The sequence below is a fragment of the Sphaeramia orbicularis genome, chromosome 21 (genome assembly GCF_902148855.1).
Source record: "Sphaeramia orbicularis chromosome 21, fSphaOr1.1, whole genome shotgun sequence".
NCBI classification, from domain to species: domain Eukaryota; kingdom Metazoa; phylum Chordata; class Actinopteri; order Kurtiformes; family Apogonidae; genus Sphaeramia; species Sphaeramia orbicularis.
In genome coordinates this window covers 5,597,715-5,663,092 of record NC_043977.1, presented here as the reverse complement: position 1 = coordinate 5,663,092, position 65,378 = coordinate 5,597,715, and the positions used below count along the sequence as shown (strand labels likewise).

General features: G+C 35.1%; 2 protein-coding genes and 2 long non-coding RNA genes across 5 annotated transcripts; 3 read left to right on the top strand and 1 right to left on the bottom strand.

Annotated features, from left to right (window-relative positions):
- The first annotated feature begins 11,524 nt into the window (after positions 1–11,524).
- On the top strand, positions 11,525–27,447 carry LOC115411844 (uncharacterized). The gene is made up of 4 exons (XR_003934272.1): positions 11,525–11,535; positions 13,434–13,438; positions 26,618–26,625; positions 27,353–27,447. It is a non-coding gene; the product is annotated as an uncharacterized LOC115411844 (long non-coding RNA).
- Positions 27,448–29,204: 1,757 nt separating this feature from the next.
- LOC115411843 (beta-crystallin A2-like) lies at positions 29,205–32,048 on the top strand. Of its 2 annotated transcripts, XM_030124056.1 has the most exons (5): positions 29,205–29,227; positions 29,968–30,155; positions 30,829–30,970; positions 31,370–31,512; positions 31,648–32,048. In XM_030124056.1, the coding sequence occupies exons 2-5, from the start codon at positions 29,998–30,000 to the stop codon at positions 31,793–31,795; spliced, it is 591 nt and encodes a 196-aa protein (XP_029979916.1). In that variant the 5' UTR covers positions 29,205–29,227; positions 29,968–29,997; the 3' UTR covers positions 31,796–32,048. The 2 variants fall into 2 exon arrangements, with proteins under 2 accessions (XP_029979916.1, XP_029979915.1); XM_030124055.1 differs by lacking the exon at positions 29,205–29,227 and having other exon boundaries at positions 29,604–30,155.
- Positions 32,049–41,915: 9,867 nt separating this feature from the next.
- Positions 41,916–51,314, top strand: LOC115411891 (protein FEV). The gene is made up of 3 exons (XM_030124160.1): positions 41,916–41,992; positions 46,050–46,121; positions 50,684–51,314. The coding sequence occupies exons 1-3, from the start codon at positions 41,974–41,976 to the stop codon at positions 51,223–51,225; spliced, it is 633 nt and encodes a 210-aa protein (XP_029980020.1). The 5' UTR covers positions 41,916–41,973; the 3' UTR covers positions 51,226–51,314.
- Positions 50,705–61,160, bottom strand: LOC115411892 (uncharacterized). Its single transcript, XR_003934278.1, has 3 exons — positions 61,135–61,160; positions 58,213–58,294; positions 50,705–50,813 (listed from the first exon to the last, which is right to left on the bottom strand). It is a non-coding gene; the product is annotated as an uncharacterized LOC115411892 (long non-coding RNA).
- Between the last annotated feature and the right edge of the window lie 4,218 nt (positions 61,161–65,378).

The window sequence follows — 65,378 nt, the reverse complement described above, 5'->3', positions numbered from 1 at the left end:
GAGAAAAAAAAGTCAGAATTCTGACTTTTTTCTCAGAATTCTGACTTTATCCCAGAACACCAATAAAAAAAAATATTTAAAACAGTCAAAATTCTAAGAAAAAAGTCAGAATTCAGACTTTTTTTCTCAGAATTATGACTTTAAATCTCAGAACAATAATAAGAAAAAAATATTTAAAAGTCCGAATTCTGAGAAAAAAAGTCAATTCTGAGGAAAAAGTCAGAATTCTGACTTTTTTCTCAGAATTCTGACTTTTTTCTTCGAATAATAATAATAATAATAAAAAATATATATATTGGACTTTAATTTTGTTTTTCCCAGTAGCCCTAATCCTCTTCCGTACATTTAAGAACTTTAAAAGTGCAAAACGTCAAAAATATCAGCCAAGACTGATTCCACATGAGTTCTCAGACATGTTTTTCCGTCTTTACAGTGACATAATCATGAACATCTTGGCCGTTTAACCCGTCTTCATTTGATAATGTCTCGTCTGCCGTCCATGTTGATTATTTAACCGATGTTCAGGAAGTGTTCTTCAAAGACACACAATCGCAGGTAGAACTGATGTGTGAGCTCACAGAACCAGTTTCAGAGGCGTTCTCTCCTGTTGTTGATCTGCTGTGTTTATATAAGAGGAGTCCCATCAGTGAAGGTGGATGTTCTGTCGTGTCCTGGAGGCGGTTCAACTGTGGCAGTACAACCAATGGAACGGCTTCGTGTTTGATGAGGACGGAACAGAAAAAGGTGGCTGGTTTTCTTCTTGTCTTTTCTCCTCAGTTTTATTTTCTGAATTAAAAAGGTGATTTTTCTTTTTTTTAATGTGATATTAAGCCTGAATAAATGTTGAATTTTGAAGTTTTATGCATTTGTTGTTGTTCTTTTATGGCTTAAATTAGAATGGAACGAAGGTCTTCACAGCTCTGAGTCGAAAACATGGTCCCTGGATCATTAAAAAGGTTTAAATTGTTGCCTGTTTTAAATGTATTATCACCTCTTTTAATCAGTTTTTCTTTATTGTATGGTGTGTGCTGTTGACCTCTTGGCCAGGTCGCCTTGTAAAAGACATGTAAAGAAAGGTTAAATAAAAGGATTTCAAAATAAAAATAAAAAATCCTAAATTAAGGCCTTAATTCTCCTTAAAATTGATGATTAATCCTTACATTAATCTTCATACCAAGATTTTTTTCCAATTTAAACACCAGGAATTAGACCAATCCCATTTGATGTGGACCAGAACCTGAATTATTAAAAAAATTGGTCACGAAAATCTCCTGCGCTTTTAAAAAAAATTTGGTTAGAATTAAATATCAGATAGACAATCAAGTTAAGTCCTGAAAATATGACATGTTTGTTACCAAAGAGTCTATAAAACAGTTTTTCAGCCTTGGGGTCACCTGGAATTCAAATGGGGTCACCTGAAATTTCTAGTGATTGATAAAAAAAATTACTAATATTTTTTTAATGATTCAGTATATATTTATTTCATTCTTAATAAAAAAATAAAGTTAAAATAAAATGCAGGATACAGGGCATATCTTGACTGACCTGATCATGTGACTGCATGGGGTCAAAATGGGGTCATGAACCAAAAAAGGTTGGAACCACTGATCATCTACAGATCATTTCCCTTAATGTTCACTGGAAATAAAAACAGTTTAATTCTGTGAATGAGTGCTAACTCTGTTTGCATGAGTTTATGTTTTACAATTGAACTCATAAAACCTGGAGCAGAACATCAGTAATTCCTGATTTCTAAGTGACATGGCTACTGCTTTTATTTATTTATTTATTTAACCCTCTGGTATCCCGTCCAGCAGGGCCCTTACTGAGCACCAAGTGTGCCTTTTTGGCACACTTATGGAATAATGTAAAAAAAAAAAATTCATACAGTTTGCTTTTAATTCTTTTACACTTTTTTCTATTTCATCGACTTGAGCCGTAAATAAAAATACCAAATACTCAATAATTGTCACATTTTTTTAACCCTTTAAATGCCATGTTTGCATTGTAAACAAACCATTTTTTTTGGATGCAAAAAACACACAAAAATTTTTTTTTTCAATATACTACATAAAAAGTGGATCACATATTTGATTTTTTCATCCTGGCATATGTCAGTGATTAACTCCAACATTGGTTAATTTGCATTATTATTTTTGGCGCTAGGTCAAATGTTCAAAAATACTAGCATCTGTCACCAAGTGTGCCAAAAATGCACACCTATAAATCAAACTATTAAATATTATATATTGATTTATTTTTCTGCTGTAATTTGGTTTTATTTTTGTAAATCCAGGTCAGCTCTAATCATACTGATCAAATGGAAGAAATAGTGCGTTTTAGGCACACTGGCAGACAGATGCTAGTCTGGTCATTTTTTTGTGTTTACAATGTGCACATTTTAGTTGGTGGCCAGAATTTTAAAGATCGTGCACTAATGAACAACTTTTGAATTCTAACCTTATTTAAATTGTGAAAAATAATATGAAGTTTTTTAAAACGAAGTGCAAAGTGTGCCTAAAAGGCGCACCTGAATACTGGAGGGTTAACCTCAGACCCAGCCATGGGTTTTCTGTCCACATTTGTGGACAAGAGTTTCACAACTTTATACAAAAAAAGAAAAGAAAAGTGTCCACCATAAAGGACATTCCATAAAAATGTGAAAAAACTGCATCTGAAAAAACGGTTGCATCATGATGTTTCCAATACAGGCCCTTATTTAATAAAAAAAAAAAAAAACTAAAAAAAAACTAGTACTTTGCTGACATTTACTGGGTCGTAGGAGGTTAACTTTCTTTATTGGAGGCAGTTTCACAGGCAACAACATGACAGTGCAATGTGTCATTTTTGTTTTTTTTATCCCTCCCATAATCCCACCCTACGTTAGAGAAGACAGTTCTACATGTAAATCCAATACTGACACGTGAACAGTAAAGAATACATACGACAAATCCCTAAATAAGACAAATGCCTGCTGCTTTCTGCTCGTGTCTGAAGTTGCAGAACAAAGTTTGTGAACCGACGATGGAAAGTTATTTGCAAGGCAGATAAAATATGGAAATGAAACCCGAAAATAGGCACAGGTCTGGAGTTTAGACTGTGAGGAACAATGAGTCTGTTCCACCTGAACACCAGCACAAAGGTCAGACATGTACCTGGTACTGAAGAGGAGGAGGGGGGGGGGGGGGAGGGAGGGAGGAGGAAGGGGAAGAGGAGAGGGAAGAGGAGGAAGAAGAAGAGGAGGAAGAGAGGAGGAGGAGGAGGAAGAAGAGGAGGAGGAGGAGGAGGAAGAAGAAGAGGAGGAGGAAGAAGAGGAGGAGGAGGAAGAAGAGGAGGAGGAAGAGAGGGAGGAGGAGGAAGAGGAGAAGGAAGAAGAGGAGGAGGAAGAGGAAATAAATTCAGCTTCATCATCCCTGCAGATAACCTGTTTGTGGATTTAGTGCATTTTAGTGTATTTTTTTGTGTATTTAAAGGTGTTTATGTGTGTTTTTTGTGCTTTTTAGTGTATTTTAGCATGTGTTAGTACATTTTAGTGTATTTTTTTTAACATTTGAACATTTTTTTGTATTTTTTGTGTTCTTTAGTGTATTTTAAGCTGTTTTTTGTATTATTATACATTTTTGGTGCATTTGTGTTTTTTAGAATGTGTTGGTACATTTTACTGTATTTTATATATATATATATATATATATATATATATATATATATATATATATATATATATATATTCGCTTTTTTTCCTTTAGTGTATTTTTTGTACATGTTGGTGTATAATAACTCCAACAAACATGGTTCAGACTGGTTCAACACAATAACTATGAGGCCTGACACGTTGCCTGGAGCTGAAGAGGAGGAGGAGGAGGACGTAAGAATAATTCATCCTAAATATGTGTGTGTGTGTGTGTGTGTGTGTGTGTGTGTGTGTGTGTGTGTGTGTGTGTGTAGAACCGTCGTCTAAAACACACACACACACACACACACACCTCCCCCTCTGTGTCAATATTGGATCAGAGTAACGCACCGTGCGACAGGTGTCCGCGCGCACCCTAAGGATCCACTCACTCACTTTCATCCACGAGGGGTGGAGTGACACCAGGAGAGAGAGAGAGAGAGAGAGAGAGAGAGAGAGAGAGAGAGAGAGAGAGAGAGAGAGTCCACAGGTATAAAGGCGTGTACCTGGCACCGGACGCGCATATTCAGTGCATCTTGCGCGTCAAAGGTGACTTGACGCGTAAACTTGGCACCAGTTGCGCACATTTCCCTCCTTTTCTTCCTTCTGTCAGGTAGGCTCCACATCTGTTCATCTGCTCATCTGTTCACTCCAGACACTAACTGTTTTCTGCCAGTCTCCTTCAGGTGGGCTGGAGACCCCTCAGAACCTTCTGGGTCTTCAGGTGGGCTGGAGACCCTTCAGAACCTTCTGGGTCTTCAGGTGGGCTGGAGACCCTTCAGAACCTTCTGGGTCTTCAGGTGGGCTGGAGACCCCTCAGAACCTTCTGGGTCTGGATCGTCGACGCATGCGCCCTCATGTTTTTTGTGACTTGTGTCCGTATTTGCTTCACGTTGAGCCTCACGTACAATACCTGAAGATGAAGTTTTGTTCGTTCGGCTCGCGTTACGCAGGTACGGGTTGGCATCTGGAAGAGACCCCAAAAGTTTGATTAGATTAGATTTTTTTTTCCTTCTTGGACTCAAATCAGAGAAATTATGGGATGTTTGTTAAGAAAAGTTTGGTTAAATTGTTGTGCGCCAAAAGGAGGTCCAACTTTTTGTCAAGATGTTTCACTCACATCTTCATAAATGGACTTAAATGTACATTATGTACTCTGTAAGAAATACAGACACGGACAGCAGATTCATTCAAGACTCCCAGTGTTGTTTTTGTTTGTTTGGTTTTTTTCCACCCAATATTAATAAAAAGGCTGGTGTGAGTGCAGCTCCAGGTGTACAGGATGTGACTGAATAGGTGGAGGCCTTATTTGCATACAGCTGGCAGCAGACACAGCCCTAAAAACGGCCTGGGATATGTCAGAGAACTACTGTTACTGCTAGATTAGTACACTTTTATTTTTGTGATGGAGGAAAAGCAAAAAAAAAAAAAAAAAAAAAAAAAAAAAAAAGATTTTAGAAGTAAAGTGCCGTTTTTATGGGGAAAAATCAAAAAACAAAGTTAGGGAAGATTAAAAAAAAAAAAGTTTATAATTTTATGCAACTACAAAGAATATATAAAAGAGTTCAATATTTAATTCCAGAATCCCCATGATAATAATAATAATAATAATAATAATAATAATAATAATAATGATAATAGTTCTCTGTGGGCTTGGGCTGAAAACGCTGACATTTCCAGTGACAGATGCTCCTCTTCCTCATCATCACTGTCCCATTGGCACATTCATGATAACACCATCCTTTTTTTTTTTTTTTTTTTCCACCAGTGGGTCTATTCATTACCGTTCCATCTCCTACGTCACTGACCGAGGCCATGGGGGTGGAGAGGGGCTTTAATGGGAGGTTGTGTTAAACATTAACTAAACATTAAGCACACACAGACACACAACAGACATCTGATAGCAGCCATCTGTTATTTAGATGCACAAGTCAGCCAACGCACCACTGGCACTTATTATTGCTTCGTTCAAATATTGCTTTTACATCTAATAAGTTGACGTTTAACTCTTAAAAAGCTGCAACTCCTTTAGTGGCAACTTCCAAATGAGTTTTTTCTTTACATTTACCCTTTTCGAAGTTAATATGTCACCATTTATTATCATATCATATATTATCAGTGAAAATCAGATGTTTTCCTTTATTTAATTTACAGATCGTGCAGATATTTACTATTGATTATTAACTATCAGTTATTATTGCTTTGTTCAAATATCTTACAGATGTAGTTTGACTCTTAAAAACCTGCAACTGCTTTTGTGGCAACTTCCAAATGAGTTTTTTCCCTACATCTAACCCTTTTCTAAGCTATTTATCACAATCTATTACAATATTATCCTCTGCGTTTTGCATTTTTCTGTGAAAATCAGTTTCCTGTATTTAATTTACACACTATGCAGATATTTACTATTGATTATTATCTGTCAGTTATTATTGCTTTGTTCAAATATCTTATAGATGTAGTTTGACCCTTAAAAACCTGCAACTGCTTTTGTGGCAACTTCCAAATAAGTTTTGTTTTTTTTTGTTTTTTTTTCTACATTTAACCCTTCTCTAAATGATTTATTCATTTATTTTTATTTGTTATTGTTTTTGTTGATTTATTTCGAATATGGAAATTATACAAGCTTCCTGATTGCTACTAACTGACTTCTTTGCACAACATAATATAGAAATGAAAATTCAAGGAAGCATAAAATAATGTTACACACAAAAAGAAAAAGAAAAAAATCACTAATGACAATTTATTATAATATTATCCCCTGCATTTTGCATTTTTCAGTGAAAATCAGTTTCCTGTATTTAATTTACACACTATGCAGATATTTACTATTGATTATTATCTGTCAGTTATTATTGCTTTGTTCAAATATCTTACAGATGTAGTTTGACCCTTAAAAACCTGCAACTACTTTTGTGGCAACTTCCAAATGAGTTTTTTCTCTCCATTTAACCCTTTTCTAAATGATTTATTTATTTATTTAATTAATTAATTAATTAATTGAATTATTTTGAATGTGGAAATTGTACAAGCTTCCTGATTGCTACTAACTGACTTCTTTGCACAACATGATATAGAAATTAAAATTCAAGAAAGCATAAAATAATGTTACACACAAAAATTAAAAGAAAAAAAAAAAATCACTAATAACAATTTATTATAATATTCTCCTCTGTATTTTGCATTTTCAGTGAAAATCAGTTTCCTGTATTTAATTTACCGATCATACAGATATTTACTATTAATTATTACCTATCTATTATTATTGCTTTGTTCAAATATTGCTTGTACATGTTAAAGGTTGTCGTTTAACTCTTAAAAACTTGCAACTCCTTTAGTGGCAACTTCCAAATGAGTTTTTTTCTCTACATTTAACCCTTTTCTGAGCTATTTATCACAATTTATTATAATATTATCCTCTGCATTTTGCATTTTTCAGTGAAAATCAGATGTTTCCTGTGTTTAATTTACAGATCATGCAGATATTTACTATTGATTATTAACTATCAGTTATTATTGCTTTGTTCAAATATCTTACAGATGTAGTTTGATTCTTAAAAACCTACAACTACTTTTGTGGCAACTTCCAAATAAGTTTTTTCTCTACATTTAACCCTTTTCTAAATGATTTATTTAGTTAGTTATTCATTTATTTATTTATTTATTTATTTATTTATTTAATTGATTTATTTTGAATGTGGAAATTATACAAGCTTCCTGATTGCTACTAACTGACTTCTTTGCACAACATGATATAGAAATTAAAATTCAAGAAAGCATAAAATAATGTTACACACAAAAATTAAAAGAAAAAAAAAATCACTAATAACAATTTATTATAATATTCTCCTCTGTATTTTGCATTTTCAGTGAAAATCAGGTGTTTTCCTGTATTTAATTTACCGATCATACAGATATTTACTATCAATTATTACCTATCAGTTATTATTGCTTCGTTCAAATATTGCTTGTACATGTTAAAGGTTGTAGTTTAACTCTTCAAAACCTGCAACTACTTTAGTGGCAACGTCCAAATCAGTTTTTTCTCTACTTTTAACCCTTTTCTAAGTGATTTATCACAATTAATTATAATAATATCCTCCGTATTTTGCACTTTTCAGTGAAAATCAGGTGCTTTCCTGTATTTAATTTATCAATCATGCAGATAATTAATATTGACTATTATCTATCAGTTATTATTGTTTTGTTAAAATACTGCTTGTACGTCTTATAAGTTGCAGTTTAACTCTTACAAACCTGCAACTACTTCAGTGGAAACTTCCAAATGAGTTTTTTTTCCTCTACTTTTAATCCTTTTCTAAGTAATTTATTGCAATTTATTATAATATTATCCTCTGAATTTGGCACTTTTCAGTAAAAATCAGGTATTTTCCTGTATTTAGTTTGCAAATCATGCAGATATTTGCAAAAGATCAGTGGAAATTAACCCATAAGGACCCAGTGTGACATTTGTCAGTGCCCAAATGAATTTTTCTCTCTATTTAATCTTTTATCATATTTGTCACCATTTATTATAATATTATCCTCTGAATTTTGATTTTTTTTCCAGTGAAAATCATCTGTTTTCCTCTGCTTAATTCACTGATTATGTGGATGTTCATAAAAACTCAGAGCCAAGCCAAAGGTTAATATATCAAAATAAAAAAAATGATTTAAAAAAAAAAGGGATTTTTTCAGTCAAGTCTGTCATTATCTGAACATAAACCCAGTGTGTCCATCCACTGTCATTGATCCAACTCCATGGGTTTTACTGGTGAATCAATGTTGTAGAAGATGACATTGTTTCCATGGTAACTACAGAACTCTGAACCCTCCGAACGTCCAAATGGGTCATATCTAATGACCATGAAAAGATGAATAATTGTATTTTACACCAATTATGGACATGGATTTTTAGGCTTAGTGGATCAACAGTTTAGGTCAGTAGATGCTTTTGGTTGACGGTCAATGTTTGAGTCTTTATAAGAACAGAGAAAGCTGGGAAAAAAGTGACCTTTTCAACAAAAAATATCATTAACTGAATGTAAAAACAAGCTTCTACAACCACTGTCATTGATCAAATATGGGTTTTACAGGTCAATTAGTGTTTCCACGGTAACTACGGAGCCTCTGAACGTCCAAATAGACACTGAAAAGCTGATAAACTGCATTTTGCCTTAATTATTTCAATGTATTGATATGATTAGTTGTTCTAAAAGTTATTAATCATTTTAGATCAGTAGACACTTTCAGTCTGGAGTTATTGAGGTCTTTATGGGTTAATGGTCAAATATGCTTAGAAAAGTGGGTTTATATTAGTGTAAGTGTAGTGTATTACATGTAAAAATCTACTCAGGTGTTAAATCTTTACATTTCATCTTAAATAAATTGCCTGTAACTATAGACGTGAGTGTTAAATAAAAGCAGACGCACGCCCTATCAGATGTTTGACGTTATATTTGATAAGTTCTAACCGCTCTGATATGAACATTATTATTTTAAGACATAATCCTTCAACCAAACGTCATATCGTCATTAGAAACCCCGTCCCATGTGTCATTGTGCACCTGAGAACCTATTTGCCTCCGTTTGAGGCTCCAGTCAATATTTGCTTAAAGCCATGAGGAAAAGAGGAAAGTGCACACTCCTCTGTGTCCTGGTTACGTTGCTCTAATTCCACCTCAACTGGTCCTACCACTGCTGCCTCCCCCCTCCCCCCCTCCCCCCCCCTCCCCTCCAGCTCCAGGTAATTTGTTTAGGACACAATGGAGGAGAAACAGCCAGATGCTCTTTTTGCTCAAACCTAAAGCATCTGTGTGAGTCTCATAGAGGATTTTTAAAGACAAGGCAGGTTTATTTAATACAGCACAGTTCATGTACAAGATGATTCAAAGGGCTTTACATAAAACAGACAAGCATCACAGCAGGGAAGCAAGAAAAAGTATAGGCATTAAAAAAACTAGAAAAGCACTGGGAAAGTGCAGACCTCTGCCAAGGCGGATCAACCCCCCCCGATCACCACCAAAATTTATTAATTTGTTCCTTGTACCAGTATCAACATTTCCTGAAAATTTCGTCCAAATCTGTCCGTAACTTTTTGAGTTATCTTGCACACAGACAGACAGACAGACAGACACTGATGAAAACATAACCTCTGCTGTTCCTTGGCGGAGGTAAAAAAAAAAAAACCAACAACAAACAAACAAGAAAACAAACAAATCGATAAAACCGATAAAATAGATAAACTGATAAAACCCATAAAACTGATAATACCGATAAACCCATAAAATTGATAAAACCGATAAAACAGATAAACCGATAAAACCGATAAAACAGACAAACCAATGAAACCCATAAAATTGATAAAACTGATAAAACAGATAAACCGATAAAACTGATAAAACCCATAAAATTGATAAAACCGATAAAACGATAAAACAGATAAACCAATAAAACCCATAAAATTGATAAAACCGATAAAACAGATAAACTGATAAAACTGATAAAACCCATAAAATTGATAAAACCGATAAAACAGATAAACCGATAAAACAGATAAACCGATAAAACCCATAAAATTGACAAAACCGATAAAACAGATAAAACAGATCAACCAATAAAACAGATAAACCGGTAAAACCCATAAAACCCATAAAATTGCTAAAACCGATAAAACAGATAAACCGACAAACCGATAAAGCAGATAAACAGATAAAAACTTTAATAGAATCAGTGCAGATCTGACCTTCTGAATCCAAACTCTACTCAAATGCAGTTCAGAACAGGTAGGTCTTTAACCTGGATTGAAATAAACTGACTGTTTCAGCTGATCTGCGGTTTTCTGGGAGTTTGTTCCAGACCTGTGGATCATAGAAGCTGATCCACATGTCACAGAAGCACTGATAAGGCAGCAGTAAAGCATAAATAAAGCAATAAAGCAGCCGACACCAACTGTACTCCCAGTCATCATTGCCCATTTTTCTGACACCTTTGCTTATTTATCCTCTTTTATTTGGACATTTTACCAGGGAATATCTCACACTACTTGTTTTTTTTTTTTTTTTTCCTACTTGCTTGTCCAGCGTCCGAACAGTAGAATGGTAGTCTGGTTCCTTTTGGTGCTGAACAAATTTGCTTTGCCAAGGGTAACTTCATAAAGTATATGAAGTCAGTTTTAATTTTAATGTTTTACCTTTTTTTACTTACCCTATATGCTGCTCAGATGTTTTTACACTCTATGATTTTCTCTCACATTGAAAACTGTAGAACTTCCTGGTCACTTGCTGCTGGTACAATGCCCAAACCTATAAAATCACTTTTTATTCAGATTAATCAGGATGATGGATTGGCAGGAAGCAAAGATAGCAGTTTAACCCAAACTAACCAATACAATTCATCCCATAATATAAAACTATTTTCTGACATTAGTCCAGTGGTTCTCAGTCTTTTTCTGTCGGGCCCCCCTTTGGAGCACGAAAAATCTCCAAGCCCCCCTCAACCCCAACAACTGTACCACAATTGCACAATTGCATATTAATGATCAGTTATAATTACATATAATTGCACCACAGGTTGTGGTGCAATTATAACTTTTATTGAAAGAAACATCAATATCGTTCAAATACTTTTTGCTTTTCCTTGAATTATTCGTTGTGCAAATTAAAAATAACTTTGATTTTTGATTCAACAATATACACTACCAGGCAAAAGTCTGGACTCACCTTCTTATTTAAAAGACATGAGATGGACCACAGATGGCCAACAAGAGCTCAGCATCATTTGGAACTCCTTCCAGACTTTTGGAAAACATTTCAGGTGACTACCTCATGAAGCTCATCAAGAGAATGCCAAGAATGCACAAAGCAGTAATAAAAGTAAAATGTGGCTATTTTGAAGAATGTAAAATATAAAACATGCTTTGAGTTTTGTCACACCTTTTAAAACTACATAATTCCATATGTGTTCATTCATAGTTTTGATGCCTTCAGTGAGAATCTACAATGAAAACAGTCATAAAAATAAAGAAAAACCAGGTGAGTCCAAACTTTTGCCTGGTAGTGTAAATGATCTCAACAAAACTGCTCCCTGAGACATTATTTTTCCAATTAAAAATAGGAAATGTGTAATTATCTTACAACTATGACAATAAGGTACTTTTTTTTTGTAGAACAACAAACAAATTTTGGAAACAAGGATGAACATTTTAACAATATCAGTGGCTGCAATGAGCCTGTTTCCGTTGCACATCTCAGAACATTAAAGTGCAAACTGTACAAACTGTGCAAAACCAGAAACATTGCACATTTTTCTTTTCCAGTCCAGTCCTTGTCCATTCTCCAAACCTAAACTCTGTCTAGTTCAGTGACAGATCACCATGGCAGTAGATTTGTTTGTTGTACGTCCCTAAAATGAGTCCAGGGTGCTCCAACGCTAAAACATTAGTTCCACCTGATACATGTTGGAACCTAAAGAAAAAAAAACAAAACACCTAGGGATGATCTCATGCCCCCCCCCTGGAAAGCCTTCGCACCCCCCACAGTTTGAGAAACACTGCATTAGTCATTATTGTTTTATATCCCAGACTCCTGTTAGAATAGAAACACCTGAATCCACCGTGTCCACATACTTTTGTCCACATGGTGTATATCTGTGGGTGTATGGCTGGTGTGGCTGTGCTGCTGCATAAACATAAATAACATCCATCTGCCCTCTCCTGTCATGTGACCTCCTGAACCCTCTGTAATTCCTGCCCCTGCATACATGTATCTGTGCAGCAGGAACATGATTACATCTGCAGAACCTGTTGGTCCGTTCGCTGCCCGTGGACTGTGTGTTGTTGTCAGCTGCCTGTTGGCCGTGTGCTGTTTCCTCCGACAGTTACTGATAATGAAGAGTCATGCAAATGCCCCGGGGCATCTGGGCTCCACCGTTTGGCCCTGCTCCTCACCTTTTGTTCCCTGGCTCTGAGAGATGTAGAACGAGTAAAGTTAACGTTTGAGATCTGAGAAAAAGCACTGAATGTGTCTGTGTTTAACCCAGAAAGACCCAAAAAAAACACCATTAGACCAAAACCATCTACTGATCTAAACTGTTTAATACCTGTTGATCCATGCATCCTATCAATACATGTCAATAACTGGTGTAAAATACAGTTATTCATTGTTTCGTGGTCATCAGATATGACCCATTTGGATGTTCAGAGCCTCCGTAGTTACCATGGAAACACCATCATCTTCTACAACCTCAAATTCACCAGTAAAACCCATGGAGTTGGATCAATGACAGTGGATGTAAACACTGGGTTTATGTTCAGTTAATGGTATATTTTACAGAAAAAATCACTTTTTTATATCATTTTTTTCAGCTTTGATATAATAACCTTTGAATTCACTTTAAGTTTTCATGATCAGTTTATGATATATGTGCTGAAAAAAAAAGAAGCTTTTTCTTCAGTTTTCTCTGTTTCTTACATAATAACCTTTGAATTTACTCTGAGCTTTAATGAACTTCTACCCAGTTAGCAAATTAAATATAGGACAATACATGATTTACACTGAAAAAATGCAAAATACAGGAGATAATATTAAAATAAATTGTGAAAAAATCACTAGAAAAAGGTTAAATAAAGACAAAAAATCATTTGGGAACTGACATAAGTAGCACTAAAGTTATCAATCCATGTCAATAATTGGTGTAAAGTACAGTTCTTCATCTTTTCATGGTCATCAGATATGACCCATTTGGACGTTCAGAGGCCCTGTAGTTACCGTGGAAACACCGTCATCTTCTACAACATTGATTCACCAGTAAAACCCATGGAGTTGGATCAGTGACAGTGGATGGACACACTGGGTTTATGTTCAGTTAATGACAGATTGGACTGAAAATGTCACTTTTTCTGCAGTTTTTTCTGTTTGATATAATAACCTTTCAATTCACTTTAAGTTTTCATGATCAGTTAATAATATATGTGTTGAATAAAAAAAGAAGCTTTTTCTTCAGTTTTCTCTGTTTCTTACATAATAACCTTTGAATTTACTCTGAGCTTTGATGAACTTCTACATGGTTAGCAAATTAAATATAGGAAAATACATGATTTACACTGAAAAAATGCAAAATACAGGAGATAATATTAAAATAAATTGTGAAAAAATCACTAGAGAAAGGTTAAATAAAGACAAAAAATCATTTGGGAACTGACATAAGTAGCACTAAAGTTATCAATCCATGTCAATAATTGGTGTAAAGTACAGTTCTTCATCTTTTCATGGTCATCAGATATGACCCATTTGGACGTTCAGAGGCCCTGTAGTTACCGTGGAAACACCGTCATCTTCTACAACATTGATTCACCAGTAAAACCCATGGAGTTGGATCAATGACAGTGGATGGACACACTGGGTTTATGTTCAGTTAATGACAGATTGGACTGAAAATGTCACTTTTTCTTCAGTTTTTTCTGTTTCTCTGTTTGATATAATAACCTTTGAATTCACTTTAAGTTTTCATGATCAGTTAATAATATGTGTTGGAAAAAAAAAGCTTTTTCTTTAGTTTTCTCTGTTTCTTACATAATAACCTTTGAATTTACTCTGAGCTTTAATGAACTTCTACCCGGTTAGCAAATTAAATATAGGAAAATACATGATTTACACTGAAAAAATGCAAAATACAGGAGATAATATTAAAATAAATGGTGATAAATCATTTTAGAAAGCTGAAATATAGAGGGAAAATGCATTTGGGAACTGTCACAAAAGTAACACTGGGTCGTTATGGGATAAGATGTAAAAACATTTCAGAATAGAAAACAATAAATGAATAATATGAATAATGAATAATTCTGAACTATTCTGAACTGCACATTTTACACTTATTCTTTGTTCATATCTGCTCAAATCCTGGTTTCCACCTCCGCTGCATCCACAAAAACACAATTCAAACCCATTCTGTTGTGTATGTTCTAATGTCTTTGGATACTGTTGGAAATAACACTATTAATCAAATGCACAACATTTCCTGATGTTCTAATGCCGTTGGACACGAGACAGTTGCTCAACTTGGCAACAAGGTCAGAGCAACCCAGCAGATTGCCCAAAAGCATCCCCAAAAGCAGAGACCGAATATGTGTTTATCGCTGTAAAATAACTGCTGAACCTCATGTTTCTCTGTTTTTTGTCTCATTTGGACATTCAGAGGATCCACACTGTGAGCCTGGACTCTGTATTCACTAAAATGCTTTAATTACAATGTACTTAAATGATTTCAGTTTTATTACATCACTATAAAATGTTCAGTATATTCTACTAATTTGCAGACATAGTCAAAAGTACAAAAACAGTTTCAGTTGAATGGATTTAAATCATTCAGTTTTAGTCCTGACCACGCCTTTTTACCTATGCATTGCATTGTGGGTATTGTTCATGTTGTTGAAAATGTGTTGTTTTTCTGTGCAGGGGTTCAGCGGGGTTGTGGTGTTAGTGTTCATTTGGACTGAATGTGTGTGTGTCAGTGTTTTTTGGCCTTTTTGTGTTTGTTTTTGTGTTTTTGTAGAGCTGCACCAGGAGTCACAGCCAGAGGAAGAACAGTGGATTTACTGTTCATCTCTGTTTATTCTTAGACCAAGGAAATATAAAGGCCTTACCAAATTCAAACTACTTATAGTGCTGTCAAATTACACCAGTGTTTCTCAAAAAATGGGGCGGTGCAAAGGCTTGCCGGGGGGGCATGGGATCATTCCCAGGTGTTTATTTTTTCTTCAGGTTCGAACATGTATCAGGTGGAACTAATGTTTTAGCGTTGGAGCACCCTGGACTCATTTTAGGGACGTACAACAAACAAATCTACTGCCATGGTGATCTGTCACTGAACTAGACAGAGTTTAGGTTTGGAGAGTGGACAAGGATTTGACTGGAAAAGAAAAATGTGCAATGCTTCTGGTTTTGCAGTTTGTACAGTTTGCACTTCGATGTTCTGAGATGTGCAACGTAAACGGGTTCATTACAGCCACTGGTATTGTTAAAATGTTCATCTTTGTTACCAAAATGTGTTTGTTGTTCTAAAAAAAAGTACCTTATTGTCATAGTAGTAAGATAATTACACATTTCCTATTTTTATTTAAAAAAATAATGTCTCAGGGAGCAGTCTTGTTGAGTTCATTTGTATTGTTCAATCAAAAATCTACGTTATTTTTAATTTGCACAACAAATTATTCAAGGAAAAGCAAAAAGTATTCTTACAATATTGATGTTTCTTTCAATAAAACTAATAATTGCACCACAGGTACAATGTTGTTGGGGTTGAGGGGGGCTTGGACATTTTTTGTGCTCCAAAGGGGGGCCCGACAGGAAAAGACAGAGAACCACTGCATTACACTGAGCTAACTACCTGCTGAACATCTGTCCACGCTACAATATGTCAAGTTTAATAATAATACAAAGCAATTTATCAGTGATAGGACTTTTGGCACTTTGAAGGGAGTCGTTCAATCAGGAGTCGTTCACTGAAAAGAGTCGTTCAAAAGACTGGCTCTTTTATGTTTTTTGCATTATTTTGAAACACCAATGTTTTAATGACTAAATAGGCTACATGTGATGATTGACATGACATTTTAAAGATGTTTAATTGTTTATGTTTATGCATTTGGCAGATGCTTTTTTTCAAAGCGACTTACAGGGGAAAACCAATCAAATCACTCACTCAATCAAATTTTATTTATATAGCGCCAGATCACAACAAAAAAGTTATCTCATGACACTTTATATAGAGAGTTGGTCAAAACCAGACTCTAAGCCAATTTACAGAAACCCAACAGAATCCTCCTAATTGGCGCGGCAGTAAATATTATCTTACCGTAAAAAAGAATAGTTAGTTCAAATGTGTGGGTGAAATCCATGACATGAGAGGTGACATTAGACAAATGATGGAACTGGACCAAAAACATCACGGTACATTATGTGGACTAGTCTGTAGGCTAAAAATGAAGAAGAAAATAAAACATTTTCTTATGAAATAACATTTTGTTCTCCTCAAAACAAGAAGAATAAATGTGTGTAAACTTATGGAAAAAATTGCACAAAACACAACAGTGATTAATCCCTGCAGTTACTTAAATACCTGAACTGTAGTGCAATTCTCAGACCAAGAACAATAAATGTGAGTAAACAAACGGAAAAAAAATTGCACAAAACACAACAGTGGTTAATCCCTGCAATTGCAATACCTCAAAAACTGTAGTGCAAATAAAATACTCCAGTAACATTGCAAAATACCTGATATCTAATGTAAATATCAAAATGATACCACATCAGGAGTTCTCTCACTTCTACTCTGTATATAAAGCCAAAGCCTCCCCAGTGACGCTAAACTGACAGGCAATCGGACACTCCCTCCTTAAAAATAAATAAATAAATAAATACAAAAATGAACGGCTCTTTACAAAGACTTGGTTCCCATCGTTCATTTCAAAGAGCCGTTCAAAAGATTCGATTCGTTTGTGAATGTCACATCACTACAATGAACTGGTGATATTAAATCTAATGATTATACAAAACAATTGAAATTGCAACAAATTTTAGCTAAATTAACTTGGCATTTAGTGTGTTGGACTTAAACCAGCAATTCCATTCAAATCAAGCATTTAACTTTAATCTACTCAAGTTTTCATTAATCATTACTTAAATTTTTTAAGACAACCGGTTTACTCAAATTTTTTAAGTAAACTCAACTTATCTGGTCTTAAAGTGCATACGTTTCATTCTCAGGTAATAAAAATGTAAAATCTGGATTTTAAAAGGACCAGAAGAGACTTCTAAGTCAAAGAAAACTGATAGAAAAACAGAATAAATACAGGAGAGGCAAAGGTCTGGAACACATATATGTAGAATAAAGGACATAGACAGAAACATGACAACAAACATGGAGGACGTTGCTAATTCACCCAAATCAAACAGAATAAAAAGGTGAGTTTTGAGAGATTTTTATTGAACAAATCTCACAAAAAATCTTCAACACTAACATCATTTAACACAGACTGTTTGTACAGTAGCAGCTGTTCGACTGTCCCGTCAGTACACCTGTATGTGTCTTCAGTAGATAAAATGTGTTTGTGATACTGATGTAATTATTACCCTTACAGACCTGGTGTCTAAAAGCATCTACTGACAATCAGCAATCAGACTTGTCCATTTTTACATTAACACCACACTCCTATCGTCCTCAAAATAAAGAATAAGTGAAAGTTGAAGTTGATCTGAACCCTTTTAAACGTCCCTAAACCGTCAGGATTTAAATGTTCTCTTCTGTTTTCGGTGAAATTGACTCTTTTTTTTTTTTTTTTTTTTGGGTTCATCTGCAGTGCGTCTGTCATCACCGTGCATTGTGGTCCTCTGTTTCCTGGGCGTCCTGCAGGTAAATCCAGCTGCTCGTGTGTTCGTTCAGACACGTGGAGGCTGTGTGAGCAGATGTCCATCCTTACCTGGATTAGTCGCCACGGAAACCTTCCACCTGAAGAAGGGCATTTATTCAGTGCAGAGTGTATGTCGTTGTGTAGTTAAGTGTGTGTTTGTGTGTGTGTGTGTGTGTGTGTACTTGCATGCACACACATTTGTGTGTGTGTGCAGGTGTTCTCATTGACTAGTCAAATAATTCAGACTCACACTGACCCAGAAACCAGATGCACTTCCTGCATGGAAACCAGTTTATACCATCTGATATATGACAGACTCAAATATATAGAATTTATGCTCATGTTTGTAATCACTCCATATTTGTTTATGTGTTTATTTATCTTGTTTATTTATTTATTTGTTTATTTATCTACATTTCTGGAGCAGTTTTATATCAGTAGAAGAGTTAACAATTATATGATGTACACGATCTTGTCTTATAAATGCACTTTTTTTTATTTTAATGTCTTGCTTTACTCTAATTTAATTTTAATGTTAAAGTTAATGTATGATTTGAAGATAATGAATGTCTTTCTTTTATTCTGTGAATACATTTTAAAACCATGTTTTATCTCTGATGATTTTAATGTCTCCCCCCCCCCCCCCTTTTTTTTTTGATTTTAATATAATTTTAAAGTCTTGCTTTTGCTTTTGTCGGGATTTTTTTATGCCTTTGTAAAGCACTTTGAGTTACCCTGTGTATGAATAGTGCTATACAAATAGACTTGCCTTGCCTTGCACACTGCACACTTAGTTATCTACATTTCTTTTGATTATCATGATAGATAGATAGATAGATAGATAGATAGATAGATAGATAGATAGATAGATAGATAGATAGATAGATAGATAGATAGATAGATAGATAGATAGATAGATAGATAGATAGATAGATAGATAGATAGATAGATAGATAAAAACATGTAAAAATGTCAATAATTGGTGTAAACTACAGTTCTTCTTCTTTTCATGGTCATCAGATCTGACCCCTTTGGACGTTCAGAGGCTCCATAGTTACCATGGAAACACCGTCAACTTCTACAACATTGATTCACCAGTAAAACCCGTGGAGTTGGATCAATGACAGTGGATGGACACACTGGGGTTATATTAAGGTAATGAGAGATTCGACTGAAAAAGACCCTTTTTCTTCAGTTTTCTCCATTTTGATATAATAACCTTTGAATTTACTCTGAGCTTTTATGAACATCTACAAGATCAGTGAATTAAATATTGGAAAACACATGATTTACACTGAAAAAACTCAAAATAAAGAAGAGATTATTACAATAAATTGTGATAAAAGACTTAAAAAAAGGTTAAACATGGAGAAAAAAATTATTTGGGAGCTGCCACAAAAGTAGCACTGGGTCTTTATGGGTTAAAATCCAGATTTTACTGTTTTTTAAGTCAGAGAAGGAAACTTATGGAGCCTCTGAATGTCCAAATGAGACAAAAAGCAGAAAAACTGCAGGTTCAGCAGTTATTTTACAGCAAGAGATATGTTAAGGTCTCAGCTTTTGGGGTTTCTTTTTTTTTTATTCAAATTTTTATTCAGAACAGTCTCACAACACATTATACAGGACATCAATGGCACAAAGTACACTGTTCTCTCTCTCTCTTTTTTTTTTTTTAATAAAGGGTATCAATAATGTTCACTGAAAGGAAGAAAAAGAAAGTGAAAAAAGTATATTATAAATAAAGTAAATAAGTATGTAAAAAATGGATAATAATAATGATATCAACAAGTTCATACACTTAGCCAACCACACTTCTAGGAAATAAGACAAAGAAAATTATGCATAAATACATACAGGGTGGGGAAGCAAAATGTACAATATTTTGAGGCAGGGACTGAAAAACAGTGTATGACCAATTAGTTTATTGAAAGTCATGAGAATTTATTTGCCACAAGAAAATGTCCATAATAGAAAATGTTTTTATTCTATGTGTCCTCCTTCTTTCTCAATAACTGCCTTCACACGCTTCCTGAAACTTGCGCAAGTGTTCCTCAAATATTGGGGTGACAACTTCTCCCATTCTTCTTTAATAGTATCTTCCAGACTTTCTGGTAATAGTTTTGCTCATAGTCATTCTCTTCTTTCCATTATAAACAGTCTTTATGGACACTCCAACTATTTTTGAAATCTCCTTTGGTGTGACGAGTGCATTCAGCAAATCACACACTCTTTGACGTTTGCTTTCCTGATTACTCATATGGGCAAAAGTTTCTGAAAAGGTATGGATAATAGTGTTAGGTATGATTATGACATCAGTATATGTTTGGTTTCAAAACAATTGACGTAGTGCCTGCTGAGAAAAAACAACTAAATGTTCATTGTAAATTTTGCTTCCCCACCCCATATATATATATATATATATATATATATATATATATATATATATATATATATATATATATATATATATATATATATATATATATATATATATATATATGTATATATATGTATATATATATAAAGTAAAGTTAAGTTAAGTTAAGTTAAGTTAAGTTAAAGTAAGTTTTTGGGGATTAAATGTCTTTTAATTGTGTTTTTGTGAATGCAGTGACAGTGGAAACCCAAGAGAAATTTATGAAACAATAAAGTCAATCATGTACCTGCATTTTACACCAGTTACTTACATGTATTGATAGAATAAGTGAATGAACAGTTATTGAACATTTTAGATCAGTAGAGGCTTTAGGTCACTGATGGTTGTTTCAGGCAGTGTTTTTCAACCTTGGGGTCGGGACCCCAGATGGGGTCGCCTGGAATTCAAACGGGGTCACCTGAAATTTCTAGTAATTGATAAAAAAATAAAAACTTACTAATAACAAATATACGGTGAGTTGAGAGACAGTCACAATCCATAAAAGACATGACAAACTGTGAGTGTGAAACTGCAGCACTGTGGTTCTGTTTATCTGTCAAATGTTCTCTGTGGTCAGTTTCAGATGCTGCAGCTCTTTCATAATTCATAGTTTCAGTTCTTGTTTGTTCAGTATTAACTGTCCTCCTTGTAAATCACAGCTGGACTGACTGTACAGATCCTGACCAAGGAAAATCCAATTCTCACTTAGTGCAGTAATCTACACCTGGATTTACTGCCTCTGTCCACAATAATATACATTATATAGACTAGATGTTGTCTAAAATGAATGTTTATTTGCAACATAGTATAGCGAACTATTACATGATGAAAAACAAATTAATTTTAGCAAAAAAAAAAAAAAAAAGTCTCTGTTTTAAACGCCTGGGGTCGCCAGAAATTTGTGACGTTAACCCTTTCATGCATGAATTATTAGCACCTTAATCTAGATTTTGTTTTTCCTGAGTGTTTTTATTCCTCTTTAGGCATGAAAAAACAACAGCAATGTGATTGAAATTTTTTTTTTTTTTTTAAATCAACCTGTTTTTTATGGAGTTACAAAAATGTCCACTCAACTACACCATGAATTTTATTCTTGAAGCAAAGAAACATGTATTTAAAACCCAATATCATAAAGTGATATGAAAACAGTGAAATGAAACCATGTTTAATGCAGCTAATCTGATGTTTTCTCACATTTTAACATATTCTAATACTAGTTATTACTCACTTCATGGAGATAATATGCAAAAAATAAATATTAACAACTGATTTCCACTCAAGAACAGCAAAGCTACAATAATGGTATGAATTGCAGTTTATGAGATGATGCATAAGTGTCCACTGTGTTGGTTGATATGGAACTAAAACAACAAAACCCATGAATATACAAGAGAACAGCTGGGTCAAGTCATGCAGTTATGTAGGGAGTGCCCGACTACATTTTATACTCTAATTCAAAACATATTTAAGCTAGAGACATGAATAATACATAATTTTAAAGGTATTAACTAGTACAGGGTGACCCAAAAAAACAGGAATTTTTGAAGTGCGTATTGGCAGACATGAGCAAGTGGCAGCACTGCGAGACAGTGACCCTGAGCAAGTAAACACACCCCCATTTTAGTAACCATTGATCTGTGGAACGGGCAACAGCGTGCATTAGCCATAAAAATGTTTTATAAAAACAGTGATAGTTTGACAGCTGCGCAGAGGGAGTTCCAACATTTTTACAACTTAGGACGTCATGGTGCTGTTCCATCAAAACACGCGATAAAATGTTGGATTAATAACTTTGAAGAGACTGGATCTGCACTAAAGAAGAAACCAACAGGACGACCAAGAAGTGCTCGTACTCCTGGCCCCCTAGATCGCCAGATTTGTCCGTTTGTGATTTTTTCTTGTGGGGCTATCTCAAGAGTAAAGTGTACATGACTCGACCAAGAACTGTAGATGAGTTAAAACAGAGAATTCAGGATGAAATTCACAGTATCCCAGCTGAGATGTTGCAGCGGTCAATGAGGAATCTCAACAGCAGATTTCAAGAATGCATTCGTACAGGAGGACGCCATCTACAGGAAGTCATTTTTTTAAAAATGAAAATTCCATCATTGTTTCTTGAATGGCATGTTTTAAGGTTTCAGTTACTATGAATAAAATATTTTTCTTCCATCACTCTTGGTTTTATTGGATTGTTAAAAAGTTCCCGTTTTTTTTGTGTCACCCTGTACTTGAAGCTCATAAAAAGAAACAAAAGCTATAGCGTCATCTTTTGCCATAAAAATTTGAAAAACTGCATGGTTATGTAGGGAACAAAAATTAACATCTAAATTTTCCTTTTTTTCTAAACGTTTTAAAAGTGCAGTTGTAAGTGTCTCCTAACTATGAACATTTGCTCAGATGTTCTTTAAGGTGTCTATTTTGATAAACTATGGATGCATTTTTTATTTTTTAAATACAACTATGACTTTTGGCAAGAGTTTTAAAGAATGGAATGGTTATGTAGGGAGTTAGGAATTTCTCTACAGCTCTGTAGAGTAACTGTTCACTGTAGTGACCACTGTGCATGAAAGGGTTAAAATGGGGTCACGAGGCAAAAAAGGTTGGAAGCACTGGTTTAAGGGTTAAAAACAGGTTAACAAGGCAAAGAAAAGCCTTGTTCACTCTGTCACAGCAGATGAACGTGAACAGCGGATGTTGTGTGGATTTGTTACTGGTATTATTTGTTATAGGTATTATTTGTGCGCATGTGGTATACGATATTTTGTTCATGCTTTCTTATATTCTTCATTTCATAGGTCTTATGTATCTCATTGTTGTATTTTTTTTTTTTTTTTGTAGTTTTGTTTGTTTTGTTTTGTTTTTTCCTCTCTTCTGCCCAGTTTACTCAGTTCTGGTTGTAGTTATTGTCACCATTATAATTGTCTCCATGGTTGTTGCTGTTTGTATTGTTGATACTTTCTTGTGAGGGTCTTCGCCACCTTCTTCTCTCTTGTTCTCTTCCCTTCTTCTACCCCCCCACCCCCACCCCCCATGTCAGATCCGGCATCGTAATGTGGTTCAACAAAACTCATAATAAACACAGTAGAATATCAAAGGGCGCTTCATATACTTTATGAAGTTACACTTGGCAAAGCAAATTTTTTCAGCACCTAAAGGAACCAGACTACCATTCTGCTGTTAGGACGCTGGACAAGACAAGTAGGAAAAAAAAAAAAAAAAAAAAAAGTAGTGTGAGATACTCCCTGGTAAAATGTCCAAATAAAAGAAGATACACAAGCAAAGGTGTCAGAAAAATGGGCAATGATGACTGGGAGTACAGCTGGTGTCGGCTGCTGCCTTATCGGTACAGACAGCTGCCTGTCAGCCAGCTGAGCCCAGAAAATTTAAAAAAAACAAAAAAAAAAGGAAAAAGAAAAGAGAAAGAAAAGAGCAAGAAGAAAAAAAGAAAAAAGAAAGAAAAAAAAAAAAAAAAAAAACAACAGGTTAACAGATATAGAAACGTTGATTGGTAAAAGTGTTCTACGACCAATGAGAAGAAATGGATCGGTTTGTTCCACAGTCAGATAAGAATTCAAAGTACAACTGGACTAACTCGGACACCACACATGCAAATCCCCACAGCTGAATTTAACAGGGAAATGAGCGCTGAGTGGAAGAGCCTCCAGCTGATTCGTCTTATCAGACCTGGTGACGAGAGATGACCCACACACACCCACGTATGCAGTCGCACTTTAGCAGCACACGCCTACAAACACACAAAACGGCCTCTGTGTGTGTGTGTGTGTGTGTGTGTGTGTGTGTGTGCGTACAAGCCCGAAACCTTTTCACCTGCAGATCACCTGCTTTTGGGGCATGCACAAACACGTACGTACGCACACATTCACAGGTGAACAATGAAAGGGTTAAAGCAGGACAATGAGAAAGCTGCACATACAAGTAAACAGCCCACACACACACATTTAGAAGCCCACCGCCCGCCTTTTCCACACCCACGGCTTCCTGTGTGAAATGACTGACAGCTACATTTACACTGGACTGCAATAAGAACACAAAACATTCGATTCAAAAGCATGACGTACAGTTTGAATGTAATATGTAATGTTCAGCTTCACCACTAGATGTCACCCATAAAGAAGGAAAACACAGCTTTAAATCCGCTGGGTCCTGCTTTAATGCATCACATAATTGTATGGCTTTTTAATCGATTCTTGTATTTTAGTCTTTTATTTGGGTTTAATTTGTTAAACAAAAAAATGTCTGCATATATTGTATTGTTCACTTGTAATGCCATATATGTCATACTGTGTGGAAATATGGGGCAATGTGTATAAAACTAATATAGACCCGATGATTAAACTCCAAAAAAAAAGCTATTAGAGTCATAAATAAAGCTGGTTATCTGCAAACAAGTAATCCACTTTTTGTAGAATCTGGTTTACTAACATTTTTTGATATTGTATATTTAAAAACAATGGAATTTATGTTTCGTGCTCAAAGTAAAAATCTTTCTGTTTGTATTCAGAAAATGTTTAAGTTAAGAGAAGGAAATTATAATTTAAGAGGGATGTTTGTGTTTGAAACGTGTAAAGTAAGAACACACGTTAAATATCACTGTGTTTCTGTTACTGCTGTCAAATTATGGAACAAACTGAAGGATGAAGTGAAATTGTGTAGCTCGCTGTCGAGCTTCAAAAAGGCTTTAACTTGTCAAATTCTCAAGGGCTGTGAGAGTAATATGATTTCAAAGTGACTTGAAAAACCGAATGTAGAATAATTTGTGTTTAAGTTTAATCTGCTGCAACTTCAGGTGTGGAGTTGGACTAAGGATGGGGGTAGGAGAAGCAGAAATAAGCCTCTGGCTTCAGCTTCTTCCTTTTTCAGTTACCAATTGTGTTAATTTTATGTTTGTTTTTTTAATATGTATGTGTTTTGTACCTAACCTAAATAAATATTCATTCATTCATTCATTTATTCGTCTGTATAGCACTTTTTTTGCTTTTTTGTACTGTTTCTACACATGTCTTTAAATCTACTCTGTATTTAATTTTTTAATTTTGGTTTTAATTATTCTTCTGTACAGCACTTTGGTCCACTGCAGTTGTTTCAAAGTGCTTTACAAATAAAGCTGGATTGGACGTAGAACCCTTTTAATAGACAATTAAATGCAAAACAGTACATTTTGTTGCACAAGTTTGTAGATTCTCACAATTATACGTCTATAATATTGGTCCAGCGGTGTATCTTGGACATTTATGCCTCACATACAGCAATTATCAAGACAATAATTATAAAAATAGATGTGTTTGTGATGTTAAAGTCAAGGTGTTAATGTAAAGTTAAGTAACCCTCTGTATTAAAATATAAAAATTAATTAAATATCACATCAGCAACTACTTTTAGCTACTTACAGTAAAAAACAAACTAACAAAAAAGCCCATTATTTATTATTTATTGCAATAAATTGTTATAATTGTTAAATAAATCATTAATATTTGAAAGCAGAGGGCATACATCTGTTGATATTAGACTTTTATTAAATTATGGTCTGTATTTATTTATGTGGATCATATTTCTGCATCAGTGTTTGAAGACCAAACATTCCACTTCCAGACTTCCAGTCAGGATACACATCATTATGAATAAAAACAGTACGTAATATTATGTATGGTTTTGTGTGAGTATCTTTTATGATTTTATTTAATATTTTAGACATTTTACTGGATAATAATGACCATGTCCATCCATCTGTCAGTATGTTTTTGGAGCAAAACTGGAAAATTGTTCAATATTTTTTCACCAAATTTGCTTAAGTTCACTTTTGGCCATACAGTGTATGGCCAAAAGTATTTGGACACATTGATTCAGGTGTTTCACAACAGGGGGCTGAGATACCACATCACAGAGACAAATACCATAATATGAGTTTATATTGTGATAAATGTAATTTTAAAATGCATCTTCAGGGTTAATTTAGTTCATACTATTGTCTATTACAGTTACAGGATGCTTTTAGAGTGTGTTTCAATATGTAATATTACTATACTTGTTTTAAATGTTGCTAAATATTCATCATCTTTTATAAAACAAGTGACAACAACATTAACTTGTTCAGATAAATGAGCAGTTTTCCTGGTTTTGGGGTAAATGTATTACTGTATTATTTGGCACTGTCCCTGAATTTAATAAATAAAATACAAATGACAGATTCTGACCCTAAATAATCATGATAATCCACATTAATCGCTTTAGTTTCTACAAAATCAGCCTTGAACCTAACACAGATGTTGATACTATCATATTGTTAGCTTCATAGCATAATTCCCTGATATATTTTTTTTATTTTCAAGTTTTTATTAGAGTTTTCACTTGGTACACGACAATCATACAATGCTGCTTAATGTTAACAAACAGGGCTTCTGTACATACATGAAAAGCATAAAAAATGTTATAAAACATGGAAGTTCCCAAGAAGAAAAAATAAAATAGATAAATACTAGAGGGAATTCCCTGATATTTTTCATATTTTTGGCCAAATTGTGATATCTGTATAAAATGAAGCAGCAGTGTTAGAGGCGTAAAGTTATTCAGATGTTACAAAATTATGACTTTTAGGCAATTATGCAATGAGGCTAATGATAAGATAAAAATATTCATGCAATTTGTGTTGAGTTCAAGCCTCAGTTTGTGGAAACCAAAGGTATAAATATGGTTTAACATGATTATTTAGGGTCAAAATCTGTCACTTGCCATTTTTTTATTCTCTTCAGGAGGCAGCCACATGTCAAATCAACAGGAAAGTGAAGTTGTACCTGCTGCAGTTGTGATGCATCCCAATATTTTTGTCCATACACACAACCAGTCAAAAGTTTGGACTCACCTGGTTTTTCTTTATTCTCATGACTATTTATGTTGTAGATTGTCACTGAAGGCATCAAAACTATGAATGAACACATACGGACTTATGGAGTTAAAAAAACTGACATAACTCAAAGCATGTTTTATATTTTAGATTCTTTTAAATAGACACATTTTGCTTTTATTACTGCTTTTTTTGCACATTCTTGGCATTTTCTCGATGAGCTTCATGAGGTAGTCACCTGACATGTTTTCCAACAGTTTTGAAGGAGTTCCCAGTGATGCTGCGCTCTTGTTGGCCATCTGTGCTCCATCTAATGTCATTTGTTTGTCATGTGTTTTCTTTTTCCGTATTTGTCTCTGTATTGGTTCTTTGATTGCCATTTAGTATTAACTCTGTACACATTTAATGTATGTTTGTCCTTTGGCTTCCAACCTTTTTCTGGCTCCTGGCCCCATTTTAACATCACAAATTTCTGTTGACCCTCAGAACGGAGATATGTTTTTGCTAAAATTAATTTGTTTTGATCATGTAATAGTTTGCTCTCCTATGTTTCAAATCCAGGTTAATTTTAGAGGACATTTAGTCTATATAATGTATATTATTATGGACAGAGGCAGTAAATCCAGGTGTAGATTACTGCACAAAGAGAGAACTGGATTTTCCTTGGTCAGGATATGTCCAGTCAGTCCAGCTGTGATTTACAAGGAGGACAATTAATACTGAACAAACAAGAACTCAAACTATGAATTATGAAAGAGCTGCAGCATCTGAAACCGACCACAATGAACATTTGACAGATAAACAGAACCACAGTGCTGCAGTTTCACACTCACAGTTTGTCTGTTATGGATTGGGATTGGCTCTGTCAACTCAACATAGATTTTTTGTTAGTAAGTTTTTCTTAATTTTTTTTTTATCAATTACTAGAAATTCCAGGTGACCCCATGTGGGGTCCCGACCCCAAGGTTGAAAAACCCTGTTGTAAAGTGTGTTTGAGTACTTAGAAAAGCACTATATGAAACCTGTGTATTATTACCTCCGCCAGGGTTTGTTTGTTTGTTTGTCTGTTAGCAAGATAACTCAAAAAATTATGGACCGATTTTCATGAAATTTTCAGGAAATGTTGATACTGGCACAAGGAACAAATGATTAAATTTTGGTGGTGATCGGGCAGGGGGGCAGATCTGCCTTGGCGGAGGTCTTTGCTCTCCAAGTGCTTTTCTAGTTATTATTATCATTATTATTATTATTATTATTATTATTATTATTATTATTATTATTATTATTATTATTTAAATGAGAAGGTGAGTCCAAACTTCGGACTGGGACTGTATTCTACCAGGTAGTCACTGTTTGATCAGCTGACTTTTTCCAGATTTCCCACCAGATGAGAAGGAGATAAGGATGCCCTCCAGATCACATTGACCCTGCCCTGGTCCTGGTGGGGTGAAAGACCCTTGTGCCCCCTTCCCCACCTCTACTCCACTTTACCTACAGAGTCAATGTAACAGAGAGGGGGGGTAGAAGGGGGGGGGGGATCAGCTCCCAGAATGTGTCTATTATCCTGCCACACCAATCAAACTGTTGTGTCAGTGCGTTACCATTGTATAGTCCTGGGTCAGGTTGCCACCGACTGCGGCCGCCGTATTGATGACTAAGTCGTTTCGGGGCTCTGAGGACAATGGCGCTCTGGAGCCTCCACAAAGCGCCAGGCTAAAGCTCCCCTTTCAGCCCGGCCGCTCAGCTGCTGAGTGTGCAAGGCTGCCGGGCAAATGGAGTGGCGTCGCTCCAGGGGGCCTGGCCCTATAAAAACACAGGCGTGGGACTCTTCCCTGACATTGATTATACTGGATCTGTCCCACCTCAGTACCGTCTGTAAGTATACCAACACCCTGCCTCAAACTCAGCTGAGGAACGTCAGTGTGGGACAGTTCTGTGTGCTGGAGTGGAGACGCACTAAAGCTATGGATGTATCGATACTCTAGAGCAAACACATGGCAGCTTTTTTTTGGGTTTTTCTTTTTTTTTCTACTAGTCTGGTGACCAGGAAAGAGTTTGGGTCTCCTGCTTCATGGGGTTTTTATGGTTTACACCTCCACAGCCCCTTACTGAGAAAATATCTTCATGTGCTAAGTTTGTTGGAACCAACCTCTTCTCACTAAAACACTAAATTTCGTACTGGAACTAGTGAAAATATGGGGTTTATTTTGGCCCTACAGTACGGTTTACAGGACGGAGGTGTGATGTATGTATCTGTGAGTCCAGGCTGAAGCCTATCTGAGGGACGGCCGAGAGTTTTGTAGCATGGAGAAATTGAAAAATGATAAATGAGTGGAATTTGTTCACTTCCTGTGACAGGCGTGGAGGTCGACCTTAACAGATATTACACGTGATGAAGCGAAGGGAAGGAAGCCGCAGTAGCATGCATTTGTACCACCGTTATTTTCCATTAAATAAGTACTTACAGATATATAAAAACCATGTGTTGGAACGTTTCTGTGGCAGGTTTATAGTTGCAGTAAACACGTTGAAAGGGGGGTCGTAGCTCGGGGCCCTGTCCTAGCTCTTGAATGTTTTTTGGGTGTTGTGTTAAAATACTGTACCTTCTTCTCCAGAGAGTAACCCCTAAGGGAGAAGCAGCAGCCATGAACACTCAACAGATGGAGCAGATGGGCCAGTTCAAGATCACAGTCTGGGAGGAGGAGAACTTCCAGGGAAAGCGCTGTGAGTTCATGCTGGAGTGCCAGAACATCATGGAGAGGGGCTTCAACAAGATCCGCTCCTTCAAGGTTGAGAATGGACCGTAAGTGTGTTTTATATGAAGAAATACCGAGGGGAAAAACTGCACTATTTTTAGCAGGGTTAGGGTAATTAGCATTTTAGCATAGATCCATTTTTCCATCTATTTTTTTATTAAAAATGTAGTGAAGCATAAAAAAATCTGGAGGCATGGAGGATACATTTCCACCATTTTCATTTGATCTGCCGGAGCCAGAAGGTGTGAAAATAAGCCATAAAAAATGACGCTCTGGCTTTGTTATTTGGCATATGTACGGGTTCTATGAGGGTGTGTGTGCATGCATCCGACTGTGACCCTGTTGTGATATGAGTTTGGCTGTGTGCAGCTGCCGGCTCCGAGCCAGATCGGCTGACTGACTGACGATCAGATAAAAGGCTGTGGGTGCAGCAGCAGTAACAGCAGCAGGAACCATGGAGGAGGAGGTGGTGGTGGTGGAGGCAGGAGCGGCAGGGTTTAATGTTTGCTTTGTGCTCCTGGTGACAAAAGCAGCTGCATGGTGTTCTCAGTCCAGGTTGTTCTGTGGGCGTTGGACTCTTTTGTTGAACCAAAGTGACAGTTTCAGCAACACTATGAAGTCATCTGCATAGAATCAATGTAAATTTGTTGAGTTTTTTTTTTTTTTTTTTCTTTAAGTTTTACTTCCTATTCATGAATATCCTGTTGTGTCTCTTTCTAGTTGGGTGGGTTATGAGTACCCAGAGTTCCAGGGACAGCAGTTTATCCTGGAGAAGGGAGACTACCCTCGCTATGAGGCCTGGAGTGGAAACAGCAGCTACAGAACCGAGCACATGCTGTCCTTCAGACCCATCAAGTGCGCTGTAAGTTTCCATCCACAACATGAATCCACTCATTGATCTTTTATGCATTTAGTGTTATATTAGTTTGATGTAACATACTGTAGATGAAAACTCCGCCTTCATCCGCTCAGTTGATTTAAATCCAGGTTAAAGACCCACCTGTTCTCAGCTGCATTTGAATAGAGTTTTTATTCTTTTAAGCTTAAAGTTTTTATCTGTTTATCTGTTTTATCTATTTATCTGATTTTGTTTTGTTTTGTTTGTTTTTCTCATGCCTATACTTTTATTGCTTCTGCTGTAATGCTTTTAATGTTTTATGTAAAGCACTTGGAATTGTCTTGTACATGAAATGTGCTGTAGAAATAAACCTGCCTCGCCTCGCCTCGCCTTCATCCTGTCTGTCCCACTCTCCCTCTGCAGAACCACAGTGACAGCAAGGTGACCATGTACGAGTGCGAGGACTTCCAGGGCCGTAAGTTTGAGATGTGCGACGACTACCCCTCCCTACAGGCCATGGGCTGGTGCAGCAAGGAGGTGCCTTCCATCAAAGTTAACTCCGGAGCGTAAGTCACAGAAACAACCGTTACTGCATCAGTCATCGCTTTTGTACGACTGATTTTTAAGGAAGTCATTTAGGATGCATTAGTCGTGGTAATGACTGTTTGGATAATGCATTTAATTTCTTCCTCTCTGTGCAGCTGGGTGGCCTACCAGTTCCCTGGTTACCGTGGTTACCAGTACATCCTGGAGAGGGACAGACACCAAGGCGAGTACAGAAACTACAATGAGTACAGCACCCAGGCCCACACCAACCAGGTGCAGTCCATTCGTAGGATCCAGCACTAAGTCTTCACTTTACCTGCCTGACCCAAACTGAAAAAAAGAAAAAGAAAAAAGAAAAAAAAAAAAAAAGAAACTCTCCTGAACCTCTTTCTCAACTTGAACCTGGACAGACCATCGTCACAGACCCGTAGATGGACAAACTCTTTCTATCACTCTGTGGCTCTGCATGTATGGATATATTCTAAGTACCTACTTCTACTACCATGCCAAAGCATGTTCTTGAAATAGGAAATAAAGGCTTTTCTTCAAAACTATAGACTGTTTGTCGGTATTCCTTTTTTACAAAAAAAAAAAAAAAAAAAAATCACTCGAAATAAAAAAAAAAAAAAAACAATAAAAAGCAACGAGAAAAGCAATGATTGGCTTCATTTAGTGTCAGTCATTTTACAAGAACTTCACAATTAGAGCCCGTTTTCTCTCTTCGCTCTGAAAACTAGGCTGTGATCAGACAGTTTCTGCTTTGTATTTATTGAAAAGATATTTAGCCTTTTAGTGAACATGGAAAGATTTGCTTCAAATCTCTCTGTTAGGCTTTAGGATGTGTACTATTGTTCTTGTCAGACTGTATTCTTATTTCCAATAAACAAGAGCACTAGATGACATTGGTTTCTATTATTTGTTCTTTGACCGTTGCAGGCACAGCTTGTCTAAGTTTCCAATAAAGTCAGAAACAGCCCTGACAGAAAACCTTTATTGGCTTTTTCCAAAACACACACTGTCCATTTGTTTGTATACAGCTGTTCTGGAGTCAGATGAATGATATCACTGGTCTACCAGTAAAACACTTCCAGAATAAAAGTAAAGTTTACCAAATTTGAGTCACTAACAAAGAAAAATTCAGTTAAAAGTGTTAATTGGTTGTAGTTTCACAGATACAGTCTGGGGCCAAAATGTCAAATTATGAGAATTAATGAGAGAATGGGTTTAATTCAAAAGGAATGTTAGTGTCAGAGCTACGAAATCTACTTCAAAACACTGTCTGCACATGACAATACATTCACTGTACAGGTTCTATCAGTGGAACTTTTATTTATTTATTTTTTCCAGTATTTTTCATTGAAGAAAAATAGAACACTTTCACAGAATTACAATTTACCAAGTATTATCTTATTTATTTATATTATTTTTATTTTATTTTTCAAGTATAAACATATATGCATATAGAGACACATTTATACGTATATATAAACATATATACATGCATACAAAAACAACAAATGAAAGAGCACTCTTGTTAGTGTAGCAAAAATTAATTAAATAAATAGATTAAATTAAATGTATAATGAAATAAACAAATTGCCACCCCCCCACCCCACCCCAGCTCATCCTGATCAGTACAAAGTAATGGTTACTTTTGAATTCTAAAGTACAACAACAACAACAACAACAACAACAACAGGCACACATTCAATCAGGCAGTACCTCTAAATTTGTAAAATAAGACATAAAGCGTTGCTATTTGTGTAAAAATTTGTCAGTACATCCTCTCAATGTGAATTTCATTTTCTCGAGTTTTAGAAAAGACATGGTGTCTTTAAGCCACCAAGAGATGGAGGGATAGTTAGCTGACTTCCACTGCAACAATAACAAACGTCTTGCTAGTAAAGATGTGTAAGCTATTATATCCTTTTGTGTAGAGTTTAGCGCAAGTGAGGAGTCAGGAATCCCAAATATGGTAATCAATGGGCAAGCCTGCAAATGTACTCCAAGAACAGTGGACATAATAGGAAAGTAGAAACCACTGAGGCCAGGGCAAAGAAAAAACATATGATTAAGGTGACATGACATGGATCACATCTGTCTTCCACTTCTGGATGTATTTCAGAAAATCTTGACTTAGAAAAATGGACCCTGTGTAATATTTTAAAGTGAATAAGAGTGGAGCATTTATAAATCCATTGTATAAATGTACATAAACCAGGGGTGACAAACATGCGGACCGGGGTTCAAATGCGGCCCACCAAAGGGTCCAATCCGGCCCGTGGGATGAAAGTGCCAAAATTCCACAGTCAAAGCTGTGGAACTCATTTTAGTTCAGGTTTCACATACAGACCAATATGATCTACAGTCAAATAATAACAGCAGAAGAACCGACAAAAAAATAATGACTCCATATTTTCTTCTCAGTTTGATGTGAAAAAAAATAATATTACACACACTATGCCTATAAATAATGACAACTTCAAATTTATATCTTTGTTTTCCTTAAATTATTTGCAACGTTTGGCATCAAAACAGCATCATTACAGAATGACTCATGTCTAAATAGATTAAAAGTCAACAGGTTTCACCTCATATGGTCTTCATCTGAGCTATGAAGAACAAAACAGGTAAAGCATCAGGTATATAATGACGTCAGCCAATGAGAGGTGATCATGTGACCCTACCAAATGAATCTAATATAAGACAGAACTGAGCAAAAGTCATATTCAACCTCCTTATTTTTTGTTTTTCAAGGTTAAAATGATCATATATATTTATTTCTCATTCTCTTTTCTTTACATACATTAAAAAAATATAGGAAACAGGGCTTGTGATTCTGGGGGCTTATGCTCAGGAGAGATCTACATAATGTTACCAATTCATGTCAGAAAAGATATGTAGTGTCTTAAAACTTTAATAAAGATATGTGTAAAATAAAAAAAAATAAATAAATAAAAAAAAACAACGAAAAGAACAACAAAATCCATGAATTTGTTACAATTCATTCATACAAGAGAACAGCTGTAGAAGAGCTGTCCACTGGAGTGACCACTGTGCATGAAAGGGTTAAACTAACCATCCAAAGCTTTTTTATTCCCTGATCAATAAGGAAACTCATTGAAATTCTTATTTTTAATGTTGTCTCACATTTTATTCTTGTTTTTGTTTGTTGTTTGTTTTGTTTTCTTATAGTCTGTTTCATTTCTAAGGACGAAGTAGGATTATTTTGTTTTGTTGCATATTCAAAATAAACTTGTTTTTACATTATGCAAATTTTTATGTGCAAGTTATGTTCGCACAATTTGAGGGTCAATGGAAAAGGGACTAGTGATTCCAACAGTAGAATCCAGACCATACCCATGACCCTGTAACTACCTCCTGATGCACCCTTTAAGGGAACGCAATGTCATTTTCAATAACTCAGTGCTTTTTTATGCTATAAATGTATCTGCCATTGGGTGTATTGCAATAACACTTGTATACCATGCTCTACACTGGCTCTACAACCCCTTAAATAGTGTCGCTCTGCTGTCTGTGTACATTTTAATGGTATTACACTATGCATTTAATTTTGTAACTTTGGGTACATTTTTGTTTTTCATTTTTATTTATTTATGCATTTACTTTTTCCTCTTTGCAGACCTTGATAGATGAGATGTGGGGTAGGTGGGTCAGGACTGGGATTATTCTAGTTCATATTGTGTGTCTATGTTCACTTTGTGATTCTAACATTCAGAATTTCAATAAATATGTTTAAAAAAAAAAAAAAAAAAAAAAAAAAGAATCAAGTCCAGTGTATTCTATGCTACAGGAGACGGTGATGGAAGTTTATACAAATCTCATCAGCTGGCTGACCCTGAAGAACCTCCTCTGGAAAAAGGACTATTCAATCTCAACCTCTTGTTCGTTTGTTTTTCTGACGACCATCATCCTTATTGTTCTGAGCTGGAGCGCTGTCCAAGGTCCTGAACCCAGATTGGATAATATTTGATTATATTACATTGTTGGTGTTTCTGATTTTAGTTTTTAGCCCAAACTCTGGAAATTCTGTGAACTCTGTATTATGTGTTTATGTATCTCGTATTATATTTGTTCAAAATAATATAAAACCAGAAACCAAATTATTTAATAATAAGTATCAGTCATATTATAGTATCTACACTGAACAAAAATATAAATGCCACACTTCTGTTTTTGCTCCCATTTTTCATGAGCTGAACTCAAAGATCTAAAACTTTTTCTGTGTACACACAAGGTTTATTTCTCTCAAATATTGCTCACAAATCTGTCTAAATTTGTGTTAGTGAACACTTCTTCTTTGCTGAGATAATCCATCCACCTCACAGGTGTGGCATATCAAGATGCTGATTAGACAGCAGGATTTTTGCACAGGTGTGCCTTAGGCTGGCCACAATAAAAGGCCACTCTAAAATGTGCAGTTTTATCACACAGCACAATACCACAGATGTCACAAGTTTTGAGGGAATATGCAGTAGTCATGCTGACTTCAGGAATCTCCACCAGAGCTTTTGCCTGTGAACTGAATGTTCGTTTCTCTACCATAAGCCATCTCCAAAGCTGTTTCAGAGAATTCATGAAGAAGACTGTGCGAGGAAAATGGTGGTCACACCAAATACTGACTGGTTTTCTGACCCCCCTGGACCACCCAATACAGTAAAAGTGCACATTTTAGAGTGGCCTTTTATTGTGGCCAGCCTAAGTCACACCTGTGCAATAATCCTGCTGTCTAATCAGCATCTTGATCTGCCACAGCTGTGAGGTGGATGGATTATCTCAGCAAAGGACAAAGGAGAAGTGCTCACAAACACAGATTTAGACACATTTATGAACAATATTTGAGAGAAATAGGCCTTTTGTGTACATAGAAAAAGTTTTAGATCTTTGAGTTCAGCTCATGAAAAATGGAGCAAAAACAAAAGTGGTGCATTTATATTTTTGTTCAGTGTAGTATAGATATGCTTATGATGAGCTCTCCGCCTGGACGTTTGAGGGAGATGGCTGTGTTGTGTGAGTTTTTCAAAAGACCACGAACTAGCTACGTGTCCTCACTCACCTGTAGTTTATTCAACGACAGCCATTACAATAATGACCTCTGACCTAATGCGTACAACAACTTCCTCTTAGACAGTATCAATCTATCAGACATGAGACATCGAACAAAGCAGTGTATAGCTTGTTTTAAATAAAACCTTTGTAAATGCGTTAGCTTTTTAAACAAAATATGCAATGATTTTAATAACAACCATTTTAAATGTAATATTAAATTTGTGTAAACCTGTATTTTCCCTCATTAACCCTTTCATGCATAGTGGTCACTCCAGTGGACAGTTCTTCTCCAGCTGTTCTCTTGTATATTCATGGATTTTGTTGTTTTAGTTCCATATCAGCCAACACAGTGGACACTAATGCATCATCCCATACACTGACATTCATACCATTTTTTTTTGCATTTTTATCTCCATGAAGTGAGTAATAACTACTACTACTACTACTACTACTACTACTAATAATAATAATACATTGTATTTGTATGGCGCTTTTCATGGTACTCAAAGACACTTTACATACAGTGTAACTAGTATTCAGAGTATGTTAAAATATTTGAATATGTTAAAAATGTTTATATTTCATAGTTTTCACATAGTATATCATTAAATACACGTTGCTTTGTTTCAAAAATTTAACGCATGGTAACCATCTGAGTCGACATTTTTGCAACTCCATGAAAAATAAGTTCTAAAAAAAAATTAATTGCATTATTTTTTTCATGCCTAAAGAGGAAGAAAAATAGGATAAAAACATCTTGATTAAGGTTCTCATAATTCATGCATGAAAGGGTTAACTAAATATAAATGTAATTATATTGTTCCTGTGCACTTCAGTACCAATAAATATAAAGCTACAATAATACCTGAGAACAGATAGACTTATTAATGACCCATGAAGAACATTTCAAAGAAATGATGCACTTTTTAACCTCCTGAGACCCAGGAAATGTCAGCAAAGTACCAGCTTTTTTGTTTTATTTTTTATTAAATAAGTGCCTATATTGGAAACATCATGATGCAACAGTTTTTTCAGATGCAGTTTTTAAAATTTTTATGGAATGTCCTTTGTGGTGGACAGTTTTCTTTCTTTTTTTTTTTTTTGTATAAATTTGTTAAACTCTTGTCCGCACATGTGGACAGAAAACCCGTAGCTGGGTCTGAGGAGGTTAACCTACAAAAAAATAAGACATTTCAACCCGTCACACTTAGACTAGGAAGATTATTACTGTTATTAATTATTTAAGGAGAAGGGGTGGGAGTTTATAAGTTATGCTTCTTTTCACTCCTTTTTGAATATGTATTATATGTTTAAGTGTTTTATTTATTTATTTTCTTCTGTTTTGACATTCATATTCTATATAAATACATCAATCAGTCAATCACAACAGTAGGTTTTTGGCGTCTTCCCGCTGCAAAAGTGCAGGTGTTTCTGATAAGATTCCTGCTGGCGTTGCTCCATTTATTTATCGCAGCTGAGCAGTGACTCTACAAGCACATAAAGGGCCTGATACTGACTCGAAATCAGGGGTGTCAAACATGCGGCCCGGGGGCCAAATGCGTCCCGCCAAAGGTTCCAATCCGGCCCATGGGATGAATTTGCAAAGTGCAAAAATTCCACAGTCAAGGCTGTGGAACTCATTTTAGTTCAGGTTCCACATTCAGACCAATATGATCTACAGTCAAATAATAACAACACAATAACCTACAGAATATGATGAGTCCATATTTTCTTCTTGGTTTGATGTGAAAAAAATAATCTTATATTATGCCTATAAATAATGACAACTTCAAGTTTTTGTCTTTGTTTTAGTGCAAAAAATAACATTAAATTATGGAAATATTTACATTTACAAACTATCCTGTAACAATTAAATGTGAATATGTTTATGTTTATGTTTATGCATTTGGCAGACGCTTTTTTCCAAAGCGACTTACAGGGGAAAACCAATTAAATCACTCAATCAATCAAATTTTATTTATATAATGCCAGATCACAAAAAAAGTTATCTCATGACACTTTATATATAGAGTTGGTCAAAAACCAGACTCTAAGCCAATTTACAGAAACCCAACAGAATAACCTGAACAAATATGGACAACCTGAAATGTCTAAAGAAAATTAAGCAAAATTTTAACAATTTTCTGCCTGTTACTAAGGGTTTAGTGTCTTTGTAGATCCGATCCATAATACACATGTAGAATTGATAAGTTCAGGTATGATATTGTTAAAAATGCACTGATTTTTCTTAAGAAATTTCAGTTTTTTCAGGTTATTTACATTTTTTTTGCTTGGATAGTTTATAAAAGTAAGTACTTTCAGAATTTAATGGGTTTTTTTGCACTAAAACAAAGACAAAAATTTGGAGTTGTCATTATTTATAGGTTTTTCTGTTATTATTTCACTGGTCCGGCCCACTGCAGATGAAATCAGGCTGAATGTGGAACCTGAAAGAACATGAGTTTGAGAGCCCTGTTCTAATTGAAGTTAATGAAACAGTCAGGCAGACGTATGGCTTACTGAGACTCGTTCTTCATCCGTTTTACCTGTTTTACCTTCTACAACCTGACACCTGACAGGATTTCCCTCAAAAAGGAAAAGTGTACGGATTATTTGTTTATTCTAATGCGACGGCCTTGTGTTTATCTTCCAGTCACACTCCTGGATCCTGGAGTGTGTTTACCTCCACGCACACTCCTCCTGTTGGTCCAGGACGTTGGATTCCGTGTTCCACACCCACCAGCCTGCACCGGCTCACGGTCCCACACCCAAAAGAACAGGATCTTTTAATAAATGTGTAACCACGCACACACACCTTTCTCAAATATACATTCCTGTGCAGAGTGAATAAAGCGGCCCTTAGAGGAGTGGCGCCTCAGTAGGAGGTCAGAACTGGGTACTTTATTCCTTCACACAGAGGTAAGTTCAAGACTTTGTAGATGGGAGTTCTTTAAAAGGTGCATTCAGTTACTTGGGGAGTGGGATAAATGGAAAAAGCAATGATATTTCAAAGATAAAACCACTTTCTTTAATGTTGGATTTAGTTTTTTTTAAAACTTCCTCAAGGACTCAGCTTAACCCTTAAAGACCCTTTTATGTCAGTTCCAAAATGACATTGTCTCTATAGCGATTTATGACCAATTGTTTATAATATTTTCCTCTGTGTTTTGTATTTTATCAGTGTAAGTCGTGTATTTTCCAATATTTAATTCACTGATCGTGTTGTTCATTAACCCATAAAGACCCAGTGGTTCTTTTGTGGCACGTCCCACATAAATGTTTCTCTCTGCTCAACCTTTCTTAAGTAACTTATCACTGTTTATTATAATATTATGTAGCCCTTGCTAAAGCAGTTGATTTATTTTGATAACAAATAGATTCATAATTCATAAAAGTTCATTATGTACTGAAGGGTGTAAAAATTCCTAAATATAGTTAAAATACAGAACAATTTAAAAAGGTAAAAGAAGAGATGTGTTAAAATGTTAGTTGTCATTTCATCATATATATATATATATATATATATATATATATATATATATATATATGTAGATATGTGGAAAAAAAGAAGAGTATTTACATTTTAAGTTTTGTTGTGTGGTGTTTTATTCAAGTATTCATATTTTATTTAAATGCATAACAAAAAATGCCAAAAAACAGGTATTAAACAGTTTAGATCAGTAGATGGGTTTGGTCGGTGATGGAGGTTTGGGTCATTATGGGTTACAGTTCAGATTAAAGTTGAAGGCTATTATATCAAAAACAGAAAACCGAAGAAAAAGTCACTTTTTCTTTTCTTTTTTTTTTTTTTTGTAAAATCTCTCATTAACTGAACATAAACCCAGTGTGTCCATCCACTGTCACTGATCCAACTCCATGGGTTTTACTGGTGAATCAATGTTGTAGAAGATGACGGTGTTTCCATGGTAACTACAGAGCCTCTGAACGTCCACATGGGTCATATCTGATGACCATGAAAAGATGAAGAACTGTATTTTACACCAATTATTGACATGTATTGATAGGATTATTGGATCAACAGGTGTTAAACAGTTTAGATCAGTAGATGGGTTTGGTCGGTGATGGAGGTTTGGGTCTTCATGGGTTAAAGTTCAGATTAAACTAGAGGGTTTGTAGAAGCCAATAACGTCATAACGACCCATAACATAATAAATTTGCCATTTTTAAAATGTAATAGGCCAATAATGTATTAACTGGCCAATAATGTAATAAAAGTCCTGAGCCGATAACGTAATAACTTTTGGCCAAAACGTAATAACTTAGTAAGAATTTTTTTTTTACCAGGCCAATAACATAATAACCAACCGATAATGTAATAAGTTATTACGTTATTAGCCAAAAGATATTACGTTATCGGTTCAGGACTTTTATTACGTTATTGGCCTATTACATTTCAAAAATTGCAAATTTATTACATTATGGGTCATTATTATGTTATTGGCTTCTACAGGGTTATTGTACCAAAAACACAGAAAACTGAAGAAAATGTGACTTTTGTTCCTGTTTTTTGGTAAAATCTATCCCAAATTGAACATAAACCCAGTGTGTCCATCCACTGTCACTGATCCAACTCCATGGGTTTTACTGGTGAATCAATGTTGTAGAAGATGACAGTGTTTCCATGGTAACTACGGAGCCTCTGAACGTCCACATGGGTCATATCTGATGACCATGAAAAGATGAAGAACTGCATTTTACACCAATTATTGACATGGATTGATAGAATTAGTGGATCAGCAGGTATTAAACAGTTTAGATCAGTAGATGGGTTTGGTTTTTGTGGGTTAACAGAATAAATACAGGGTTCATAAAATGATTAATCCTTCTTATTTTTCCAAGTATTTTACACATTTTCTTCTCACTTTAGAAGGATTTGTTCACTTTTAAGCCACATTTCAAGGTTTTAAGTAATTTTTTTCCTTACTTTTCAAGTATTTTGCACATTTTATTCTCACTTCACAAGTTTTTGTACATTTTATCCTATGAATAATTGACGTCAAGCTGATTTTACACCAATTATAGACATGGATTAATAGAATTAGTGGATCAGCAGGTATGAAACAGTTTAGATGTTTTGGTTGGTGGTGGACGTTTGGATCTTTATGAGTTCACTTTAATCACTGTACATAATAAATGAAGTACTTGTGTTTTCTTTGTCTTCTCCCAGTGGATTCCTTGTGTTATGATCATGAACTCCACCCCCATCGTCGCCGACTGCTCCATCAGCGGACACAGTCTTGCTTTCGAGGCTTGTTTTAAGTTGCCTGCGACTCTTACTTGGACACAGGCAGCTAAAGCAAGTCTGGGACGCCACAGACACAACGACCCCCCCCACCCTGAAGGAATCAGTCATGTGACGGCTGGAAAAATCCATCTGTCACACCCTGAAGATGGAGCACAAAACACATGGTATCTGCACAAATGACCGACCTATACGAGGGGTTTTCTAAATGAATACAGAATTAAAGGTCATAGGTCATTATGTGAGGATGTAGGCTGATGTAATAATGTTCTTTTATATTATTATTATATTGTGCTCATAGGAAACTGTAAATAAAACACTAAAGGGGTTCAGTCGACACAGAAGACTGAACGCTACAATCATGACTGGAATTAAAAAGTAAGGAATTATTATGATTTTTAATTTGACAATAAAGTTGAATACAAACCGATGCTAATATGAAATGGTAGATTTTCTCATATGAGCAATGAAATTTCTTGTTTGTGTCTTTTTTTTTTTTTTTTTATTGATTTCCTCCACATCCAACTGGTCTGACAGAGCAGAAAGTAACTGAAACGTAATACAGTCGCGGAAAAAATTATTAGACCACCCCTTGTTTTCTACAGAAGTGTATTGCATTCACACAAAAAATAAAATTCGGCTCTGTTTTTACAAATTAAAAAGATAATTATCTCGGAATTACAAGAAAAAATAAGTTAAAAAAATTCACCTCTGTTTTTCTGAATTAACGAGATACTGTTTTCTGGAAAATTTTAAATTCGGCTCTGTTTTTCTGAATTTCTGAATTAACGAGATACTGTTTTCTGGAAAAAAAAAAATTAAATTCAGCTTTGTTTTTCTGAATTAACAAGATACTGTTTTCTGAAAAAATTTGGCTGTTTTTACTAGATAATTATCTCGTTAATTCAGAAAAACAGAACCGACTTTAAATTTTTTCAGAAAACAGTATCTCGTTAATTCAGAAATTCAGAAAAACAGTCAAATTTCAATTTTTTTCAGAAAACAGTATCTTGTTAATTCAGAAAAACAGCTGAATTTTATTTTTTGTGTGAATGCAATACGCTTTCGTACTTTTCTTCAATTTCTTGTTCTTTGTCTGTTTTCCTGTGCATCATTTGCTTTGTTTTTTTGTTTTTTTTTTTGGTGAAAACCAGTTAATACTTTACCTACAAACAACAAATCTCCCTGATTTTATATGCATTTACATAACCTCTTTCAATAATATCAACTCAACCGTGTTACATTAGTGCATTTCTTCAGTTACGTTGTGAATATAAACTGTACAGTCGCAGAAACAGTTATTAGATCACCCTTATTTTCTTCAGTTTCTTGTTTGTTTTAATGCCTGGTCCAACTAAACGTACATTTATTCTGGACAAATATAATGATTACAACAAAAATAGCTCATAGTAGTTTAATTTCAGAGCTGATATCTATCCATTTAACATGTTTTCTTGATAAAAACCAAAATCACTTCAGTTCTTCCATCAATATCTATGGCATTGTACTGACAAAAACAGTGCTTTTAGACCAGGGCAGTCAAACTCATTTTAGTTCAGTTCCACATTCAGCTGAATTTGATCTGCAGTGGGCCAAACCAGGAAAATAATAACATAATAATATACAAATAATGTCAACTCCAAAATTTTCTCTATGTTTTAGAGTGAAAAAAGTAAAATTAAACAATGAAAATGTTTACATCTACAAACTATCCTTTCAAACAATGTGAATAACATGAACAAACTGAAACAATAAGTGTAATTTTAACACTATTCTGCCTCAGTTTATCATTTACACTGTACATTATAACTCACAGATCACAGCGGATCTACAAACACACAAAACATTTAATATCAGGTAGAATATTGTCAACATTGTACTTACTTCTCTTAAGACATTTCAGGTTATTCACATTTTTTGTGAAATTATACTTTGTTTTAGTGTAAAAACATGAAAATATTTACATTTACCAAGAGAAAAAAATTGGAATTGTGAGTGTTTATAGATTATTATGAAAATATTTTACTGGTTTGACTGGTCTGAATGTGGAACCTGAACTAAAAGGATTGTTCATATCTTAGTGTAATTTTTGCATTTCACACATTCATCCAAAGGGCCGGACCGGACCCTTTGGCGGGCCAGATTTGGCCCCCGGGCCGCATGTTTGACACCTGTGTTGTAGACTTTGCATGTTTTCTTTTCTGTCTGTTTTAGTCACATGAGACACACAGGAGTTAGGACTGGATTGCAGAACCATTGTTTTTAATAACTTTTGATGGTCTAATAATTTTTTCTGCAACTGTATTATTCCAGACATGATGCATCTTTGCTCTGTTCCTCTTTAATGCACTGAATTTCTCTTATTTTTATTTTTTTATTATCCTTCCTCATGTCTCTGACATGGTTGGTGTATATGTTGTAGCAGCTGATTTATTTATTCTGTTCATTTGGGGCAAATGATTTGATTTTCCTTTATGTATTTCTAGCCAATTAAGGCATTAAAGCATCCATTATTGTCTAGTTTGAAGCAGGTTTCAGTAATAAAACACTGTTTATTCATTAGATTGAACACTGCCTCGTGAGGTTTAATTTATGCAGCCCATAACCACCCCATTCATACATATTGTATAGATTACAATCTGATCAGTCAATGGATCTCTAATATTATGCGCACAATTAAAAGCAAGACTCGTTGCTGCACAAAATAAACATTTATCATCCTAAAAATATCACTTTATGTCCAGGCTTTAAGGAAAAATGGCCATTTTTAACTATATCCATTAGAAATGGGCTTTTGGAAACAGGTTTACGCACATTTACGCACAGTTTACGCACGAAAGAAATAAAGGCCATGCAGGGAAGATGAGGCTGCGGAATCATGAAGCATTAGAAGTCATGGTTTTAGAGTTACAACCTCATTACCTGCAGATTGAGGCTGTATAACCTTAAACCCACAAACAGACGGCTGGGGGATGAAATGTTCTTGTTTTCCCGTGCGCACCCGAGCGTGTTTTTCAAGGTAAATATTCGTCTTCCCAACATGAAACAGGTCTTTGTTGTTTGCCGAGAGGTAAAGAGGCGGAAAAGTGAGGAGGATCTGAACTGGTTTCCATGTCAAACACTTCAATTCACCATAGAAACTCAGATCTTAACGCGGAAACTTTATTAAACTGTGATGGTGGATTGATAAGGGCCGAATTTCTATCGGCCTCTTTTTATTGTGGGCACCAGGCGGGCTGACAGAGGTAAATTGCTCTTTTAATTAAAGCAATGCACCAGGGGAAATTGCTGTCTGAATATTGTCTCAGAGATGGGGGCCAGTGACAGTTGCCTGGAAACTTCAATCTGTCCACCCGCATTTATTCCAGATCACAGTTATGAGATAAAGTTTAATAAAAATCTTTTCCTCCGCCACCAACGAAATGAAATCCAACCCTTTCTGAACAACTGAACACAATGAGACAGGACTGCGGAGGAAACCTCATGTTCAACATGTATCTCTCAGGTTCGTCATTCGGTCCCTTTAGAATTACCGGAGGGGGAAAAAAGTCTGTAAATGTTGTGGTTTTTAGAATTCTGCCTGGTGTCGGTGTCGGTGTCCTGAGGCGGCGGTGCTGCGTTTCCAGGGCACAGCATTGTTCAGCGGTTTCAATCTGAAAGCCCGTCTGCTCTTTTGTCGGAAATCGGAAATCCTTTTTCCTGGACGCGTTTCCTGGCTTCTTCGGAGAGCAGACCGCAAAGACGACACGCTTCAGGCATTAGACGCAGCCCGGACCACCACAACATTATGATTTTAATCCGATTTTTCCCTCACATTTACGCGTTTTAAACATTTGATTTATGAAGTTTGTCGTTTCTATCGCATGCACGGAGCTCTTTTTATTTTAGAAAACCTGCAGCACATTCACTCTGATTTTCTACAAAGAGATCTTTTTTTTTTTTTTTTTTTTTTAATTTTCCACCTTTAAACGCGCCAGACTGCGACTCTAAACACTATTAATAAGATAAAAAAAAAAAATCAACTATATTTATTCAAATTGAAGCTATTTGAATTAGTTTTACCTCAGAAAATAAAGCATGTTTTTAACAATTGTGCTATTTTAGAAATTTTACCGACCTAACAGGCCTGCGTTTGCGTCTGTAAATGCGCAATAAACGGTTTAAAATCTGGCAAGAACGAGCAAAGGAGGAATGTGGTAATAATATGTCTGTTTTTGATTTCAGATCCAACAGAAAATCTGTTGAAGGAAAGCAAAGCCACGTCCTGGGGTCCAATAAACACAGGAGTACAGAAAGGTAAGAACGAAAGGCGCACAAGAAACCCTTTATTAAAGATATAAGATATTTAAAGAATCCGCATTTTTAAACTAAAAAGAACGGAAACTGAATTATAAAAATATTACTTAATAATGTCCGTGCTTGCATTATTAGTAGTCCTATAATATTTCCTAAAATATATATAAAAAACAGGTTACCAAAATAAAAATATCAGATTAAAATAGTAAAAACTTCATTTATAAGTCGATTTATTTTTTTTCTGAATGTTAGTATTTTTTATTGACCTAATTTACATATTTTCAATCTGAGAGTCGGATGTGGTGAAAACAAGAATTTATTTAAGGTTTAATTGAGGAATTGTGTCATATAATGTCAAATTTGAGGTTTAAAATAATCCTGTATTTACTCCACATTTACACCGATTAAATGACGTGATTATTGTTCCCACTGATGCTGAAGAAAGAACATGTAGCAAATGTTAAAGATATCACAAAAATGGAAAAGACCTCTATTATTATTATTATTATTATTATTATTATTATTATTATTATTATTATTATTATTATTATTATATGGTCTGGGCCTACAGGAATTTCCTTACAAAATAGTTGCTTTTACACAAATTTGCGCAGATTGAAGACCTGAAAATCTTTTTTTTTTCCCTTTCAAGTTCTTCTGAAATATTAAAAAATGTGAAGCCCATCAAATACAAAACCTACACATTTCGTCAAATACTACATTTTGTTCCAAACAGATACAGATAAGCCTTTCTTCCTCGTCCGTCATTTTGGATTTATTTGAGCTCAAACCAGGTATCATTCATTTTTCATTTTTTAATTTTCATTTTTTCCTGATTTGCGAGTCCTCACAGACCTGTCCCTGTTCAAGTCCAGGTTAAAGACTCATCTGTTTAGACTGGATTTGAACCTTTAGCACTGAGACACTATTAGGTTTGAATCTGTGCTCTCTTGTATCACTGTGTGTTGTGTCCTATTGTTTTATGCATATTTATGGTATATTTGATTAACCTGTTTCTATCTTATAATTTAATGATGCTTTTAGATGTAAAGCACTTTGGACTTCTTTATGTTGTTGTAAAATGTTATATCCTCCTAAGACCCAGGAAATGTCAGCAAAGTACAAGCTTTTTTTTGTTTTTTATTAATCTCCTCAGAGCCAGCGATGGGTTTTCTGTCCACCACAAAGGACATTCCATAAAAAAATTAAAAACTGCATCTGAAAAAACTGTTGCATCCCGATGTTTCCAATATAGGCACTTATTTAATTAAAAAAAAAAAAAAAAAAAAAAAAAGCTTGTACTTTTACTTTGCTTTCCTGGGTCTTTAGGAGGTTAAATCAGTGCCTATATTGGAAACATCATGATGCAACAGTTTTTTCAGATGCAGTTTTTAAAATTTTTATGGAATGTCCTTTGTGGTGGACAGTTTTCTTTTCTTCCTTTTCTTTTTTTTGTTGTGAAACTCTTGTCCACAAATGTGCAGAAAACCCACAGCTGGATCTGAGGAGGTTAATGCCTGGTCCAACTAAAGGTCCATTTGTTTGAACAAATATAATGATACCAACAAAAATAGCTCATAGTAGTTTAATTTCACAGCTGATATCTATCCATTTAACATGTTTTTTTTTTTCATAGTAACCAAAATCACTTCAGTTCTTCCATCAATATCAATGGCATTGTACTGACAAAAACAGTGCTAACCCTAACCCTAACATGACACACACAGGAGTTAGGACTGGATTGCATAACCATTTGTTTTTAATAACTTTTGATGGTCTAATCATTTTTTCCACGACTGTACTATTCCAGACATGATGTATCTTTGCTCTGTTCCTCTTTTAATGCACTGAATTTCTCTTATTTTTTTAGTTTTTATTATCCTTCCTGATCTGTCTGTGTATGTTGTAGCAGCTGATTCATTTCTTCTATTCATTTGGGGCAAATGATTTGATTTTCCTTCATTTATTTCTGACCAGTTATCGCATTAAAGCATCCATTATTGTCTAGTTTGAAGCAGGTTTCAGTAATAAAACACTGTTTACTCATTAGATTGAACACTGCCTCATGAGGTTTAACCCTTTCATGCACACTGGTCACTCCAGTGGATAGTTCTTCTCCAGCTGTTCTCTTGTATATTCATGGATTTTGTTGTTTTAGTTCCATATCAGCCGACACAGTGGACGCTTATGCACCATCTCATACACGGCAATTCATCCAATTACTGTAACTTTATGTTCTTGATAAACCTGATCTGCACTAAAATGATTGAGAGTAAATCAATTGCTAATTGTTATTAGACTGTAATTAACAGTTTTCTTAAAAAGTTTTTTTTTTTATGTTATCTCTATGAAGTGAGTAAGAACTAGTATTAGAGGATGATAAAAGGTGAGAAGACATCAGATTAGCGGCATCAAAATGCTTTTGTTTCATAGTTTTCACACAGTATATCACTGTCTGATATTGCATTTTAACCCTTTCATGCGTACTGGTCACTCCAGTGGACAGTTCTTCTCTTGTATATTCATGGGTGGTGTTTTTTTTTAGTTTCATATCAGCCAACACAGTGGACGCTTACGCATCATCACAAACACTGCACTTCATACCATTACTGTAACTGTGCTGTTCTTGATGAACCTGATCTGCACTAACAGGTTTTAGTGCACAGGTGTCAAACATGCGGCCTGGGGTCAAATCCGGCCCGCCAAAGGGTCCAGTCTGGCCCCTGGGATGAAGTTGTGAAATGCAAAAATTACACCAAAGATATTAATCATTTTAGTTCAGGTTCCCAATTTAATCTCCAGTGGGTCGGATCAGTAAAATACTATCAGAATAACCTCTAAATACTCACAACTCCAATTTTTTCTCTTTGTAAATATAAAAATTTTCATGTCATTTTATTGTATTTACACTAAAACAAACAATCATTTCACAAAAACACAAATAACCTGAACAAATATGAACATTTTGAAATGTCTGAAGTGCAAGTTTTCTAATATTCTGCCTGTTATTAAATGTTTTGTGTGTTTGTAGATCCACTGTGATCTGTAAGTTGTAATTCACATGTGTAAAAGATAAACTGAGACATAATATTGTTAAAATTGTGTTTAGTTTTCTTAAGAAATTTCAGTTTGTTCATGTTGTTCACATTATTTTAATGGATAGTTGATAGATGTAAACATTTTCTTCACATAATTTGATATTTTTTACTCTAAAACATAGAGGAAAGTTTGGAGTTGACATTATTTATATATTACTATATTATTAATTCACTGGTCTGGCCCACTTCAGAACAACTTTGGCTTAATGTGGCCCCTGAACTAACATGAGTTTGACACCCCTGTTTTAGTGTAAATCAGTTGCTATTTTTTTATTAGCCTGTAATTAACAGTTTCCTTAAACAAAATGTTGGTTTTTTTTGCAAATTATCTCCATGAAGTGAGCAATAATTAGTATTAGAGTATGTTCAAATAGGAGAAAGCATCAGATTAGCTGCATTAAAAATGTTTTTATTTCATAGTTTTCACACAGTTTATCACTTTCTGATGATGAGTTTTAACCCTTTCATGCACAGTGGTCACTCCAGTGGACAGCTCTTCTACAGCTGTTCTCTAGTATGAATGAATTGTAACAAATTCATGGATTTTGTTTTTCTTTTCGTTTTTTTTTTTTTTTTTACACATATCTTTATTAAAGTTTTAAGACACTACATATCTTTTCTGACATGAATTGGTAACATTATGTAGATCTCTCCTGAGCATAAACCCCCAGAATCACAAGCCCTCTCCATAGTTTTCACACAATTTATCAGTAAATACATGTTTCTGTGCATCAAAAATTAAACGTGTGGTGTCCAGCTGAGTGGACATTTTTTCAACTTCATGAAAAATAGGTTCATAAGATTTATTTCTTTTTTTTAATTTTTTTTAAATGTTTTTTTTAAATAATAATAATAATAATAATAATAATAATAATTTTTTTAAAATATTATTTATTTATTTATTTATTATTTTTCAGAAGAAATTTTCAATCCCATTGGGTTTTTTTTTTTCATGCCTAAAGAGGAATAAAAACACTCAGGAAAAAAATTTGATTAAGGTTCTCATAATTCGTGCATGAAAGGGTTAAATACATGTTTCTTTGCTTCAGAAATTAAATGCATGCTGTCCAGCTGAGTGGACATTTTTGTAACTCCATGAAAAATAGATTCATAAAAATATTTCAATTGCACGTTTTTTTTTCATGCCTGAAGAGGAATAAAATCACTTAAGAAAAAAAAAATTGACTAAGGTTCTCATAATTCATGCATGAAAGGGTTAAATATATGTTTATTTGCTTCAAAAATTAAACGCATCGTGTCCAGCTGAATGGACTTTTTTTTAATGCCTGAAAATAAATAAAAACACTCAGGAAAAAAAAATCGTGTCTAAGGTTCTCATAATTCATGCATGAAAGGTTTAATTTCTGCAGCCCATAAAGACCCCATTCCACTTTGATGTGATTCATTTTTCTTTTTCTTGTCTTTCTTTCCTCCTCCCTCCCTCCGTCCCTCCCTCCTGTGCAGGCAGTGGTCAGATCCAGCTGTGGCAGTTCCTCCTGGAGCTCCTCTCGGACAGCACCAACATGTCGTGCATCGCCTGGGAAGGAACCAACGGCGAGTTCAAGCTCATCGACCCGGACGAGGTGGCCCGGCGCTGGGGGGAGCGCAAAAGCAAACCCAACATGAACTATGACAAGCTGAGCCGGGCCCTGCGCTACTACTACGACAAGAACATCATGACCAAAGTCCACGGAAAGCGTTACGCATACAAGTTTGACTTCCACGGCCTGGCGCAGGTGTGCCAGCCGTCCACCACGGAGCAGGCCATCTACAAGTTCCAGGGGAACTTCTCCCCTATTCCGTTTTCAGGGATCTCCAAACTGAACCTGGTGGCTCCAGGTGTGGCCCCCTCGGGCTTCTCGTACTGGCCCGGGTCCCCACCGGCGGCCCTGTACCACAGCCACAACCTGCAGCCTCCGGGCCCGTTCGGCACCGTGTCCCCGTCCCACATCAGCTGCGTCAACAACATCAACAGTCTGAGCAACATCAACAACCACTATAACTGACTGGAGAACAGCTTTAGACCAGGGCCGGCACACTCAGTCCACTTCAGGGGCCACATCCAGAATAATACAGCGGCTCCCAAACTTCCCATTTTAACATCACACATTTCTGGCGACCTTCAAAATGGACACTTTTTTTCCCCCCCAAAATTAATTTGATTTGATCATGTAATAGTTTGCTCCACTATGTTGCAAATAAAGGTTAATTTTAGAGGACATTTAGTCTATATAATGTATATTATTATGGACAGAGGCAGTAAATCCAGGTGTAGATTACTGCACAAAGGGAGAATGTGATTTTCCTTGGTCAGGATCTGTCCAGTCAGTCCAGCTGTGATTTACAAGGCTGACAATTAATACTGAACAAACAAGAACTCAAACTATGGATTAAGAAAGAGCTGCAGCATCTGAAACTGACCACAATGAACATTTGACAGATAAACAGAACCACAGTGCTGTAGTTTCACAACCACAGTTTGTCTGTTATGGATTGGCTCTGTCGACTCAACAGAGATTTTTTTTTTTCATCAATTACTAGAAATTCCAGGCGACCCCAAGTAGGATTCCGACCCCAAGGTTGAAAAACACTGGCCTGATATGATCTAAAGTGGGCCGGACCAGTCAAATAACATAAATAATAGGATAAGAACGTATAAATAATGTCAACTCCAAAGTTTTCTTTATGTTTTTGAGTGAAAAAAGTCAAATTCCATGATGAAAATGTGTACACCTACAAAGGCCCTGTACCACAGCCACAACCCACAGCCTCCGGGCCCGTTCGGCACCGTGTCCCCGTCCCACATCAGCTGCGTCAACAACATCAACAGTCTGAGCAACATCAACAACCACTATAACTGACTGGAGAACAGCTTTAGACCAGGGCCGGCACACTCAGTCCACTTCAGGGGCCACATCCAGAATAATACAGCGGCTCCCAAACTTCCCATTTTAACATCACCGACCCCAGACATTCCAAATGGACCCTTTTTTTTTTTTTTTTTTTTTTTTTTGCTAAAATTAATCTGATTTGATCATGTAATAGTTTGCCCCACTATGTTGCAAATAAATGTTAATTTTAGAGGACATTTAGTCTATATAACAGGGGTGGGCAATCAAGTTTCCTATGGGGCCACATGGGAAACTCTGACAGTTGTTAAGGGCCAGATCAATACACTTGCAGCTCTCCTTAATATATATATATCTCTCTATATATATATACTTTACTATAATACAAAAACAGTAAATGCAACAATACAATAATAAAATGAAAATGTGGATCACAGAATACAACTGTTTAATGAATATTCACAAAGACTTTCAAAAATGTGCAAAACCAGCTCCACATGAACTTTAGATGAAAAACTCTAAATGCATCCAGCTTTGTTTGTTTGCACATCACAGTTCCTTTTCTTTTTCTTTACCTCTGACTTCAGCAAAAAAATACTTGCATGTCCATGTCTTGTTAAAAACTCTGCATTTGGAATCAGTCGTTCTTTTTTTGGTGTTAGCGGACATCTTCATGGGCTGAAACTGACCAACAAACCAACCAGTGTATAAGCCTTATGCAAGGACAGGAAGTATGTGTGGAAAAAATGGTAAATTAGCAGATCCTTCAAAATAAAAGCAGTGGCGTTGTATTGGTTATGTCTATTATGATGATACATATTTGCATTGACTTTTAATTTGCCAGTGACCTCATGTGGGCCAGTTAGGGTCAGCTGTCAGGCCGCATGTGACCCCCAGGCCTTACAATGCCCAGGTCTGCTATATAATGTATATTATTGTGGACAGAGGCAGTAAATTTAGGTGTAGATTACTGCACAAAGGGAGAATTTTATTTTCCTTGGTCAGGATCTGTCCAGTCAGTCCAGCTGTGATTTACAAGGAGGACAATTAATACTGAACAAACAAGAACTGAAACTATGAATTATGAAAGAGCTGCAGCATCTGAAACTGACCACAGTGAACATTTGACAGATAAACAGAACCCCAGTGCTGCAGTTTCACAACCACAGTTTGTTATGGATTGGGATTGGTTCTGTCGACTCAACAGAGATTTTTTTTGGTAATTTTTTTTTTTCATCAATTACTACAAATTTCAGGCGACCCCAAGTAGGATTCCGACCCCAAGGCTGAAAAACACTGTCCTAATATGATCTAAAGTGGGCCGGACCAGTCAAATAACATAAATAATAGGATAAGAATGTATAAATAATGTCAACTCCAAAGTTTTCTTTATGTTTTTGAGTGAGAAAAAGTCAAATTCCATGATGAAAATGTATACACCTACGAACCGTACTTGAACATAACATGAACAAATATGAACAACACTGTAAAAACAAACCTTTAAAATCTACTCGATAAAAAAGACCTGACAGTTTGCGCTCATTTGGGTTGAGTAGATTTTACCCCATATTTGGAGTAAAATGTGAATAAATTTATCAGGTATAACACACTAAAAGAAATGAGGTAAACTCCACCTAACATATCCCAATAGATTACACAACAAATTACTCATAAAAGGTGAGTAATATTAACTCTCAGTTGTTAATAGGGATACGTTCATCGACTTAATTAATGGCAAGGAGGATCAATCTAAATATTGATAGGGTTACATACTAAGGTGTGTGTGTGTGTGTATTGGTATTGGATCGATAGTAGTGTGATGACATTCATACTTTTGTTGCAGTTTCTCTTCTATACGTCTAGCAAAACACTCACATTTCCTCTCAGAGCACCTTCCTTCCTTCCTTCTTTCCTTCCTTCCTTCCTTCCTTCCTTCCTTCCTTCCTTCCTTCCTTTTCTCTCTCTCTCTCTGCTGCTCTCTTGGGCACACTTGTATTTTATTTTCACCCACCCCTGTATGGAACACCATTACAGAGAATAACTAGAAGCACTCGGGGGGCGCAGACCTCCACCAGGGCAGATCAGTGGGCCCCCATGGCCCCCCCGCCCCTGATCACCACCAAAATGTAATCATTTGTTCCTTGTGCCAGTATCAAAATTTCCTGTAGTGATGTGACGTTCACGAACGAATCGAATCTTTTGAACGGCTCTTTGAAATGAACGATGGGAACCGAGTCTTTGTAAAGAGACGTTCATTTATTTTTATCTTTTTTTTTTTTTTTTTTTAAGGAGGGAGTGTCCAATTGCCTGTCAATTTAGCGTCACTGGGGAGGCATTGGGCAGGAGGAGAATGTTCGAGCAGAAAAAAAAAGAGTGCTTGTGTATGTCTCATGGCAAGAAGTTAGCAAAAAAACAACAGTTTGAAGCGTGAGGAGGCGGAGCTAGAAGACTGGAGGAGGCGGAGCTGGAAGACCGGTCGAAACTGGAGAAAAGTTTGAGAATGAGTGAGTGAGCACCTGTGAGTAATGAGCCAAAGAAAAATGTTATTTCATAAGAAAATGTTTTATTTTCTTCTTCATTTTTAGCCTACAGACTAGTCCACATAATGTACTGTGATGTTTCTTGTCAAATTCTATCATTTGTCTAATGTCACCTCTCATGTCATGTATTCAGCCCACACATTTTAAACTATTCTTTTTTACGGTAAGATAATATTTACTGCCGCGCCAATTAAACACCTTTAAAACGTAATGTCAATCATCACATGTAGCCTATTTAGTCATTAAAACATTGTAGTTTCAAAATAATGCAAAAAATCATGAAAGAGCCAGTCTGTTGAACGGCTCTTTTCAGTGAACGACTCCTGATTGAACGACTCCCTTCAAAGAGCCAAAAGTCCCATCACTAGTTTCCTGAAATTTTCATCCAAATCTGCCCATAAATTTTTTTGTAATCTTGCACACTGACACGCAGACAGACACACAGACCAACTGACTGACCAACAATTTCAAAAACATAACCTCCTTGGCAGATACAATGAAACAAAGAAGCAACTTAGCTCATGGTGCAAGAATATGCAACTCAACAGAAAGATTCATTCAACAACAAAAAAAAACAAAACAAAACTAATAATAATAATGGATTGGATTTATATAGCGCCTTTCTAGACACCCAAAGCGCTTTACATTATTAACCCATTATTCATTCACTCTCACATTCACACTCTGGTGGTGGTGAACTACATTTGTAGCCACAGCTGCCAATTTGCGCCTATGGCCCCTCCCACCACCACCAAACAGTCATACACCAGTGTGAGTGGCACTGGAGGTAAGGAGGGTGAAGTGTCTTGCCCAAGGACACAACAGACTGACTAGGACAGAGCGGGATTCAAACCACCAACCCCTTGGTTATTGGATGACCCACTCAACCACCTGAGCCACAGCCGCCGCGAATAAAAACAGTCAAACCCACCATAACTGTGCGTTATATAAAAAGAACAACACTTCTTATCACCTCAGAACACTGTAAAACACATCAAAAACTGTCCCAACTAGTTTGTCCCAATGCATGCTGGGAAACTCCCCCCAGGCTGCTCCTTCAACACATCACAATATTATGGGGTAGATTTTATTATATTATTTTAAGTAGCAGTTGTTACTGTTAGCAAACAGGTGGACTTTAACCAGTCAGAACGGATGTCACTGGCTAACTATTACTGTTGATTAAAATGGAACTGATTTCCATAGTTTGTTTTTACCAACCCCCAAAACCATTTTTTTCACAGTGAACCTGAAAATTCTTCAGAAAAAAAGTGCAGTGTTCGCAATACTACACCTAAGTTGATCATTTATACATGTGCATCACAACTTACAGATTTAGTAACAGGCAGAATATTGTTCAAATTCCACATACTTCCCTTAAGACATTTCAGATTGTTCATATTTGTTCAGGTTATTCATATTTTTTTGTAAAAGAATGGTCTGTAAATGTAACTTTTTTTTTTTTTTTTTTTTTAACTAATTTTTCCTTTATTTAACACTAAAACAAAGAGGAAGATTTGCAGTTTTCATTATTTATAGGTTATTATGATAATATTTTACTGGTCTGATCCACTTTAGATTGAACTGACCTAAAATGTTTTCTTTAACAGCGTTGATTATTCATATCTTCAGTGTAATTTTTATATTTCACAAATTCATCCCAAGGGCCAGATTGGACCCTCTGGCGGCCCGGTTTTGGCCCCCAGGCTGCATGTTTGACCCCTGTGTTTTAGACAAAACCTGGAAGAAGAAGAAGAAGAAGAAGAAGAAGAATGAATTATCACAGTGAAACTACAATATTTAAAAATAAAAAAATAAAAACACACACTTTATGGAAATCCCCTTCGAGATGACCGATTTTTACGCACAGTGTTTTAGACCTTTTACGCACGAATTAATGCACATTTACCAAATAAAAGCCAAATTGCGCATATATCTTTGTTGTTAATTTAACGTGTTTTCTTGTGCAGCAGCTTCGAAACGAACAAATAATTCAGGCTAACCTTTTTTTTTTTTTTTTTTTTATCAGTTGTGATGAAAAAAAAAAAAAAAAAAAAAAAACAAAAACAAACAAAAAAAAAAACAAAAAAAAAAATCTGTCACCTGTACTGTGTGATCCTTTTCCGTTCTCCTCCATCTGCGTATTTTCATAAACCTGACACAGCGTCCGCGCTGATTACTGGACTATTGGCGCCATCTTGTGGTTTTTTTTAATATCCCAAACAGTTTTGTTTTTTTTTTCTTTTTTAACTTTGACTACATCTGACCACATGAACCCACAAAGACCCAGTGCTACTTTTACAGCAGTTCCCAGCAAAATTTTTCTCTACATTTGACCTTTTTCAAGTGATTTATCAACATTTATGTAATATTATCATCTGTATTTTTGCATTTTTCAGTGTAAATCATATATTTTCTCATATTAAATTCACAGATCATATAGATGTTCATTAACCCTTGTATGGTGTTTAGGTCTATGGGACCCATTTTCATTTTTTACTAAAGAAAAATGATGAGTATTTATTTATTTATTTTTTAATGACATTTTTCCTTTCATATCTTACGGAAGAAGATTAGGGCCACTGGAAAAAAAAATTAATTATGGTCCAATATTTTTTTTTATTATTCTAAGAAAAAAGTCAGAATTGTAACTTTTTTCTCAGAATTCTGACTGTTTTAAATTTTTTTTATTATTATTATTCTGAGATTAAAGTCAGAATTCTGAGAAAAAAGTCAGAATTGAGACTTTTTTTTTTTTTCTAAGAATAATAATAAAAAATATATATATTGGACCTTAATTTTTTTTTTTTCCAGTGGCCCTAATCCTCTTCCGTCCATTTCTTGATTATATTATATTATATATAAAAAAAAAAACAACTGAAAACGAGTAGCACTTCAATTTATAAATGTGATGTAGCAAAGGCAAAAGTCAAATATTTAACATATATGCTTTTTATGTTGCTTGTAATTGGGATGAAGTAAACATCTGTTGAGTATTTTAACAGAAAATGGTTTCATTATGTTCAATTAAAAACCTAAAAAAGCAGCGGGACCACCACACCCACCAACACCGGCTCAAAAACAAAAATCTGAACACCACACAAAGGTTAAAGGTCACAGGAAATTCAAAGGTTATTGTTTCAGAAACAGAGGAAACGGAGGAAAAAGTGACTTTTTCAGTAAAGATATCAATAACAGAACATAAAAACAAGTATTTCCATCCACTGTCACTGATCCAACTCTATGGGTTTTACTGGTGAATCAATGTTGTAGAAGATGACGGTGTTTCCATGGTAACTACGGTGCCTCTGAATGTCCAAATGGGTCATATCTGATGACCATGAAAAGATGAAGAACAGTATTTTACACCAATTACTTCAACATATTGTTTAGTGGTTCAGACGTCATTAAACAGTTTAGATCAGTAGATGATTCGGTTTTACCTTTGGGTCTTTATGGGTTGAATCGACTCTTTAACATGTAGAAAAGTGAAAGGATGAGCCAATAATAACCTTAAACTGTGGATTTGAAGTTGACACAGTTGCATTAAGGTGCAAATGTGAACTGTGTGAGAAAGGCTGTGGAAGCAGAGACTGAGTTGAACCTGTAAATACTGTGGGTTAGAGAAGAGGTGAAGCTCCAGCTGCTTTTAGAGAACTAGACGCATTCATCTGCACATGAAACCACTGTACCCATGGAAACGCAATGAGGTGAATAAAAACCGACTGGTAAGAAGAAGTCACTTGTGTTTATAATGTCTGCTTTGTTTTTACTGTGGGCAGTGGATGGGAAACTGATGTTAGCATGTGTCAGCTACTCGAAAATGATACAGAAAAGCAGAAGAAGAGCATTTTTTTTTTTACTTACACACCTGTGAACTTGGCAATTTGTCTAGAATTAGAGGTTTTTTGTTTTTTACTTATACAACTGCGAACTTGTCAGTTTTTCCAGAATTAGACATTTTTTTTTACTTATACAACTGCGAACTTATCAGTTTTTCCAGAATTAGTTTTTTTTTTTACTTATACAGCTGCGAACTTGTCACTTTTTCTAGAATTAGAGCATTTTTTTTTTACTTATACAGCTGTGAACTTGCCAGTTTTTCCAGAATTAGTTTTTTTTTTTTTTTTTAACTTATACTGCTGCAAAGTTGCCAGTTTTTCCAGAATTAGAGCATTGTTTTTTCTTACACAGCTGTGAACTTGCCAATTTTTCCAGATTTAGAGTTGTTTTTGTTTTTTTTTACTTATACAGCTGCAAACTTGGCAATTTGTCCGGAATTAGAGGTTTTTTTTTTTTGTTTTTTTTTTACTTATACAACTGCGAACTTGCCAATTTTTCGAGAATTAGAGTTGTTTTGGGGTTTTTTTACTTATACAGCTGCAAACTTGGCAATTTGTCCAGAATTAGAGCATTGTTTTTTCTTATACAGCTGCAACCTTGTCAGTTTTTCCAGAATAAGACAATTTTTTTTACTTATACAGCTGCAAACTTGCAAATTTGTCCAAAATTAGAGTTTTTTTTTTTTTTTTTTTTTTACTTATACAGCTGCGAATTTGCCAATTTGTCCAGAATTGTTTTTTTTTTTTTTTTTTTAACTTATACTTATCAGTTTTTCCAGAATTAATGCATTTTTTTTTTACTCATACAGCTGCGAACTTGCCAATTTGTCCAGAATTAGTTTTTTTTTTTAAACTTATACTTATACTTGTCAGTTTTTCCAGAATTAATGCATTTTTTTTACTCATACAGCTGCGAACTTGCCAATTTGTCCAGAATTTCTTTTTTTTTTACTTATACAGCTGCAAACTTACCAGTTTTTCCAGAATTAGAGCATTTTTATTTTTTTACTTATACAGCTGCGAACCTGTCAATTTTTCCAGAATTAATGCATTTTTTTTTACTTATACAGCTGCGAACTTGTCAATTTTTCCAGAATTAATGCATTTTTTAAAACTTATACAGCTGCGAACTTGTCAGTTTTTCCAGAATTAGAGCATTTTTTTTTTTGTTTTTTACTTATACAGCTGCGAACTTGTCAATTTTTCCAGAATTAATGCATTTTTTATACTTATACAGCTGCGAACTTGCCAATTTGTCCAGAATTAGAGGTTTGTTTTTTTTTTTACTTATACAACTGCGAACTTGCCAATTTTTCCAGAATTAGAGCATTGTTTTTTCTTATACAGCTGCAACCTTGTCAGTTTTTCCAGAATAAGACAATTTTTTTTACTTATACAGCTGCAAACTTGAAAATTTGTCCAAAATTAGAGTTTTTTGTTTTTTTTTTTTTACTTATACAGCTGCGAATTTGCCAATTTGTCCAGAATTAGTTTTTTTTTTTAAACTTATACTTATACTTGTCAGTTTTTCCAGAATTAATGCATTTTTTTTACTCATACAGCTGCGAACTTGCCAATTTGTCCAGAATTTTTTTCCTTTTTTTACTTATACAGCTGCAAACTTACTAGTTTTTCCAGAATTAGAGCATTTTTTTTTTTTTTTACTTATACAGCTGCGAACCTGTCAATTTTTCCAGAATTAATGCATTTTTTTTTACTTATACAGCTGCGAACTTGTCAATTTTTCCAGAATTAATGCATTTTTTAAAACTTATACAGCTGCGAACTTGTCAGTTTTTCCAGAATTAGAGCTTTTTTTTTTTTTTTTTTACTTATACAGCTGCAAACTTGTCAATTTTTCCAGAATTAATGCATTTTTTATACTTATACAGCTGCGAACTTGCCAATTTGTCCAGAATTAGAGGGTTGGTTTTTTTTTTACTTATACAACTGCGAACTTGCCAATTTTTCCAGAATTAGAGCATTGTTTTTTCTTATACAGCTGCAACCTTGTCAGTTTTTCCAGAATAAGACAATTTTTTTTACTTATACAGCTGCAAACTTGCAAATTTGTCCAAAATTAGAGTTTTTTTTTTTTTTTTTTACTTATACAGCTGCGAATTTGCCAATTTGTCCAGAATTATTATTATTATTATTTTTTTAACTTATACTTATACTTGTCAGTTTTTCCAGAATTAATGCATTTTTTTTACTCATACAGCTGCGAACTTGCCAATTTGTCCAGAATTTTTTTTTCTTTTTTTTTACTTATACAGCTGCAAACTTACCAGTTTTTCCAGAATTAGAGCTTTTTTTTTTTTTTTTACTTATACAGCTGCGAACCTGTCAATTTTTCCAGAATTAATGCATTTTTTTTTTACTTATACAGCTGCGAACTTGTCAATTTTTCCAGAATTAATGCATTTTTAAAACTTATACAGCTGCGAACTTGTCAGTTTTTCCAGAATTAGAGCTTTTTTTTTTTTTTTTTTTACTTATACAGCTGCGAACTTGTCAATTTTTCCAGAATTAATGCATTTTTTATACTTATACAGCTGCGAACTTGCCAATTTGTCCAGAATTTTTTTTCTTTTTTTTACTTATACAGCTGCAAGCTTGTCAATTTTTCCAGAATTAGAGCTTTTTTAAAAAAACTTATACCGCTGCGAACTTACAAATTTTACCTGGAAGTTTTGATTTTTAGCTAAAAATATGCAAATATTCACATCAAACCCCCAAAGAGACACTAGTAAGCCTACAGCAGAAGATAAACAGTCGTCTTCATGAATGAAACTGATGATTTCACTCCTATGTTCCTGTATTTACACGCAGTAAACCCAGTCAGCCGCTCGGGGGCGCTGTAGGTCTTTATTCATCCACTCACACATCCACTGTCACCATCCTTTGCATAACCATAGTCTAATTCTGAATATGGAAGCCTTTGCAAATAGCAGATTAATGCAAATTGTAACAGTGGAGGTCGACACAGATTAAAGTGCACTCCGTCTGGACCCAGCATTATCCCCCAGTGGGGTGGAGGATGGAGCTGGACGTCTACTGTATGAGACAATGGTGCATCTGAGTGGATAACAACACAAATGTCAGAGGGTTTTCACTGTTCCTACTTTGGTGAAACCCACTGGATCGTATAATGAGATAAAGAAGTATATCCACAGAGCTCCAGAGCGGTTATATAATCACACTTTATGGTAGCACATAGCTCAGCAAAGATGAACAAACAAACAGAAGAGAGGGAGAAGCAGAGGGAGAGCAGTGGTTTATTCTAAACAGCAGAGTGTGTATGTGTCCTGCATATCAAACAGAAAAGACTCTGGGTCGCTATTGACGACCAAATGTCTCCCTCTCCCTCCTCTCCTCCGGTCCATCCACTGCACAAACCCAGGTGTCTAATGTGTTGTTGGCCCTCCCCAGTGGACATGGGTTTCCTCTAAAAACCCAGTGGAAACTCCTGTGGGACTGAGTCACTTCCACAACACTGGAAACGTCACCGTCTCTGCTGCCAAACGCTCTGCTGCTAATCTGCAGGCGTCCACTGGTGCAGCTCAGCAGCGCTCATCCTCTGCTCTTCTTGCATAACAAACTGGGTGGGTGGATTCTCTGCAAGATACACCACCGACAGGAGAAACAAAGTGTTTTTTTAGTTATACAGCTGCAAACTTGCCAATTTTACCACAATGAAAGTAGCTTTTGTAACTTATACTGCTGCGAACTTGCCCATTTTTACAGAATTAGAGCTTTTTTGTTTTTTTGTTTTTAACTTATACAGCTGCGAACTTGCCCATTTTTACAGAATTAGAGCTTTTTTGTTTTTTTGTTTTTAACTTATACAGCTGTGAACTTGCCAATTTTTAACGACTTAGAGCATTTTTTTGTTACTTATACAGCTGCAAACTTGTCAATTTTTCCAGAATCAGAGCTTTTTTTTAACCTATACAGCTGTGAACTTGCTAATTTTTCCAGAATTACAGGATTTTTTCTTTACTTACACAGCTGCGAACTTGCCAATTTTTTACGAATTAGAGCTTTTTTTTTTTTTTTACTTATACAGCTGCAAGCTTGCCAGTTTTACCAGAATTAGAGCTTTTTTGTTTTTTGTTTCTAACTTATACAGCTGCGAACTTGCCAATTTTTACAGAATAAGAGCTTTTTTTTTTTTTTTTTTTTTACTTATACAGTCGCAAACTTGCCAATTTTTCCAGAATTACAGCATTTTTTCTTTACTTACACAGCTGCGAACTTGCCAATTTTTTTCGAATTAGAGCATTTTTTTTTTGTTATTTATACGGCTGCAAACTTGTCAATTTTTCCAGAATCAGAGCTTTTTTTTTAACCTATACAGCTGCGAACTTGCTAATTTTTCCAGAATTACAGCATTTTTTCTTTACTTACACAGCTGCGAACTTGCCAATTTTTTACGAATTAGAGCATTTTTTTTTTTTAACTTATACAGCTGCAAACTTGTCAATTTTTCCAGAATCAGAGCTTTTTTTTTTAACCTATACAGCTGCGAACTTGCTAATTTTTCCAGAATTACAGCATTTTTTCTTTACTTACACAGCTGCAAACTTGCCAGTTTTTCCAGAATTAGACTTTTTTTTTTTTTTTTTTACTTATTCCGCTGAAAACTTCCCAGTTTTTCCAGAATTAGAGTTTTTTTTAAAATTTATTTATTTTTTACTTATACAGCTACAAACTTGCCAGGTTTTCCAGAATTAGAGCTTTTTTGTTTTTTTGTTTTTAACTTATACAGCTGTGAACTTGCCAATTTTTAACGACTTAGAGCATTTTTTTGTTACTTATACAGCTGCAAACTTGTCAATTTTTCCAGAATCAGAGCTTTTTTTTTTAACCTATACAGCTGTGAACTTGCTAATTTTTCCAGAATTACAGGATTTTTTCTTTACTTACACAGCTGCGAACTTGCCAATTTTTTACGAATTAGAGCTTTTTTTTTTTTTTTTACTTATACAGCTGCAAGCTTGCCAGTTTTACCAGAATTAGAGCTTTTTTGTTTTTTGTTTCTAACTTATACAGCTGCGAACTTGCCAATTTTTACAGAACAAGAGCTTTTTTTTTTTTTTTTTTTTTTACTTATACAGCCGCAAACTTGCCAATTTTTCCAGAATTACAGCATTTTTTCTTTACTTACACAGCTGCGAACTTGCCAATTTTTTACGAATTAGAGCATTTTTTTTTTGTTACTTATACGGCTGCAAACTTGTCAATTTTTCCAGAATCAGAGCTTTTTTTTTAACCTATACAGCTGCGAACTTGCTAATTTTTCCAGAATTACAGCATTTTTTCTTTACTTACACAGCTGCGAACTTGCCAATTTTTTACGAATTAGAGCATTTTTTTTAAACTTATACAGCTGTGAACTTGCCAATTTTTAACGACTTAGAGCATTTTTTGTTACTTATACAGCTGCAAACTTGTCAATTTTTCCAGAATCAGAGCTTTTTTTTTAACCTATACAGCTGTGAACTTGCTAATTTTTCCAGAATTACAGGATTTTTTCTTTACTTACACAGCTGCGAACTTGCCAATTTTTTACGAATTAGAGCTTTTTTTTTTTTTTACTTATACAGCTGCAAGCTTGCCAGTTTTACCAGAATTAGAGCTTTTTTGTTTTTTGTTTCTAACTTATACAGCTGCGAACTTGCCAATTTTTACAGAATAAGAGCTTTTTTTTTTTTTTTTTTTTTACTTATACAGCTGCGAACTTGCTAATTTTTCCAGAATTACAGCATTTTTTCTTTACTTACACAGCTGCGAACTTGCCAATTTTTTACGAATTAGAGCATTTTTTTTTTTGTTACTTATACGGCTGCAAACTTGTCAATTTTTCCAGAATCAGAGCTTTTTTTTTAACCTATACAGCTGCGAACTTGCTAATTTTTCCAGAATTACAGCATTTTTTCTTTACTTACACAGCTGCGAACTTGCCAATTTTTTACGAATTAGAGCATTTTTTTTTAAACTTATACAGCTGTGAACTTGCCAATTTTTAACGACTTAGAGCATTTTTTTGTTACTTATACAGCTGCAAACTTGTCAATTTTTCCAGAATCAGAGCTTTTTTTTTAACCTATACAGCTGTGAACTTGCTAATTTTTCCAGAATTACAGGATTTTTTCTTTACTTACACAGCTGCGAACTTGCCAATTTTTTACGAATTAGAGCTTTTTTTTTTTTTTACTTATACAGCTGCAAGCTTGCCAGTTTTACCAGAATTAGAGCTTTTTTGTTTTTTGTTTCTAACTTATACAGCTGCGAACTTGCCAATTTTTACAGAATAAGAGCTTTTTTTTTTTTTTTTTTTTTTACTTATACAGCTGCGAACTTGCTAATTTTTCCAGAATTACAGCATTTTTTCTTTACTTACACAGCTGCGAACTTGCCAATTTTTTACGAATTAGAGCATTTTTTTTTTTACTTATACAGCTGCAAACTTGTCAATTTTTCCAGAATCAGAGCTTTTTTTTTTTAACCTATACAGCTGCGAACTTGCTAATTTTTCCAGAATTACAGCATTTTTTCTTTACTTACACAGCTGCAAACTTGCCAGTTTTTCCAGAATTAGACTTTTTTTTTTTTTTTTACTTATTCCGCTGAAAACTTCCCAGTTTTTCCAGAATTAGAGTTTTTTTAAAATTTATTTATTTTTTACTTATACAGCTGCAAACTTGTCAATTTTTCCAGAATCAGAGCTTTTTTTTTTAAACCTATACAGCTGCGAACTTGCCAATTTTTTCCAGAATTAGAGAATTTCATAAAAATAAACAAAGAACATAAACAAGACCAAAAAGTTCCTGATGATACCTCTGAGTTCTCAAAAAAAGCATCAGAAAACACCCAGCAGTTGTGTTTTTTTTCTGTCACCGGATGTGTTAGTGCCTTGCTCTTG

What these genes read in the sequence shown, in the direction of transcription:
- LOC115411843 (XM_030124055.1), top strand. Translation starts at nt 29,923, where the DNA reads ATGTTTTTTGGGTGTTGTGTTAAAATACTGTACCTTCTTCTCCAGAGA. An exon ending in TTCAAGGTTGAGAATGGACC is followed by an intron (nt 30,156 to 30,828) that starts GTAAGTGTGTTT and finishes GTCTCTTTCTAG; the next exon opens with TTGGGTGGGTTATGAGTACC. An exon ending in TCAGACCCATCAAGTGCGCT is followed by an intron (nt 30,971 to 31,369) that starts GTAAGTTTCCAT and finishes CTCCCTCTGCAG; the next exon opens with AACCACAGTGACAGCAAGGT.
- LOC115411891 (XM_030124160.1), top strand. An exon ending in AAACACAGGAGTACAGAAAG is followed by an intron (nt 46,122 to 50,683) that starts GTAAGAACGAAA and finishes CCTCCTGTGCAG; the next exon opens with GCAGTGGTCAGATCCAGCTG.